General features: G+C 39.8%; 2 protein-coding genes across 9 annotated transcripts in view; one reads left to right on the top strand and one right to left on the bottom strand.

Moving 5' to 3' along the window:
• Positions 1 to 25,253: 25,253 nt before the first annotated feature.
• RAB14 (RAB14, member RAS oncogene family) lies at positions 25,254 to 56,657 on the top strand. Its single transcript, XM_034793666.1, has 8 exons — positions 25,254 to 25,475; positions 40,347 to 40,405; positions 44,875 to 44,928; positions 46,497 to 46,674; positions 49,451 to 49,517; positions 51,317 to 51,404; positions 51,763 to 51,793; positions 54,424 to 56,657. The coding sequence occupies exons 2-8, from the start codon at positions 40,354 to 40,356 to the stop codon at positions 54,599 to 54,601; spliced, it is 648 nt and encodes a 215-aa protein (XP_034649557.1). The 5' UTR covers positions 25,254 to 25,475; positions 40,347 to 40,353; the 3' UTR covers positions 54,602 to 56,657.
• A 5,035-nt stretch (positions 56,658 to 61,692) lies between these two features.
• Positions 61,693 to 72,089, bottom strand: part of CNTRL (centriolin) — a 60,561-nt gene continuing 50,164 nt past the window's right edge. For 3 of the 8 annotated variants that reach the window (XM_034793659.1, XM_034793662.1, XM_034793665.1), the window contains 9 exons: positions 71,834 to 72,022; positions 69,993 to 70,218; positions 68,668 to 68,873; positions 68,196 to 68,336; positions 66,749 to 67,024; positions 66,260 to 66,322; positions 65,441 to 65,650; positions 63,939 to 64,053; positions 61,693 to 62,147 (listed from right to left, as the gene is read on the bottom strand). In XM_034793659.1, coding sequence (XP_034649550.1) covers positions 62,122 to 62,147; positions 63,939 to 64,053; positions 65,441 to 65,650; positions 66,260 to 66,322; positions 66,749 to 67,024; positions 68,196 to 68,336; positions 68,668 to 68,873; positions 69,993 to 70,218; positions 71,834 to 72,022 — 1,452 coding nt within the window. In that variant the 3' untranslated portion in view covers positions 61,693 to 62,121. Of the gene's footprint in view, positions 62,148 to 62,490; positions 63,023 to 63,879; positions 64,054 to 65,440; positions 65,651 to 66,259; positions 66,323 to 66,748; positions 67,056 to 68,195; positions 68,337 to 68,667; positions 68,874 to 69,992; positions 70,219 to 71,833; positions 72,023 to 72,089 lie in introns of those variants that run through there. The other 5 variants (XM_034793658.1, XM_034793657.1, XM_034793660.1 and 2 more) reach the window with 4 other exon arrangements.

Here is a 72,089-nt window from a genome sequence, read left to right as displayed (position 1 = left end):
TTTTTAAGTCCATCAGAAGCAGGAAACCTGCCAAACAGTCAGTGGGGCCACTGGATGATAGAGATGCTAAAAGAGCACTCAAGGAAGACAAGGCCATTGTGGAGAAGCTAGATGAATTCTTTGCATCGGTCTTCACTGCCGAGGATGCGAGGGAGATTCTCACACCTGACCCAATCTTTTTAGGTGACAAATCTGAGGAATGTCCCAGACTGTGGTGTCGAGAGGAGGCTTTGGAAGAAATTGATACATTAAACGGTAATACGTCACCAGGCCCAGATGGTATTCACTCAAAAGAACTCAAATATGAAATTGCAGAACTACTAAACTATGGTATGTTACCTATCCCTGGAAATCAACCTCTGTACCAGATGACTGAAGGATAGCTAATGTAACGCCGATTTTGTTTTTTTTAAAGGCTCCAGAGGCAATCTGGCAATTACAGGCCAGTAAGCCTAACTTCAGTACCCGGCAAATTGGTTGAAGCTACAGTAAAGAACAGAATTCTCAGACACAGATGAATGTGATGAATTGGGGAAGCGTCAACATGGCTTTCGTAAAGGGAAATCATCCCTCACGAGTCTCTGAGGGGGTCAACAAATGCAGGCAAGGGTGATCCAGTAGATATAGTGTACCTGGATTTTCAGAAAACATTTGACAAGGACTCTCACCTAAAGCTCTTAAGCAATGTAATCTGTCATGGGATAAGAGGGAAGGACCTCTCATATATCAGTACCTGGTTAAAAGATAGGAAACAAAGAGTAGGCATAAATGATCAATTTTCACAGTGGTGAAAGGCAACTAGTGGTGACCCCCAAGGAGTTGTGCTGTGACCAGTGTTGTTCAACATATTCATAAATGAGCTGGAAAAAGGGGTAAACAGTGAGATGGCAAAGTTTGCTGCAAAATTACTCAAGATAGTTAGGTCCAACGCAGACTGCAAAGAGTTACAGAGGGATCTCACAAAACTGGGTGACTGGAACAAAATGGGAAATGAAATTCAATGTTGAAAAGTCCAAAGTAATGCACATTAGAAAACATAATCCCAACTGTACATAAAAAGAAAGAGATCTTGAGATCATTGTGGATAATTCTCTGAAAACATCTGTTCAATGTGCAGTGGCAGTCAAAAAAGCAAGCAGAATGTTAGGAACCATTAGGAAAGGGATAGATAAGAAGACAGAAAATATCATATTGCCACTATATAAATCCATGATATGCCCACACCTTTAATACTGCGTGCAGATGTGGTTACCCCATCTCAAAAAAGATATTTTAGAATTGGAAAAAGTATAGAGAAGGGCAACAAAAATTATTAGGGGTACAGAACAGCTTCCATATAAGGAGAGATTAAAAAGACTGGAACTGTTCAGCTTAGAAAAGAGATCACTCGGGGAGATATGATAGAGATGTATAAAATCACGAATGGCAATGGCATAGAGAAAGTGAATCAGGAAGTCTTATTTACCCTTTCACGTAACACAAGAACCAGAGGTCACACAATTAAATTAATAGGCAACAAGTTTAAGACAAACAAGAGAAAGTAATTCTTCACACAATAATGCACAGTCAACCTGTGGAACTCATTGCCAGGGGATGTTGTGAAGGCCAAAAGTATAACAGGGTTCAAAAAAGAATTAGATAAATTCATAGAGGATAGGTCCATCAATGGCTAATAGCCAAGATGATCAGGGACACACCCCCATGCTCTGGGTGTCCCTAAACCTCTGACTGCCAGAAGCTGGGACTGGCTGACCAGGATGGATCACTCAGTAAATTGTCCTGTTCTGTTCATTCCCTCTGAAGCATCTGGCACTAGCCATTGCTGGAGAACAGGATATTGGGTGAGATGGACCAGTGATCTGACCCAATATGGCTGTTTTTATGTCAGTGGGAGGAATGTACATTACTGCTCTTCATGCTGTATCTGTTCTATGTATTTAGTGAGGATTTCATTCCACAGGGTTGTGTCTAACACTAACAATTCATACTCACAATCACTTGGCATTTCTAAAGCACCTCTATAACATGACCTTTATTGAACTTTTTATACAGGTGAGCCAACAATATCCGCAATTAATCTTTCTTTTGCCAAATTTGAGCAAACATTAAAAACAATTAAATATAAACATGAACACTAAGATGCATTACTCTATTAGGACATGAAACCCTTGAGATGAGATCAGAGTGTGACTCTGAGTACACCTATGTTAGACATTAACAAACTGACTACAGAATCCAAAGAACCTTGATCATTTCAAGTAGCAGTCTGAGCCAGTTAAATTCAGCCTCAGCTGTTTTTCAAGGTCAACAATTGAAACTAAATAGTCTGACAGATTTTGCAAAAGAACTGAGGAGCATAGTGACCACCTTTTCATTTTCTGACTGATACAGTGTATCAGCCTAGGGATTTATTTGTAGGGGATGTGGAGGTGGGGAAGACATGGAAATACTCTGATGTTGAACAACTGTCTGTCTTCCATGTCTTTTTTCATGCCTACCACTCCATGGTTGGAATAATTTCCAACATGCAGAATGCCAGTTCCTTTCTTCTCCTCCTTAAACCCCTCTAATTCTTTCCTGAAGCCTTTCTATGTTGATCTCCTTCCTGATGGCATCTCCTAATGTTCTCTCTCCATCTTATCACATTCGAGCTGTTGTCCTGTGTGTTATAATGGCCCAAAACATGTATTTGAAATAAGTGGGGCTTTGAACTGGTTATGGGGTCCACCCATGCAGAGTCAGTTGCAGGATCAGGACCTTAGATTGGCAACCTTGTTGGCAACATCACTAGAGAGGCCAAGGAATGAATGGATCACGGGGCAAATGTGAGTATGGCATTTCCTGTAAAGCTGTGTGGGTATTTGTGGTGCTGGATTAATAATTATAATTTAAATAACTTCTCACCCAGGGAACGTGGTTCTCTTTCACCACTTGTTTGTCTGTAGTTTGCATTATCATTTGCTTAATATCTTATTACATACTCTTCTTTAGCTCAGTCTGCAGCTTACTAACTTTTGCATGGCTTCCTCCAACACCTCGGGTTTTACAAATAAGTGACTGAGCCTAACAGCCCTCCTGATTCACATGGGGCTTGGTTCCCATTCTTAAGTGGGTGCTATCCCTCATATGGCTACTGTCTTTTCTCAATCTGAAGATTACTGGCAGAAAAAAATGTGGCTTCTACATTCCCTTTTTCATATATTATATAAAACACCAAGAAGTTAAATGGCAGTTATGCATAAATATGACGCAACAGCTGCAATATAAAAGTTACACAATTTTGATTTTTGGCTGCTAGCCTGGAAAATGTTAACCCCCCCCGCCACCCCCCCACTGTCCAGCTGAATTGTATCTCATCTCTGCTCCTGAATGAAAGAAAATGTACACATAAAGTATCAGAAACAAATCAGACATCCATTTCTTTTTATCAGTGCTGCTTAGTTGTTTAGTGGGGGGCTTCAGTCCTAAAATGGAGTCAGTGTCTCTGTTCTAGGGCTTATATTTAGCTCTTCTTGCGTTCTAAGTTCTCAATACAAAATTACATTAAAAGAATGCTAGGGTTGGGAGACCCACCAACAAATGCAAAGGAAGTGGCAAGTAATCAAGCTAGGCAAAGTAAGCTTACATTGAGATCAGTGCTTAATTTGTGACAGGGCTTGCCAGGGCTAAGGTCTGGCACCTCTAGGCTTGGCAGTTCATAGCCTCAGCACCTCTGGGCTGGCTGCATCAGTTATGAATGTAAAAAAAATTGCTTGAGTCCCAGCACATAATTGCTTGAGCCGCGGCACCTCTTTCATTACAAATTAAGCACTGATAGAGATGGCATGTAATTGGTCTTGATCCTGGAAATTCTATCCTGATCTGACTCAAGTATTTTCTATGGTGTTTGGGTTATACGGATACCTGATGTCTTCTGTACCAGGCAGAATTTATCTAGTATGAATGCAGTTATCATGTAAGGACGGTGTTAAGCAGTTTGTCTCTTTAATAAAGCCTGAACCTTGTTTATCCTTACTCCAGCTCCAGATTAGAACACTGCTCCATCGATGATTACTTTTATCTCTAGCTCGTAAAAATACTTATAAAGAACAATATTATTTATTTTATTTTATTTTATTTATTTTTCCTGTGAAGTGAGTCAGATTGCACTAGATGGCAGATATTTTATAAATATTTCTCAATCTATTCCCCTAGACCCTTCTAAAAAGAATTTATTTCTGCCACATCTTCCTACTACTGCAAATTACTAATTTCAAATACTGTTTAACTTTTTCTTAATGTGGAATTTGTTTTATTATTTTTTTTGTTGTGTTTTGATGTTAAGTAACTTTTAATAATTGGGTCTATACATACAGAAACCCTGTCAAATAATATAGTGATAGAATAGATTTATACAGTTAAGATTGTTAGATCATCACATCATTCTGTAAATATATTGTGTAATGATGTCATAACAATTCTGGGTAAGCTGCATGAGAAGTTGTACTGCACGTGCATGACATATGATGATTTTGTATACAATGGATGGATGTTCTTTATACTTCTACATCTCAGCCATTAGAGAATTTTCCTCCACTCCCCCATGTTCCAAAATGTTAAATTAACAGAATAGACTCATCCTGCATAACATTTATTAATCTTTGTTGTTTTTTTGGTAAACATTTTTGGATGAAAATGTATTTTCATAAATAATGTTTTCTGTTCATGTACATGAAGGTACAGTAGAAATAACTCAACCCAGGCATAGAGTAGATAGATGCTTTACAATATTCACACATGCACAGCTCTAAAAGGCTCCTTAGATAGCAATTCCATATACACCTCTTCCCCGATATAACACCACCTGATATAATACGAATTTGGATTTAATGCGGTAAAGCAGTGCTCCGGGGAGGGGGGGCGGGGCTGCACACTCCGGCGGATCAAAGCAAGTTCGGTATAACGCGGTTTCACCTATAACACAGTAAGATTTTTTGGCTCCCGAGGACAGCGTTATATCGAGGTAGAGGTGTACTATTCTAGTCCTCCATCTGACTCTACCAATGCATGTCACTCCTGACCTGCCACTCCCCACACCAAGCATACCTACTACAAGAGTTAGCATGAAGATGTTTCTTTCTGCAAAAGCAATGAGACTTTGGTGTTCAATTCAAGAAATTGCTTGATTTAAAAAAACACCAAACAATCAGAAATCATGGGACAGATTATATGTTTAAAATACACCTCCTAATCTGTAGTAGATCTGTACAGTTATATCCCTGTTAGAGAGCAATTCAAAACAATTTAAAAAAATCCTTCAGTCCTTATGGGAAGATTTTATAAAAGGGGCAGACTATCAATATAGGTTCAGTTTAAAACCTACCAACCTGGCAGTGACCTTTTAAGTATCCTACATTGGAGGCAGTTTCTGAGCATTGGCTTTGGAGTCAGAGTGTCTGTGGTTTTCGTCTGAGCACTGCCACTGAGTCAAAACCCTATTACGTGGGTTCATCAAGTTTGTTCCGATGTTGGACTCTTGGGCCGCTAAGTCCTTGGAGCCGCGCAGGAACGGAACAAATGGCAAATGATCGCTACAGCCAACTGTTCGGCTAAGCATTGAAGAAAAGAGACTGTCATTCAGTGACAATGTGATTTTGGGCAAGTTACTTAATCTTTCTGGGTCAGTTTAATAAGGGATTAATAATAATAGTTAAAATGGGAATAATAATTGTGGGTACTGTATGTAAATTCCTTTATAAATGATGAGTATTGTTACTATGATCATAAAAAAGCACTACACCTTACCTCAAAACTTTAGAACTCTAGCTTCATCTAAAACAAACTCTCTAACACTGTCACGTTAAAAATCAAAGGCAGACATTCGACTTACTTGTGGTAATGCTGAGGTCAGCGTTAATTCCAACCAGTGGTACAGAAACAGCAGCTGGTTTTGTCAACCCTTCCAAGCCATTTCTGAATGAACAGTTTCATTCTTCTGTACTCAATGATCATGTTTGTGTGTTTTCCTGCTGCAGTACAAGGCTGAAAGCTTTAAATACAAGCTAGATAGATTGAAAATAAAAGGTTTGCTTCCATTGTAGCACCAGGAAAAGAATCAGATTGCAACTTGCTGCAAGAACAGAGGTTTTAACCTCAGTCACCTGGCTTTGGGTACTTACGTTCTGCCTATCTTAATTCCCCATGGAGTTTCAAATGGCAAAGTTATTCTCCACTTCCTGATCTAAATGGTTGGTTAGTTCTGTTGTGCGCTGTTGTTATAATTCACCCCAGAAGTTGTTTCTTTTTAGAGGTGGGTGAAGTGATCCCTGTGCATAGTGTGTATATCAGTTTGGTAAACACATTGGGATCATTCAGGATGAAAGGTGCTCTATGTAAGGTATTATTTATTGGGCAATTTACTTGAGCCCCTGAGAAATTAAACATGATTTTTAACTTCTGAGGTATTTCAGCAGTAGATAGTTTACAACTGTATCCAAAGGGAATCATTGCTTTATTATTCTTCTGTACTGTGTTATAAATCAATCAGAGCTAGATTCATCCTTCACGCAACTCCATTGATGCCCTAGGGATGAATGTGGCCTAGTGAAATTCATTAGTTCTAATCTGAGTTTTGTAACATGTTTAACATAGCAACATATATGAGATCTATTGATCCATTTTCAACATTTTTCAAAAACAGTTTAAGTTCTAATTAATTACATTTTTTGCAAAGCTTTTCTTACCTACCACAGCTGTGCAATGGCAAATAGACACCCATACAGCTGGCTGTGTTTTTTCTTTCTTTCTCTACACCTTGCATCAGAGAAGTGTGCCTTCCCACCCCGACAGCAGCATTGTACTGTGATAAACTGACACAATGCCACCATGGTGTGGCAATTTACAAAACAATTCCTATTCCATTAACAATGCCATCTATAACTGCTGGAGTTGTAGAAAAATGTAGTGAGGCCATGGCTAATGTTAAAAACCAACTGCCAGTGTGTTTCTCCTGGGTGATCATTGAAGCTAAAGAAAAAGGGTGCAATTCATATTCTAAGCAAAAAGATTTTAGCCAGAATATTTTCAGGGAGCAGAAAGTTTCATTTCATTTTGATTTTACAACCTGGTATGTAATGGTGTATGAACCAGTGCGGTAGGGGGGCTCCTTGCCATATCAGTAACATATGCTATGAGGTCAGGTACTAATGCTGTTACAGAGCTACACAAGCACATTTCTGCTTTCATAGTATGGGACTTTCATTTATTTATTTTGTGAGGGGAGACTTCATCTCTATCTCATTTACCTTGCTATTAATCTAGATGCTAGACCCACATAGCCCAGCTCCAACAGATAGCTGCAACCCCCGCTCTTTGATTCTGGTTTGCTCCACCTATTTCTTCTTCATCTGAAAGTCTCAAACTCTACTGAAAACCCAGGAATCACTGATGTGTTTTGGCTGGACTCATACTGAAAAGTGGTGAATTTTGGATTTTCACTTATTGGAACACTTGGAAAAGCAAGGCTATATCCTGCATTCCTTAGTCGTATCAAACAGACAGTTCAAGGAGTTATACCCGAGTAAGGAGTAAAAGGACCGGCTGTAAAAAAGTCTCCTGACTAGAGCTTTATGGGAACCAGAATTTTAATTCTGTGAGAAATTCTGCAATTTCAAAATTTTAGTTCCAAATCGGAACAAACCAAAAATTTTTCAATGATACTTTGTTTTAAAATTAAAAATTGAAATGTTCCATTCTGATAAGGTCCTTATGGAAATGCTTCATTTTCATTTTTTTTAATGAAATGTTGTTGAAATTGACATGTTCAGGCAGAAAGTTTCAATTTTGATGCAACAGCCTTTTCCTACAGAAAAAACTGATGTTGTAAAATTNATATATATATATATATATATATATATATATATAAATACAGTACATATATGCACAAAATCACAGGGAGAAAAAGACAAGGATGGAAGAAGAGAGACAGAGTTTCAACAAACATCAAATTTCAAAATATTTTTACTTTTTTCATTAATGATTTTTACCAGAAGCAAGTTAATTACAACTATCTCCAAACTTATTAATTTAGGTTAATTTTCCTTTTATGTTAACTGATAATGAGTGTGTTAATGGCAATGAGAATCCTATATTGCTCCACAAATGTCAACAATGGTCAAGTTTTCTGTAGCTCTCCTTTTGGATCTTTGTTGTATTACAACAAAGGGAAAGGGAGGAATACGTATCCTATGTTAACAACAGGTTACACCCGAACACTTTCACCTAGAAACTGGATACTTCATGTGGAATAAGCAATACTGTGTTATTAATATTGGATATCTGTGTTATGGCCAAACAACTGGTATTATTGGCATTAGAGCTGGTGCCATCAGAGGCATTGGGTGATGTTAGTACATATTGAGACAATCTCACTCCAAATAGAATTAACTAAATAATGAAACATAGTTCTCCAAACTATAATAATACTTAGCACTTTTATATCATCTTTCATTCTAGGATCTCAAAGCACTTTATAAATATTAAATAAGTTTGCCAACACCTCATCAAAGAAATATTTTATCCCAGTTTTATAATTGAGTAAACTGTTCTGCAGAGAGTTTAAGTAACTTGCTGACCGACATACAGCAAATATGTCACTAAGCTGGGGTAGAACAGCTCCTTTGATCCTAGTTTTGTGCTTTAACCACAAATCCATCTTTCTTCCCTACTGTGAGCAAAGTATAATTTAGATCAGTATTACTTAGTCTTAGGTAAACACTATAACAGATCCTCTGTTGCACTAATTGTTGAGAAATCCTTTGTACATTTCCAGGGCCACAGCCTACAACCATTTTTCATATGGAACATCCATTGACTTTGGTAGGAATTATGTGTGCATGAGGAATGGAAGCTCAAGCCCTATTTTTGCAGCACACCAGTAAAAATTTTCCAGTAGGAGGAGCATTTGGATGTGACTGTGATTTCTTCTTATACCTCAATGGGGCTATCTTCCTACTGCTGTTTTGGTGTGTGGATTTTGAGCAACATAAAATTTGGGTCCAAACAAATCAGATCCCTTTGAGTAAGAAAAGGCAGACATATCATCAAAGACCATTAAAAATCCTATAAAACCAAAGGAAAGGGAGGTGGGAAAAAGCTGCTTTTTGCAAGAAGATCCATCATGCTTATTAGTCTCTATTGTGCAGAAGATCACAGAGCCCTTCAGAAATCTTGAGACCCAGATATCTTAGGGTCTACTTCTCTTTCTGTCCCCCATCAGCAAATAGGATGCTTCAGCTGACGAAGACTGTGTTTGGCACCTCAGGTTTAGAGTGTTGTCAGTAAAGGAGCTGTGGCTAAGGAATTGACTGCTGCTAGAGATCAGGCTAAGCCCTAATTTTACAACCTCAAGAGTGTGGTGAAAGACTCACCTATTCACACAGATTTTTCCCCATTGATCAAGTCATAAGTGTCCCTGACAACGCTTTGCTGGAAGTCAACTGATGGGATATGGTCATTATGAGGGACTGCTATAACTGAGGGAGGTGAGTAGTGTTCTCATTTAGGATAGAAAGAGGTTTCTCTATGGAAATTATGAAAAAATGAATAATAACGAGGTTAGCTCAAAAGACAGTTTAAAGCTTATTCCCATGATTGAAAAAAGCTGTGAAACGGAAAAATTGCAGATGCACTGCTCAGTAGTTAACAGCATCAAGATCTGTACAGAAGCGGAACAGGCATCTCCCGAAGGTTAAAGTGCCTAAAATGTCATTGTCTAATTTTGTCTTGTTTTCACAAGCTTTGATACAGTTTTCCAAAGGAAAACAGTGTCTCCTCTAAAGCCAAGAGATTTCCTTCCTGAGGCAAAGAACTACTGCCGGCAAATATTACAACTCCTTCATGAAGTGTCAGGACATGCCAAGAAGATAGCTAATCTAAATAATATCTGTGAGTTATATAATGTTCTGTAATGTTTTATAATCAGTAGATGGTGCTGTTGTTTAAATGGTAGCTTCAGCTACTCCTGGTGTGAGAGACAAAGTCAGCCATGACGCTAGGTCTGTGTGTGCAGGTTTTCCTAGCAGATTGAGTGTAACCTGTATTGGGTGAGGGAGAAAGGATCAACCTTAAGCACAAACAACAGCTTAGGGCCCTGTGCTTTGGGGTACCACAACATAGACTAACAGTCCCTGGGCCAGTGAAACTGGAAGAGAAGGCATCTCTGCTGACCAATCCTTTGCCCATCTTGAAGCCTGTCTCTTACTTGGGGCCTGCAAACTATAAGGTCACCCCTGGTGGGAGGACTCATATGGATGTGGACAAGTCTCAGTAGAATGGTGAGTGAAAATCTGCAGTTAAATTGTTCCTATTTACCTGTTTCTCAGGGCCTTCCTACTCCATGTTTCCATGTAGTCAAAAGGAATGTCCCCCTAATTTTTCCCCCGGGTTGTCCGTTTTTGTTGCTTTCAAATGGTAGCAAGTTAATGAAAACTACTGAGTTGCAAAGGAAACCATTATGCACGCCAAACCTCATGGAGCTCTGCTGCTACCACTGAAACACATGCAGCCTTGACTACACATAACCAACAGCACAACTGAGGCAGATTTTCAGATTTATGCCTCTATTCAAAGTGTCATTTCCTTGTAGGCTACAGAACTATTGTCAGGAAGGCAAAAAGACAAACATATTTAAAAAACAAGTGCACATTATTTGTGTTGTAGGATAGTCTTTCCTCCCTCCTGACCCTAAACTGATGTGTAATTTTGTTGTGTACTGTTAATCAGTAGCTGCTTCTCACGATAGCTGCACTTCAGTAGTGGGTGACATCATTTCTGTACGTATGGTTAGTAAATTTTGTAAAGCACTTGGAGATCATTTTGGATAGAAAATATTGTCAAAATGCATAATATTATTGTTATTATTTTTGTTGTAATCCAGCATACTCTATAATATGGCACCAGAATGACTGGAAAAATGAATGAAGCAACCTGTCATGTTAGCATCTGAAAGCTTGGCAGTTGCTCCAGTCTTTGCTACCCATTCAGAAATTAATGCTAATCCCTGTTGGGTTCAGTCCAAGAAATATTTTCGGTGAACTGAACAATCTTTTTTTATGTTGCTTGGTGCTTGTCTCTTTCAGGAAGTATTATGTATCAAACAGATGAGTGGCCATCTTGAATACGGCTCCATGGACACTGTAACTTTGTTAAAATAGTAAATAACAGTGGAGCTAAAGGAAAAGAAATACCATTTGAAAATCAATGTTCCTATTGCCTACATATTTCCTAGGACAGGGTACAAGAGCAATAATTAATAAAACAATAAAAATAACCTCAAATTAACTAATTAATCCTTACAAAACTCTTGTGAGTTAGATAACTAAGTGTTATTCCCATTTTCACATGAATAAATGGATTCTTCAAGAGGATATGCAAAAACTACAAGAAGCTGAGATCATCCTTTCATGTATTTTAGCCAGCCCTTGAATATATTTCTCAATCCCTTGTGAAATCATTGTAATTTTTGGGTCTATTCTGAGCTTGGGTTACATTTCCTTTTGTGTGTGTGTCTCCCCTATGAATATTTTCCTAATATTATAAAGCAAAAATCAAAACAGTTGCTTTTATTCTACTGATAGCATACTGGGTAGCAAAGGGGCTGTGTAGTTTGGACTTATGGGTTTTATTTGTGACTCTTCCATTGATTTGCTGTATGACTTTAGGCAAATCATTTGACTCCTCTGTGTTTTACTCTGTTCATCTGCATAACAGATATAATATTACCTCCCTATCTCACTGAGGTTTTGTGAGGCTTAACTAGTTACTGTGTGTAAGGCACCTTGAACTTCTTAGGTGAAAGATGATATAGAAGTTCACAGTATTATTCTTATTGTTTTTGCTGTTTTCTCTATGCAAACATAATTAAATAAGGAAACCAGCCACTGACTGAGATTTGACTACATCCATTTGAAGGCCCTGTTTACCAATGGGGGGGGGGGGGGGAGAGTATTGCTGGTGGCTAGAACAGGGAGCTAGGAGTCAGGAATCCTGGGTCCAACTCTGTGCTCTCTACAGAGGGGGATTAATTAATGCTTACTTGCTTCATAGGGATGTTGTGAGGATTACATCATGTTTTAAAAGCACTTTGAGATCTTTGAATGTGTCTAGCTATAATGTATATTTTAATTACAGAGGAATATGTTAACTGTGGTGTAAAGCAGAAAAATATAATCACCTTTTTCTGAACTAAGGTGTAAATAAAATAATTGCTGTTACATTTTCAGGGAGATCAAAGCATGATACCTCAGCAAGTGAAAGAGGAACTCCAGGAACAGAACTCCTTGCAGGATTAAAATTAAATATTGTTGGTTGGTTGTATCATTAGCAATGTGACAGTCAGCAGATCTCAGCAGAAAGGATTTAGTTGTTTGGCTTATTTGAAAGCCTTTTGTTCCAAGGGGTCATTAAATATTGCTCTTGGGGGTTGGTATAAAACAGACATGTGGTTCTCTTCTCTCTTGGAAGCCTGCAACATCTATTTCCTGAAGAACTAAGGGATATGGTTGATAAAGCAGTTTATTTGGGAGTGCAATTGTTTTAAATTCTATTTATATTTAAATCCAATGTGGAATGCTGGCCACCCCCTGCATTTTCCATTTGCACGCTCCCTTACTCTTTAGCAGGAAGAATTCTCTGAGCCAGCCTTCAAGAGAAGCACTGGAGTCCTGAAAAAAGGCATGGCCCTTCTCCTCACAGCTCATCAGGAATAAGTGTGTGAAATATGCACTGCATTGCATCTCCTCTAGCTACAGAAGGTGAACTTCTGCACCTACTAGGGTCGACTGCATGAAATCAAAGGACTGAACTTTCCTCTCAGTAAGATCCAGCCAATCCTTTTGCCTTTCACTGGGTTGCATTGGTATCACTGACAGCAGAATTTGGCAAGGATTGAATAAACTACAGAAAGTAAACTACTCTCTCTCTACTGGGGTAGTCCTTCTGTTTGGGGTTCAGGCACAGTAACATGGTGTGAGGAAGGTTTCCCGTGCCTCTTCCCTTGTTGGAAGGTTTCCCGTGCCTCTTCCCTTCTTTGGATAAGTAGGGATCTTCAGTCTCCACACGTTTCACTGCCACATCTTTCACAAATACTGGCACATACTTTAAATAGTCAAAAGAACGAGGAGTACTTGTGGCATCTTAGAGACTAACAAATTTATCTGGGCATAAGCTTTTGTGGGCTAAAACCCACTTCATCGGATGCATGCAGTGGAAAATACAGTAGGAAGATATATATACACAGCGAACATGAAAAAAGGGTGTTGCCATACCAACTATAACAAGACTAATCAATTAAGGTGGGCTATTATCAGCAGGAGAAAAAAAAACTTTTGTAGTGATAATCAGGATGGCCCATTTCCAACAGTTGACAGGAAGGTGTGAGTAACAGTAGGGGAAAAATTAGTATGGGGAAGTAGTTTTTACTTTGTATAATGACTTATCCACTCCAAGTCTTTATTCAAGCCTAATTTAATGGTGTCCAGTTTGCAAATTAATTCCAGTTCTGCAGTTTCTTGTTGGAGTCTGTTTTTGAAGTTTTTTTGTTGGAGAATTGCAACTTTTAGGTCTGTAATTGGGTGACCAGGGAGGTTGAAGTGTTCTCCAGCTGGTTTTTGAATGTTATAATTCTTGACGTCTAATTTGTGTCCATTTATTCTTTTGCGTAGAGACTGTCCGGTTTGGCCAATCTACATGGCAGAGGGGTATTGCTGGCATATGATGGCATATATCACATTGGTAGATGTGCAGGTGAACGAGCCTCTGATAGTGTGGCTGATGTGATTACGTCCTATGATGATGTCCCTTGAATAGATATGTGGACAGAGTTGGCAACGGGCTTTGTTGCCAGAATAGGTTCCAGGGTTAATGTTTTTGTTGTGTGGTGTGTGGTTGCTGGTGAGTATTTGCTTCAGGTTGCGGGGCTGTCTATAAGTGAGGACTGGCCTGTCTCCCAAGATCTGTGAGAGTCATTCATTCAAAAAATATAGTGTCAACATTAATTTTACAACAGGGAAACAAATAATATACATATTTTTGAAATAAAGCCCTCTACTAACTGTAGAAATATAAGGCTGTATTTTTCCTGGGGTTTGTGGTGAGAAAATAAAGAGAGCAATGCGTATGTAACTGGAGCCCTGAGTTTAAAATAGAGCTTTGGTATATGTACAGTTTAGGTGTGGTTCTCTCTTTATAGCAACATCAGAAACATAGACACACAGGACAAGATTTTCAAAAGCACTCAGTGTTGACCTAACTGAAAATCCCACCCATACAGGAGAATTCCCTGTGAGTCAGGTGCCCCCATCTCTCCTCCTCCCCCCCACCCAAGAATGATTCTGGCAAAAGAAGCCCTTTGCTGGAGCCACAGATTTGACTCTATTGGCTCTATAGCCCCAAGCAGTTAATACTCAGCCAGTTAACACATGCCAAAGTACAACTTGTCTTGTTTACACTAAAGATTTAGAACCTTTAGTTAGAATGTGGTAACTAAAATATTCTAAAAACAAACAAACAAACAAAACTCCATCTTGTATCCTAGTTTAGACATATTCTGGCATCATCTTCTGCAACAATATATCATAAATATGGTGCCGATGGTAGCATTTTTTGACAATAGGTTATAAGTTACTAGACATTTGCATTTAAAGTATTTTTCTCAGAAAAGTGTTACTAATTCCTGAAAATGTTTTGCTTAATATATTACAAGTAATGATATTAATGACCATACTTGGATAATTGGTTAAATTGACTTTATTATTAGAGTTAATTATGTTTATTATATTATTATTGCTGTGCAAATTAAAATGTGTATAATGCTTAAAAAGAAAAACATGAAACATTAAATATGAGTCATATAAGAGTCTCTGCATTTTTGTTGTATTAACATGCAAATGCAGTGGTAGAACTACAAAATATGTCTCTCCCTCCCTCCCACCACAAGAAAAAAATGTAATCAGTTCTGTAAGTAAAATTAAACCTATTATTTAAAAGTAACTTTTCCATAGTTATTATCAAAGTATTCTGAAGGTATGAACTAGAAACTTACATAAACTAAACAAAGTGTCCAAAAGAATGACATCATTTCCCTTGTCCTACATACATATGATGGGTAAAGAACTAGTATTTGGCATAGTCTGTACTTTCAGATTTCTGTTATCTGTACTGGACAATATATTTTTTAAACAATGCAGTAGTTACATAAAGCAGGACACATAATTTAACAGTCTCTGCTTGCTACTGTGAACTCTATTTCTGATATGTTGAATTCCTGCACTACCTATTAAAATAGTTTGAACCATACAAGCCACTAAATTCTGCCTCTTGCCTTCTTTGTAATGTGAAAGTGATGAAACACTTAAGACAAGACTTTGTTACATTTCCACTATTAGCTGTTCTGTTGTAGTATATAGCATTTCCTTCTGGATAGTCAAATTACAAGTTTCCTGTTGCAATATGCAACCCACAGAGAAGGGTAGAGCAACATACTCCATGGTGGGTTTTAATTATTGTTGTTATGTTCGTCCCAGATGTCCAGAATGAGTAGGCTGAAGTCAGCCTTTTCTGAAAACTTCAGTTAACAAGACTTCTACAGGCTTTCTAGAATAAACAGGTCAAAAGAAAAATAATACATGCCATTTTTCAATCTTTGCGGTGTTTTAAATGTGTTTTGTGTGCCTTAAATACTGGATAAAAGTTCACAAAAACAATATCTAATTCAAATCCACAAACACAAGGAAAGTGAAATGTAAAGCTAATCTGTACTGTTCCTTATCTCATTTGACAATATGTTGTAAATAAGGTCATGTCTACACTATAAACTTCAGTTGACGCAAATTATGTCAGCATACAGATGCTGAAGCTTGTACTGTATATCACTCGGATGCATGCAGACTTGGTTGCTTGCATTGGCCCCATGTGTACTTGTGACAGATGTAAGACCTGGAAGTTCAAAAGACTATATCGAAAATGTGCCAGAAAAATATGGACTTTTAGGAGAGTAAGTGTTAAGTGGATTTCCTGGGGAATCCCTTTGGAGAGGTTAATGCAAATTTCCTAACTCTGGAAAGGAGAAAGGGTCATTGTCCGCTTATTACCTGCTACAGAAAGCCAAGATCAAAGGCTTGAGCTGTATAAAGAAACAGCTGATATGCAGAGTCTGGGTGATGGTTTGGGGTCTAAGATGGATGAATTTGTAACCAAGGGGAAAACTCACTTGTAGGTTCTGAAGGACTCAAATCTACCAGAGTCCTAGGTTGGAGCTGGGGGTGGCCTCTGGTGACCTTTTTAGTATGTGTGTAGGTTCTTTTATTGTTTTAATGTTTTCTCTGTAATGCTTTTACCTTAAAAATAAATGTACTTGCTTACAAAGAGCTGGCTGGTAACTTATAATAGTGAGCAATACAGGGGTTGTAGCCCTCAGAGAGAAAGCAAAGTGCAGGCACTGGCTTATTAGGCAGTCTGGTTTGCTGGGGATATCACAGTGTAAGGCAGAAAGCTATATAGCCTTAAAATCCTCAATCAGAAGGGAGTAAGATGCAGGTCTCCTCCCAAAAGACAGGATGGCATGGAGCTGGAAGTTTAACTGGGAATACAGAGAGGGAATACAGGTGCAGTTGCTTTGAAACTGTGACAGTACTCACTAGGAGTGCTTGAGTTGATGTAAAGTGTGGTACACCATGGGTAGCTATCCCAGTGTGCTGCATGCCGTGGTCCAGTACAATGTCCTTTGTTTTACAGGACAGTAATGATTCAGCCAGAGATTTCTGGGAGCTAGGAGTCAAGTTCCCAGAATTCAATTTTTCCATCCCATACTACCTTCCACAACCCATAATTTTAGTTTTTTTAAATATCCCACAAACCTGTGCGGCACTTTCAGTCTCAGCAAGTATAACATGCAGTTAATTGTAAAAGAGGCTGGTGTACAGGGCAACACCAGATGTTTCGTTGGCCTCCCTCACCAGGTAGTATCCTTGGAGAAGTTCCTTCACTTTCATGCCGCACTGCAGCTGATCTCTGTCATGCCCTTTGTCCACGTCCTCCATGTCTCCATCTGCTCATAGATGTCCACATTTCTATGGCTGTTCCATAGCTATGCTTGTACAGCCTCTTCTCCCCACAGGCCCAGGAGATCCAAAACTTCTTGCCTGCGCTGGGCAGGAGCATGTCTCTCTGTGTTCGTGGAGCCACGGTTGGCTGGAAGCAAGCAACAAAGGTGAGCTGCTAGGTGTGCCCGTCAAGGTGGGCAACCAGGAAAGGGCATTTAAAAAACACACAGGGTTTTTTAAAGGTGGGGAGAGCTTCCTGTCTCTGCAGCCCCTTGGCAGGAGTTTAAAATTATGAGCAAAGCAGTTACTGTTGTAGGGACTGAGACAGTGGCAGAAGGACTGTTGAGTCGACACAAGCCATGCAGTGTTTATATTCACACTGTGTACCCAAATAGTTGACTGTGGATCTATGCTGTTCAGGGAAGTTGTTTTACTGTGTCTCTATAATGGGGTGCTTACATCAGCCGGAGACAAATTTGATTGTAGACACATACCTAAATAGGTTGATGCAAGGCGATGTACATCAACAGTTAACGTAACTTTGCAGTGCAGACCATGCAGTGCATGTGGGGATTGGATGGGAAGTAATCACACAAAGGTTTGAGTTACAGATAAAATATCTGATCTTCCTCCCACTGGAATAAATGGTTCTGATTTTCCCCTTTGCTGAAAAAGAGTAACTAATAATTTTATCCTAGAAATAGTTTCCATACTCAAGATTAGAATATGCCTTTCAGACACAAACCCATGGGTTAGCGGGTGTTGGAGACACATTGGCCTAGCGAGTGCTCCTGAAGTCAAGGTGCGTGAGCAGGGGAAACAGGGTCACTGCTACAGCCACTGCATGGATGAAAACATATGCTGTCTCAGTGGTGCACCAGCTCTTCTGCTCTGTGCAAAGGCCTTGTTTTCTTCCTTTTGGAAAGCCAGTGTCAGCCACTCTGTGCACTATTCTCAAGCAGGCCTTGTTCTGCCAGAATTAAGGACTGGGGTTGTGTTTGGCCCCTGCACTAGGGCACAAGATAAGGCAAATCATCTAGTCTATTTAGATTCAGTACATCCATGTAATCTGTACTCTTCACGGACTATGCCTAAAATTAGGACAGCTACCAGTGAGGCCCCTTTTATTCACATTTGCAACCCTTAGGTATATGGTATTGCCATTGCAGCCTTCAGAAGGGCAAAATCTGGATGCCCTATATCTTGCATCTCAAGTGCTCTAGTATTACTTAAATGATGATTAATCATTTACAGTACAGAGTCAACAAAACATAATACAATTTACAAAGCAAGCAGCTGTGAACTATTAAGTGTGATTTTTGTCTTTTAGTTCTGTGTCAGAGGCTGAACTTTTCATTCACTTTATCTGTAAATATAGGCAACATTGTATTAGTATCCTTTGGTTATTATTTCTAACTTGCTGAGCACGACAATACAAAGTGCTGATGCACCCTGCAAAACTCATATGTAGTTTTAAATTATAATGAACTCTTTTCCACAGACGGCAGACAAGGATGTTGCTTCAGAGCTAGAATTTTATGCTCAAATATTTACAGTGGAGCCTGACCTGATAGTATTTGCTTGAGTCACTGAGAGTTTGCCTGTTATAGAACTGCCGGATCAGGCCCACTGAGTAGCCAGACCCCACAACTTAGAGATTTTAGTCTTCATCAGAGCTTCTTTCTTCTCTGAATTTCTTAAGACCAAATCTTCTACTCTTTATTAAAAAAATATCCCCTTCATCTTCAAGAATTTGGCCTCTATTTAGGAGGAATCAGTTAAAGGCAGTTCCCTCTGCCCTAAGAGGTTCTTCTGGGAGGACTTTTTCCTTTATTCTTTTCAGCCAGTGTCATGCACCTGAACCTTCATTTTTATGTTATGTGTAAACTTAATAATGAACATTTAATAAAGAATGAATCATTAATAATGCTGCATACCTGCTTTCCCTACCAAGCAATGTGGCAGAGTGGGGTCAGTTAGGAAGTTTTTTTCCTTTATTCTTCAATAGCTGATGTTCCTGACCAAGACTAACAAAGATCAGGAGGAATCAGCTGTTCTGGGAAGGATAACCAAACAGTATAAAATAAAAATATTCAGGCAGTCCTGGGTTTTTTTTGTTTGTTTTTCCCCCTCAGTTGCGATGTAATGGTTGAAGGTGTAATCAATCCTTGTGCTGAAGACAACACACAAAACTGTTAAATAAATCACACACATATGCTTCAGAAGTTAGGATTAGACCCTTGAAACTTCAGATCTAAAAGCACAGTCCACTACCGCTTGAACTAAAGGAGGTCAATTAAACTTGTAGAAGGCCCTTTAACATATCTGTAGGTCCAATCACTAGCAAGCAGTATAGTCTCTCTCTCATACATACACACATACAAATATCCTATATAAGTGCAAAGTATTATTATTATTCTGTGCATGAATGAACAGTTGGAGCATAAGACTTTGTCATTTTTTTTATTCTTAGTGACCCAATGTCGCTTTTAAATTACCCTTGTCTACTCAAGCACTGTCTTTATTTATACCACTCATTGCTCATTTTAAAAAGAAAAAACTTATGTATTTTTGTGCATTGTAAAAATGAAACAGAAGGACAAAGGATAACTGAAACTTGCCTTTCATCTCAACTAATTCATAAAATGGAAACTATTTCTTTCAGTTTTGAAAGAAAATATATTCTTGGCAACCCTGACTCACAGACTGATATGTACACAAGAAAATAAAATCATTTTTGAAGTCTGGTAGCTTTTCTGTGTACCCAGTTACTTGAAAATACATTTCTTACCGAGACATTACTTACAGTGTTTTCAATAACAATTGCTTTTTCAACCCCAGAGTAGCAATGGGCTGTAGCTAGTTCTGTGGGTTAGTTGTAATTTTTCATTAATGATTTGTCTGATCATTAATACTGATTTTTTAAATCATTATTTTAATGATGTTGAGAAGAATGTGCAGTCCCTCATTTTGATGTTCCCAGGGTGCCCCAAATAAGCATGGGCTTTCCAATGCTACCACTTTTAGACCAACCTGTGAAAAATCCACACTCCTGAGCGATGTAGTTACAGCGACCTACAACGGCACAGTTGCACTGGTGCAGATGCAGAGCTGCAGCACTGTAGGTGAAGACAAGTCCTAAATTTGAAAGCTTTTCTCTCTCACCAACAGAAGTTGTTCTAATAAAATATATTACTTTATCCACTGTATCTCTTTAAGAGCTTTGAGTCATTTTCTCTGAGAAACTCCCTCTTGTGGAAATTCTTCCTAGTGGTTTGTTTTCAATTATATTTCTAGTAAAACTGATTCCATATATGGTACTGCAATACTGGAATTTATTTGTTGCACCTGTGTTATCTGTTTAAAATTATTCTTGATGTATGTTTTATACTGTACTCATCACCAGAGTATTTGAAGTACCATAGTTAGGGCCTTGACCGTAACAGTTGTGAAGAAAACAAGTTGATGGACATCAGTAATACAAATTTAATAGACCATCTATCTATCTATTCTTTTCTAATGTGCCTGTCACTGTGATATCTGTTTTTTATTGTTCGTACATATTTTAGATTTATTTTTGCTATAGATGTAAAAAACAAATAAACTTATTATTTCTCATGTAGTTATTTTCAGACTCATGCCATAACCTCTGCCCACATATTCTTGGCAGTGGAATTCCAGTGCCTGCACAATGAGAGGCTGAATTGTGAGCAGGGACCCACTGTTTCACAGCTGATAGAGGTCAGTTCATTTGGGGGAGGATTTTCTACACAGCTGTACACTGAGGAAAAGTAATTCATAGGGTCAAAGTAGTAGTTAGAAATGGAAAATACTCAATAGATCTCCTGGAAGGATAGGATATTGCCATGGGATCTTTACCATTAATCTTGATGGGCAGCCAGGATCTCAAATTAATGTTTTATGGGAAAGCTGGATTTGTATCTTATTTATGGTGTGAATCATCATATCTTGGAAAATATGCTACTGTACAGGAATCATCATCACAGTGTGTTAATTTGTCAGAATCCATGTTGGTGTAGTTCTGTATGTCTGAGATCAGAATTAAGCCCTTATGCTTCAATAATTTGGTAGGAAGAAAAATAACAGAATCTAGATTTAGTATCAAATATATGTTCTAACATGCAGAACCATTAGCTCTTTCCAAACTCATTTAAAACCTAGTGAACTTTTAATCCTAAAACTAGTAAATGGAATCTCTTTACCTGCCTTAATTGAGGCTTTTGCTTTTGGCGCAATGAAGCTGACAAAGCTGTCTGTTCATTCTTGGAATCATAAATCATGCACTGAAACCATGCCACATGGCTGCCCTCTAGCAGCTATTATAAGAATCTCTCTCTCAGTAGAGATGTAGATATTCTTAACAGGTTTTCTAGGCTCTAAAGGTTTCTAAACAAAGCAATCCTGAAGACATTTCAGCTGAAATACAACCTAGAGTTAAAGTGCTACTATGAAGGTTAGCCTTGAATGCTATTAATCTTGATTTCTAATGTCTGAAGGCAATAAATGTTTCTTTAATTTATGTGTTCATATAATGAAAATTAATATATCGGATAACAGTTTTATTAAACTACAAACACATAGAATCCTTCTATAAGGTTACTTTTGACACATTCCTCCATCTTCTGAGTCACTCAATTTCAGTTCTCTTTATTCCACATGTTGTAGCTTTCTGTACTTTTAGGCCTTCAATATTGCCAGCCACAAGTTAAAAAATCCTGAGAGACACACCAAAAAAATAATTAAATTGATTTAAAAATCATGAGGCTTTACAAATAATAAATTTTGGGTCCTTTTTATTTGTGTTCTAGTTTTCAAGTCTTTAGAGTTCATGTTTTCAAGCTTCTCTCAACAATCATGATGTCTAGAAACTTTTCCTTTTTTTTCAATGAAAGCTGAGAGCCTCAGGCAATCACATGGCTCCAGGAGCTGGGGCTTTAAGAAAAATGCCAATTATTAAAAGCTTGTGATAAAATTTTAAGAGTTGGCAACACAGCCTCGTCTAGACCTTGGGTGAGCATAGGGTTCACCTTAGCCAGCTAATGTGTTGATATACAACTTTGCTTGTTTATGTTAGGGTTTTAAAGCATATTTATTAAAATATAATAGCTAACAATAAACAAAACAAAAGCCTTTTTTCTTAATCTATATATATACCCATAAAGGGATTCTGTCAAAATGCTCTGGGAAAAAGTTTGGATTTATTAAAGTATATACATAAATATATGAATACAAATGTTATATATTAAGACTACTTTCCTTGTTCCAGCTACTATTGTTCATTTAAATTGTATTCTCATTTGGCTATATTATCAGTTTTCAACTGTTTTAACCATAGGAACATATCCCTTTCTTATCTGTCTTTGGAGATATGCAAAGGTACTTTGTTAGAGTGTTTTTCATTCATGGGATAGATCTTTCTAAAAGTAAGTCTTCTGCAAGAAGACCTGGTATGTCCATCAACTGATTATAGGTTATAATTGCTATGACTTTGTTCATTCTTTCTCTTTTTTTATTAGTATTGTATGGTGATTTGTTGATAGGAGGGCATGTACTGTACTCTAAGGACCCTGATCCTGGAAGGCATCCACTTGGATGAATACTTATACCCTGGTTGGATCACAACTCACAATGGACAAAATTCCATAGCTGCAATAGAGAGCATCCTTCTTACTGGTCTCACTGATAAGAGATTGTCTCTAGTATAAGGACATTATATTTTTGTTCCAATTTCCAATTGAAATCCATATAACATCCATTTCCCCTTATAATGTTGTGCTATGAGACTCCTGAGCTCTGAACTGTGCTATTGGTTAGGAAAATGAAAGCTCATTATATTAACGTAGATGAAAATGTTACATTGTGTAAATCTGCATGTAGAATCTTTTATATTGTATAATCTGCACTCAGACCCTTAAAGTATAGGGGGTATTATTGACCCAACATATAGACCTAACACACTGGTCTAACTTGTGTATCCATAGCATTTAGTGCAATCTGAAATCATATTATTAACTCTTGAGGTGTGAATACACATATTTTACCCCTTCCCATAACACAAGGACCGGGGGTCACCCAATTAAATTAATAGGCAACAGGTTTAAAACAAACAAGAGAAAGTACTTCTTCACACAATGCACAGTCAACCTGTGGAACTCATTGCCAGGGGATGTTGTGAAGGCCAAAAGTATGACAGTATTAAAAAAAGAATTACATTCATGGAGGATGGGTCCCTCAATGGTTAATAGCCAAGATGGTCAGGGATACAACCCCACACTCCCGATGTCCCTAAACCTCTAACTGCCAGAAGCTGGGACTGGACAATAGGGGATGAATCACACAATAAATTGCCCTGTTCTGTGTATTCCCCCTGAAGCATCTGGCACTGGCCACTGTTGAAAGACAGGATACTGGGCTAGATGGACCATTGGTCTGACCCAGTATGGCCATTCTTACGTTCTCAAATTCTTAAGTACTTTTCAGTGTGCACATATTTGTAATAAGTTTAAAAAATGTATTATTCAGCCATTTTAAAATAGCTTTAAATATCCAAAACCCCCACTAAGGGCTAAATATATGTACAATTTCCTTTTAAAAGACAAAAAAGCTTGGGAATAGCAGCAACAATATTAATAAATTAGAAAAAATTCCATTTCCCCCACCCTACAACAGACAAAGAGTGTGGTGGGTAACAAAGCAATCAGAAGACAACTCAGTGCACCTGGAAACATCTCCCTCATCTTTCAGAGCTCAGATACTAACTCTACTTAGGACGGATGAATGCCTGATGAGGGTAAACCTTACTCTGGTTCAAATTATACTTTTTACTGAAGTAATAATACCGATAATGTGTTGTATTCATATAACAGCACTACTCGAATTCTGAAGGAAGGTGGGAAACATGATGTGTTTCTATGTCATTAATGGCCTTCTAGGTCATGGCTATTTTGAATGCCATAGGTAATTTTCTTTACACTTTTGTTTGTTTATGCTTTACATTATTATTACTCATGGGTCACTTTTAGTCTCTCAGTAGGCCACAACAGCAAATCATAGTCCCTTTGTGAAACTTCTTGATGTACTAGTGTCTCTATGACTAGTATCTCTTTGTGTGTTTTCCTTGCGTCCTCTGATTAATTTGTGTGTGTAAGGGTGGGGCAGGGGGAAGGGTGAGGAGGTCACACATTGAAACCCTGGTAGCCATCAGCAAACTATCATTCTACAGTGTAGCATTATGGCCCGCTGCCATCTGGCAGCCTGTGTTGTTGCTACCTCCTACTGTGAGAGGCTGGGGTCTTTACATGTGCTGTTTGTGTGGGTTTCCTTGTGTCCTTTCATTATTGTGTAGGTGGGACATTTGCTCCCTACTACCCCAGCGACCAACAAATGGTCATAAAACACAGCACCTATCCTTATTGCCATGTTGCCCCTTGTGTCTGTGCTAGTGTTTGCCTCCTGACCCCTTGTTCATTTATCAGGGTCACTTTGTGACACTCACCCCTGAGGCAGTCAACAAATTGCCATGACATTGTGAGGCTGGGTCGGGGCAGGCTGAGGTGGTTTATGCCAGATCCCCTCACTGTGGTGCCAGGACATTGTGTCTCAGTGTGTGCCAAGTATGTGCCCTCAGCCATTTCTTTGCTTGAGCAGCTAAGGGTCCCCAGCCTCCTCAGCACCGCAGTAGACAGGGGACAGATGCCGCACTGTGCGGCACTGCGCTGCTTGAGGCTGCACCACCACGTCTGCTTGGGCGACGCCAGTTGTGTAGGGGACACTCTCCACTGGTGTTTAGATGGGTCCCCGCAGGGGGCGGTGGGCACTGGCTGAGGAGTGGCAGCGGGATGGGGAAGTGGCACGAAGGAGGCGCGGGCGGAGTTGATGGGCGGCTCACTGACCCAGGCTAAGACTTTTCCCGCCCGCCCACTCGGCGCGCGCCCCAGCCAGCGCGAGACTCAGGACGCGCCAGGGGGCGAGAGGGAGCGCGTGACCCGACGCGCGCACCCCTGCCCAGCGCGCGCCGTCGCCTGCTTTGGGCACCGCCCACAGCGTGCCATTAGGAGTGCCCCGCTGGGGCACGCTTGCTCTGTGATTGGCCCGAGCTCGGAATCCTGCGCACGGCTTTGTGCGGCCGGGGCCCGTTCAGAGTGGGAGGGGAAACCCCGCGCACGGGGCACCGCCATCTTGGATAAGGGGGGGATGGGGGCGCAGTAGAGCCGTCAGAACTGAGCCTGTGGGAGCCCCGGAGCGAGGCAAAGACCCAGCCCGGCCGCCGTTGCCCAGCCCGAAGCAGAGCCGTACAGCGCCCAGAGGGGACCGGGCTGCCGCCGTCGCCGCCACCGAGAGAGCCAAGCTGCACAACCACCAGCTCCCCGAGCCCAGGTAATAAGGAAGCGGCGGCACCTCCTCCACAACGCCTGGCCCAGAGAGCCCGGCGCCCGGCCGCGGATCCTACCGAGGCCCGGCTAGCGAGGCCTCCCCCTGAGCCCGGCCGGAACCCCTCCTTGCCTGGCGAGTCATCCTAGGGCTGCACTCGGAACCCGTCTGCTGCTCCCCTTGCCCCGGGAGCCATTCAGACCCCACCCCGGTGCCCTCCTTCCCCGCCCCACGGCCCCCCGCGGCCTAGCCCGGTGATCGCTCAGTACCCAGGCCTCGCTGGGACCTGTGCTCCCGCTCCTCGGCCTTCCCTTGTGCCGCCCCCCTTGCTGGGAGGCCCGAGGCGGATGCAGCCTGCACCCCGCATCAGTGGGCCCGAAGCCCCCTGTCCTCCCCCCAGTTCCCATCTGTAGCGATGAGGCACAATGGAAGGGGAAAGAGCCAGAGCCCTGGGGGCTGGGCTTGCCAGGTAGGGTGAGGTTGGCTGGGCAGAAGCTAGGCCTCTGCTGCGCTGGTTCTCTGCCTTAGCCTCCGCCTCCTCCCCGCCGCTGCACACTCGCATTCCCCTCATGTATGTGCCCCTGCATAGTACGTGTGACTGCACACATGCGTGTGTGCATCGTATGTGCACTCAGGGTGTGTATACAATAGGGTACGTGCTTGCGATGTAGGCTGTTTCTGCTGTCCCCAACGTCAATATTTACAATTTATGTTGCATGAAACTATGATAAAGAATCTTTCATATAGGGATACCAACGAATCCTCCAAATCTTTGTCTGCGAGTCCCCCAAAACATCCTGTAGTTCACTCTTTTAGACAAAATTATTCTAGTTGCTGCACAGGAAAATGGATTAAAAGACTCAGATCGTTGTTTTGTGTCTGTCTGTCTCCATCACATTTCTGAATTGTCTTTTAAAGATATTCTGGAGTGGCTGAATGGATTATTTTGGAATCAAGTTTGTGACAACAAAAACACTGGCTTCATCAATTCTGTGAAGCAAGGAAAGGTGTTAGGCTCTGTCTACAGTTGTATTGCTTTCAAGTCCATACTGTTGTGGCCTTTCTTGCTACTCAGTTTCTTTCAAATAGTCTTAAATGGAGTGGCTACATGCGGGATGGGGGCACACAAATATAGATACAAGGTCTTATAGAAGAATTTTTAATTGTAACTGTCCTGACCATATAAAAATGGCATTTGTCTACACTAAAAATTGACAGGTAATCCAAAAAATTCTTTGTATTGGGTTTTGAACTAGAAACTGATTCTGTAGTGGATGTCTTCTTTGTGTATTATTATAAATGTTAACTGAAACATCTTGCATAAAAACTGCTAGAGACTTTCTGGCCACAAAAAAAGTAAACATTTAAATTATAGTATTACTTAAAGTTCTGGGTTGGGATTGGGTCTATGTTATGCTGAGCAATTTACAAACATAAGTAAGAGAATTTCTGCCCTGGGGGAATTAATATCTAAAAATGTAACTAACTGCATATGGATTAAAAAGGTAAGTTACTAACTCCTGTGAAGGATTGGGAAACCACTTAAATCAGAGCTGTGGTAAGAAACGCCAATCTCATGTTTTTATGACTTGTTGGGGGGTCTTGAAATTGGGGAAACATGGTATTTACAAGTGTATTGGATACATTTGTCCTGAATGAAGCCATCATTAAAGGGGGAAAAATATGTAATTGTTTAATATATTAAAATTAGAGGTTTTTAAATGTTTAGAAACAGTTATCTTATAAGTTTATTTCTATACTTCAGTGTATCCAGTGGGCTCTCAAGACTCTCCCCATTCTTCCTGAAACAATGAAATATGCACTTTCCCTATTGATCAAGAATGTATGAAAGCAACCCAGTAATTAATTGCTAGAGAATCATAGCTAACTTTCGTCATCTGTCTAGTTGTTACCAAAACTTTTGGTGTAGTATGTGATTTGCCTGTTCAGGCTGACCTTGCAGTAGATATCTATGGGAGAATGTGGCTCTTCTGCTAAACAAGCAGTGAAAGGATTGAATATCAAATTTCTTTTGGTTCAAGGTAGTTGCTAAAATGTAGCTTTCTGAAGGTGGTAGGGAGTGTTTTCTGAAGAAAATAATGCAATTAAACTTTTAACTTTTTTAGCTCAAGGAACTGAAGATAACCTCTGTGTTGGTTTCTAAATTATCTCTGGTTTTGATTGAGTGGTCATACCCATAAGGACAAGATGAATTCTCATTACTATTGAGACTTCTGTACACAGAGAGAAGACATCCAGTGCACCTTCTTCCCCTTACCTCTCCATTTCCCCCCCCCCCCCCCACAAATTTGTAGAGTAATATTCTGTTCCATTATTTTGGCACAGTGGGCAGTAAAGGCTTGGTTGTAGTGTCCAACACGATTTTTAGTTAAAGGGATTGTAGGGTTTATTAATTGTCAGTGAATTTGTATCAAAATTGTTCTATTTAAGTGTTAGAAACGTTTTTCCTAACTCTACAGTCTCATCCTGGGTTCTTGCTGGATAACGCATCATCCATGCACATTAAGGTCCTGTAAGCCAACATTGTCTTGCATGCAATTCATAGCCTTTAGGTTGGTTGCAAAGGTATAACTGATACCAGGAAGGAAGAACATTAGTTGCCATGGCTCTACAGTGCTAAAGGGAAAAAATCATTAAATTATTTGTCAATAAAATAAACAGATTAAAATCAGAAAAGAGAAACTGCTGTTTCAAGAGTGCTGTCATATTGTCACAGAAGAACTGCACTCTAAATCAACAAGGTTAACTGTGAAACTTCAACACTGCTTAAATCTTATCAAAAAGCGGCTTGTTATGGTTATGTGCCTACCAGACTTTTCTTTATATGCTGCTTTCCCAAAAAGCCTCAAACTTTCTTTATTAAGGAACACATAAGTGCCATCAGTCCAGTACTCATGTACAACTCTACCAAATGAAACCAGTTTGTCAGTGGGGAGAGAGAACAAACCTTAACTACTGCTATATCAAATAGTTCATAAATGCCTGCAGTTTGAGTCCCACTATCATTAGATGGAGGGGGTGGGTATGGTGGGTAGAGGCACGTATATATAACTAGTTGGCTGGGGAAAAAAAACAAAAAACCCAACAACCTTAAAGAACATTATAACTACATTTCTTTTCCTCTTCTAGTTAGGAATTGAAAGAAAACTAGCATGAAACAAAACTTAGTTGGTGGCCATAAATGGCATATGATCATTAGTAATGTAGACTAAGCTGTTCTGTATTTTTTTTTTTTTTTTTTTTTTTTTCTTTAAACACAGTCACTCCTGCTTTGGTGCATCCTGCTGACTATTTAATGGGGATTTGATGAATGCAGATCAGGTGATCTGACATACTTTCTGCTGTTTAAGTATAAGACTCACTTTCTCTTATGGAGGAATATCTGACAGCAGAAATATAAAATCCTTAGTAGTAGTGAGAAGTTCCCATTGATAGAAAAACCAACAATAATGTTGCCAGAAAATTGAAGGCAATGAGATGTTTTGATAAGACTAATAACTTGGAGTTGATTCTGATGGCTCTGTGTACTATTCATATGCCACTGTGTAATAATGTGGTGTGACCTTGATACTTCCTCTTTGCTCTGAGTAGTACTAGTAAGATTGCAGAGGCAATCTGTTAGAGTATCTGCTGCAGCCTGTTATGTTTTTGCACCTGGCTGTTCCAGTACCACCTCCTGTAAGGATGAGGGGGACGAGAATAAAACGTGGTTTAAAAAAACCTTGTGAACTACTCTCACTGACTCTACCCAGGCACTAGGTTTAAAAATTGGTACTTTGTTCATCAGATCTGTTCCTCTTGTAGTCTCACATCTGCTGACTCCAGTGACAAAGTTACTGCTTGCATTTTACTCTTGTTGGCTGTTATGGCTTTCAGTACTAAAAGCAAGTGTTCTTTTGTTCAATCATACAGATAAACAGAATTGTTCACAATGTACCAGTTACTCCCATGCAGATCCATTCAGGGCAGTGGAGTTGTGCAGATATAAATAAGGGGCCTAGTTTGGCCTGCAAAAACTATTACTAATGGTAGTACACAAGATGGGACAAATAATCTTGACACTTTGAGCTCAGGATGAGTTTCCATGACTGCCAGTTTAATTTCTTGTTTTGTTTTAAACTGAGCAAACTCTGCTTGGAGATCAAGAAACACACGTGAAAAGCCATGATGCCATTTTATGTCACTTTTCAGAGTAGAAGTGCATTGTAATGCTATAGTCATAGTTGTAGGGTATAGTTACTTTCTGGAGCTTATATGGGTGTGTAAAGTAGGTGCGACTCTGATGGGAACCTGTACCACTAGTAGGAATATAATTACTGAGACAACATTATATCTAAAGCACATTGATTATAACTAGTATTCAAATATACTGCTGCAATTATAGCTTGCCATAACCCGATTGTATCTAAGGGCTAGTCTACACTGGCGGCAGTGCTTTAATGTGGCTTGTGTAGTCGTGGCAGAGAGCTCTCCCAGCGCACCTAAAAAATCCACCTCCACAAGGGGCATAGCGCGCTCCCTGCGCTGGTGCAGTGTCTACACTGGTGCTTTACAGTGCTGAAACTTGCTGCTTTTTTTTTTCCTTCGACACCCCTCAGTGAGAAAGTTGCAGTAGGGAGTGGTTTGAGCATTGGCCTGCTAAACCCCGGGTTGTGAGTTCAATCCTTGAGGGAGCCACTTAGGGTTCTGGGGCTAAAAGCCATACTTGGCCCTGCTAGTGAAGGCAGGGGGCCAGACTCGATGACCTTTCGGGGTCCCTTCCAGCTCTGAGATAAAGAGATCTCCATGTATGGGGGGGTGGAGGGATAGCTCAGTGGTTTGAGCAAAACCCAGGGTTGTGAGTTCAGTCCTTGAGGGGGCCATTTAGGGATCTGGGTTAAAATTTGTCTGGGGATTGGTCCTGCTTTGAGCAGCGGGTTGAACTAGATGACCTCCTGAGGTCCCTTCCAACCCTGATATTCTATGACTAGGCCACTTTCAAAGTGTAGGAGATGTAAGTAGTAACTACAAATGTTGCAACACTTACGTAGGTAATGGGGGTTTAAATAGCACTAAGTTGCACAAAGACAAGAAGGCATATTTAAGGTTGCTTTAGAGTAGTTTTTTGGGAGTGGGAGCAGGAGAAACAGACTTTACATTGAACTGTGTCCATGTAAAACTATGGTTGATAAATTGAGGTGGTGGAGAGTGTAAATCACCTGTAGACCACTTTTTTTCCTTGAGGATTTAGTACAGAAGACAGTACTCAGAAAAGTCATTAAATACATTACTGTTCACTTCTATCCTAGGACTTAGCAAACACTTTACAAATCTCAAATTAAACTTCTCAACAGGATAGTAAGAAAAAGGCTTTTTGGGTATTTAATCTTGGATTTTTAATTTTTTATGTATTTGTTTTTGTTTTTAAACCATGTGAATTGATAACTGCAGGACAAAAAATCCCTGGTCTTTCGGGTCTTGAAACTACTACAGTAGTTTTAAAATAGCTACGCTTGGAGGGAAATGCCTCTCTTCTAAACTAGAAGTCACTCTATGTAGCAACACTCTTGTCTATGATGGGGAAATAAAGCAACTAACATGAGGAGCTAGAACCAAGAAGATGAGGATGCTCTGCATTTTTTTTCTTTTTCCTTAAGCTTGGAAAGATGAGGAAGAAAGCATATGGTCCTAGAAGAGTGGCAGAGGAGACCATGCACATGGGGGTTAAGATAGTAAAATGTGGTATTTATACATCTGACTTCTTCCACGTTAATGTTTCTCTGAAATTTTCCATAGTCCCTCTGTCATCTGCTGGATTAGCAGTATCTACCTTATCATTTAATGTTGAAGAGACTTGATAATGAGTACCACTGAGAAGCAGCGTGGCCCAGTGGACAGGGTGCTGGGTAGGGACTTGGGAGACCTGGCCTGCTATTTCTATTTCTGGCTTGCTAGGTGACTTTGGGCAGGTCATTTCACCTCTGTAAAATTGGGATAATACTAGCTTCCCTTGCAAAGTTCTGGGATCAACTGATGAAAAGCTGTATATACGAGTTTACTATACTGTAGAGTATATATTCACTGTGGACTAAATGATTAGACCCTTTAAAAATGGAATGCTATAATCAGCATGTCATCTAAGGTGTTGTTTACATGGGAAAGTTGAATGGGTTTAATCAAATTCATGACTTTGAAACCCGCACAAACCCCTGAGAGGCTCTTTCGGTGAAGTCAATTGGGAACAGGTTTTTCCACTTCAACCTAAGTGTTAAGATGGCTCAAAAAAAAAAAAAGGTTGCACTGGTTAACTAACCTAGTTCAAACTAATTCCAGTTAAACTGGTGCAACTCTCCTATGTAGACAAGCTCTTAATCCTCTCTATTTCACTCCACTTCACGTTCCTATGCTCTCCATAGAAAATAAAGTTAGTCATTTAAGTAGCCCTCTAATTCTGTTTTAAGAGTGGCCAGTATTAGGTTGAGTTAACTTTTAATGTGGGATTTCCTTGAGCCTGGAGTTCTGTCGAAGAAATGAGATTGGCTAGATGTATTCTGTTGCTGGGACTGAAAGCCATGAATATGGGATAAATACGCATAATCTCATCAGATTTGAATACAAATGATTGTCTGAAGGTGGCTAGTCAGTTTGTGTGCTCTGGCTGTTTTATTATGTCAAGCATGATAGTTCTCTGTGCCTTATCTTCCCCCTCCTGATGTCTGTAGTAATGTGTTAAGATTGCAAGCTCTTTTAGGCTCTGTACGCACCTGTAACAAGAAATAAACGTGTTACCAGCTTTTCTCTCCATCATGCTGAGACACACATTAACCAGCCTTTTATGTGTTTGAGGCACTGACTGTCACTATGTCTGTACAGTGGAGTCCTGACCTGCTTATGGCCTGTAGTTGCTAATGCCATGTAAATGGTGATGAAACACTGCTACTAATAAAATGTAGGTTAAATAAACTACTGTAAATGCTTTTTAGATAAGAAGGGGAAGGGGGGACAGCAGGGGAGGGGCTGGGGGTGAGCCTCCCAGGTCAGGAGCTTGGGGGCTGGGCAGGATGGTCCTGCGGGCCATGGTTTACCCACCTCTGGGCTAAAAGATAGGAAACAAAGGGTAGGAATAAATGGTCAGCTTTCACAATGGAGAGAGGTGAACAGGGGGTCCCCAAGGATCTGTACTGGGAGCAGTGCTGTTCAGCATATTCACTGTTCGCTCCCTTTTCCAGATCATTAATGAAGTGGCAAAATTTGTAGATGATACAAAATTATTCAAGATAAAGTCCAAAGCTGACTGCAGAGTGTTACAGGGGGATCTTACAAAACTGGGTGAGTTGGCAACAAAATGGCAGATGAAATTCGATGTTGGTAAGTGCAGAGTAATGAACACTGGAGAAAAATAATCCAAACTACACTTGTATAATGGTGGGTTCTAAATTAACTGTTACCACTCAGGAAAGATCTTGGAATAACCATGGATAGTTCTCTGAAAACTTCAACTTAGTGTGCAGCAGTGGTCAGAAAGGCTAACAATGTTAGGAACAATTGGGAAAGGGATAGAAAATAAGACACAATATTATAATGCCTCTATATAAAGCCGTGGTGCACTCACACCTTGAATACTGTCAAGTTCTGATCACCCCATCTCAAAAAGGATATAGTAGAACTGGGAAAGGTTCGGAGGAGGGCAACAAAGATGATCAAGGGTATGGAATGGCTTTAATCTGAGGAGAGACTAAAAAGATTAGGGTTGCTCATCTTAGAAAAGACAACTCTGGGTATGTGATAGAGGTCTATAAAATCATGATGTGGAAAAAGTGAATAGAGAAGTTATATCTAAGAATGTAAAATATTAAACGGTTAACCGGGAAGTATTACTCTGACCGTTAACCCCCTAGTTGTGGGTCTTGAACAAGTTCTCCTGCAGCAGAGAGGCCATTTTGGGATGCTGGCAAGAGGTGGCTATGGCAACCAGGGAGGAGCGGGCATCACAAGAGGTCACTGGGAGCCCTGCCCCCTCTTAAAGTGGCCGGGTCAATGATAATGCTCTAGCCCAGCTGTGGTGGGCAGCCAACCAGGCCGGGGAGCGCATTTAAACCTGGGGGGTGGACAAGGGCTGCGGGCCCCATCGGGGGGTAAAGTAATCTCCAGCCTCCCCTGTGCCATTGAAAGGGGTTTGGCTGCGGAGGCGGACAGCGCACTGGTCAGGGAAGGGAAGCTGCTGTTGGGGTGGCATGGAGCATCTGCAGAGGCCGCATCGGAACAAACTAGGTACCTGGGGCCCCTCTCCCTTTTCCTGGGTGCTGAGGATGTGAATGGGGTATTAGGCCCCCTCAACTGCCCCAGGCTCTCTTGGCTAGGCCTGTTGTCACCCCCGGTATGAGCTCGGCTGCCCTTCCCCAGATAGATGGGGCAATGGGGGAGAGGAGCTATGCTCCTAGGAACAAGGGTTCTGCCTGAAATGGAGAGAGAGGCGCCTGCATGTGAGGCCTGAATCGGTTAACCAATATAATTTTAATAATTTAAACAGTTATCTTTTTAAATGATATTTAAATCCCTAGTTATATCCCTTTCCCACAGTACAAAAACCAGGGGTCACCTGATGACCCTAATATGCATCAGTTTTAATACAAGAAGACAACAAGGGAAACTACTGTCACACAATGCAAAATTAACGTGTGGAATATATTGCTGTTGGAAGTTGTGATGGCCAGAAGTATAACTGGTTTCAAAAAAGAATTAGAGAAGTTCATGCAGGATAGGTCCATTAGTGGCTATTGTCAAGGACACAACACTATGCTCAGAGTATCCCTAAACCTCCCCAGCTGCAAGAGGGACTGGATGACAGCAGATGGATCACTCAAAATTGCCCAGTTCTGTTCATTACCTCTGAAGCATCTGGCACTGGCCAAAGTCAAAAGACAGGATGCTGGGCTGGATAGACCATTGGTCTAACCCAATATAACTGTTTTTATGTTCCCCTTAATATCTTGCTCTTTTGCCATTATTATGCACAATGACATCTAGGTCTATCTCTGTTTATGATTAGTTCACACTGTTCTTTCCAATGTATATTGTGATATCTTCATACTACTTACAGTGTAGTCAAGTATGACAATCAGATATTTTTGATGAAGCAACCTAATTATATACATTTATTCCTTTTAAAAAAAATTATCTGCCTTAAACTAGTGGTTTTCAACCTTTTTTCGTTTGCAGACCCCTAAAATTTCAAATGGAGGTGCAAACCTCTTTGGCAATTCAACCTGTGGTGTGCGGTCGGACCCCTAACATAGGAGTCTTAGAAAACTGACTGAACAGAATTCAACTATAAATGTTGCATGTGCTTGGCATGGCTTTTGATGTAGCGTGGAAAAGGGTGCTGAACTGTGGGCTTCTATGGTGATGACGACAATTCTGTGTTTTGACCTGTAAGTGGGGGTATTCACATATTTTTTTGATCAGAAAAAGAGTGCCTCATTTGGGATCTGAAACTTTATTCTCATAGTCACCTTTCACAGACTCTTTAGACATAGTCTGTGAACCCCCCAGGTTGAAAACCACTGCCTTAGACAATACAAACTTTAAAGAGAGATCCAATTAAATATAGAGTCTGACTTGCATGTTGCTCATTCTTTAGCGATTTAAGACAATAAAATGAAGGAAGTAAAATGGATGTTTTGTACTCGTTTAATTCCTTAATAGTTAGTAAAGTTTCAGGTTTCATAGGTTCTCTACTATAACAAGTTTCACATAAAATTCTCATCTATGCTGAAGAAAGTTTAGGGCCTCACTGATATCCTGTTACATCAGTTTTGTGTTGAACAACTTCTTTTTTCATTGTTAACACTGAAGCAATTTTGTTTGGAAGGGTCCTAAGAACTGCCATACTGGGTCAGACCAATGGTCTATCTATCCCAGTATCTTGTCTTGTACAGTGGTCATTACTAGTGCTTCAGGGGGATCATACAGAACAGGGCAGTTGGAAAGCTTCATTTTCTCCCCTTTCCCTCCCAGCTTCTGGCAGTCAGAGCTTTAGGGCCACATTCCTGAGCATCTTGTCTAATAGCCATTGATTGGATATATCCTCTCTGAGCTTATCTAATTCTTTTTGAACATAGTTGTACTTTTGCTCTCGCATCATCCTATGGCAATGAGTTCTACAAGTTAACTGTGTGTTGTTAAGAAGTACTTATGTTAGTTTTAAACCTGTTGCCTATTAATTTCATTGGGTGACGCCCTAGTTCTTGTGTTAGGTGAAGGGGTGAATAACAATTCCCTATTCACTTTCTCCATACCATGATGGAGGATTATAAAATCACGAATATCTGCCCTCCTCCCCTTTAGCCTCCTTTCTAAGATGGAAGAGAATCTTGAAAACATGCTGCCATTCTATAAAATTGCTGGTACACTTAGTTCTTTGGTAGTCTGAAGTCTAGTTTATGCCATCCCAAAGAACATAGTAGAAATAGAGGTCCTGGGAATGGCAATGAAAATGACTAGAGGTGCAGAAAGTCTTTTGAATGGCATTAAAAAGACTAGTACTAACTAAACAGGGGACATGAGGCATAACACACGATAAAAGAAAACTCATCTATGGAATGCTGTCTTTATGTTGGTTGGCAAAGAGTGTAGTAGGAATGAAGGATTAGACATCATGATTGATACTGGTAGTTAATCTTATTAGGATAAAACTTATGGCCTGACAGATCTTTTGATGTACTTAAAATAGCTTAATTGCTTGGGGTTAAGATTTCACCTAGCATATTTTATCAACATACATTCATAGGGATTTTTACAGCTTTTGAAGTATCTGATAGTCCACTGTTGGAGATAAAATAGTGGCCTAGGAGGGCACTCTCTTATGTTCTAAGTAGCGATCTAACTTTTAGTTGTATAAAACTGACTATATAACCCCTCAAAAATTAGATGCTAATTTCAAATTGGAGTTACCTGTATTGGACCAAAACGCTTTCAGGCATCTGGAAATGGTTAACTGGACTTGGCTTGATCTTAAATTTGATCTGTTAGGCTCGAGTGGTCATTAAGATCTTAAACTTAATATCTCAATTGTACATTCAGAAGTATTAATTGGAATGCAATTCTTTAGCTACTTTATGTAGTGTACTATTAGACACTTGTAGTGTTACTGATGTGTAACAGTGATTCACAGTGTGCATCTGAAAGTTTTGTGGCTTCATAGACTTTTTTGAAGTGGTGATATAGCACAAATGTAGATTGAGGAAATGCTTTTGTGTGTTAACTTATTAAAACTGAATTTTAAAAACCTTAAGGAATATTTTGATCATTCAAGAAATATTTGACTTAGGCTTTGTTTCTGAAATATCTATTCTTGATGAATGCTCCACACAATTAAAGTTGTAACTCCTTCTAGTTTTTAAATCTTTCTTTGGTCTAGTCTAAATTTAATTGTTTTGGTGGCATGGTTATATCGTTAGAAGTGTTGGGGGGGGGGGGAGTTGCACCCCAAATTGACATCACTATGTTGGCAAAAACCTGAGGCCTGATCTACGCTTAAATTAGATCAACCTAGCGAAGTTGCTCAGAGCTGTGAAATTTCATGTCCTGAGTGCCGTAGTTAGGTCGACTTAACCCCAATATAGATGCATCTAGGTCGATAGAGAATTCTTTATATTGTCCCTATATATTATAATGGGAGAAAAAGCAGGAGCCAAACTTAAGTTTATTCTGATCTTGTTAGTTCAAAACACGTGTTAAGATTTTTCTGATACTGAATAGTCTTGCTCTTGGGACTCATTCTGCTTCCTTTCCAGCATATAAAACCTGGAAGATGCAGTCAGAAAATCTGCAGCATCAGGGTGTGTCCTCACTGTAAAAGCAAAAACTGCACTGACATTGAACTCTTTATGTACTTGGAGTATTAACATTCATCTGAAACTGAAGTAATCTTTATTTCTAAATATGATTTTCAGGAATATAGCAAGAAGTATCACTGCACATCCAGTAACTGGCGGTGTAAGCTTGAAAGAACTTGAGCCTTTTATGTGGAAGGAAAAAGCTGGATGCTGAAGTTACAGCCCTAAATCAGTGGGTTGTTTGGCTCCCACAATTGCTCTTCTACCCAGTACAGCAGCAAGAAATACTGTCCTTGCAAAACTACTGTCTTGCACTGCTTTCATACAGTCTCTAGAGGGGGAACTAAAGATCCCGTGGCTTGTTCTGAGAACAATAGTCTGGGATGGAAGGGGATGAAAACTATTGTCCTGACCATCATTTCCTCTCCAGTTCCCATCCCTCGCCCCCCAATAGTATCAAAGGCGTGCTGAGCTACTGAGGAGCATCTCATGATGGAAACTTACCTTGCTATTACATTACCAGAATAACTTTTTGTGGAAAAACTCCTTTGGGCTATCTAGGCTTAGTTTAGGCCTAATAGAATTTAACATGATGTTTTAGATCAGTGGCTCTCAAACTCTTTTACTGGTAACCCCTTTCACATAGCAAGCCTTTGAGTGCGACCCCCACCCCCTATAAATTAAAAACACTTTTTTTTATATATTTAATACAATTATAAATGCTGGAGGCAAAGTGGGTTTTGGGGTGGAGGTTGACAGCTCACGACCCCCTGTTTTAGATGATTTGCTTAGCTGCTTGGGGTACATGGAGTGGAAATAGCCTAATTCAAGAGACCTGAGAGAGGTAGAAAAGTGTTGTCTGGTTGGACAGAGGGGAAAGGGGAGCTTCCTCTGAATAAAACTGGGGAAGGGGGAAGTCATATCTTGCCTGGCACACATTAAGACCTTTAAATTATTCTTTCTCTCTCTTCTCTTCTCCCCCCCCCCCCCAAAAAAAAAAAAAGTTCCTGCTGGAGTCTCTTCCTCCTGTCCTTCCTGCTGTGCTCTAAACTATTGTCCACACCATTTTGTTTGGATTAGTTTCCTTTTTAGGCGAGTAAGAAGAAATGTTTAGTGTGTGTGTATACACAATCAAAATGCCATTGAACTGTCAGCACTTCTATAGTATTCCCCATTGATTTTACTTGACTGATTCTTTTAATATATAAACACACTTGTCCTGTCTTGTGAGGTGAAGTTGCACTAAATTGTAATATGACTTAAGTGGGCTAGAGATCCAAATCCCTTGTAAAGGGGAGCACCTCTATGTAACTGGTGGTTATCTGACATGCGGGGGGTAGAAAAAGAGCGTGAGTACAGAAGATGTTGAACTAATGAGAATACTTGACACTAAATAGCACTTAACATGTGGGTGAGCAGCACTATCCTCATTTTAAACTGGTGGCTGGGGTGGGTAGCAAATAAGATGCATGAGAAGTGCCACCAAGGGAATTAGTGAAGGGACAAGGCTGCCAAGGAAACATCTGAGCAGGACTAGAACTCAGACCTAGCTGTACTTTGAAGTAGTAAAAGGAGTCTTCAGTGAGGCAGAAGAGTCCTACATAAATGTTAAACTCACAAGAACTATAGTTCCAGTTTTTAAGCAGGTATCTGAAATAAATTAAGTTTGGATCCAAAAATTGCATATATTAAAGGTAAATAATGGAAATAACTTGGTTTGTCAGGCTAGACAGAACTAAATATTCCTTACTCCTATGTATTTAGACTTCCCAGAATAATTCACCTTATCTTACTTAAACTTTACTATAAATGGTATACCAAAGTGAAAATTTTTAATTAACAGGTTGATATGATATAAAATCAGTTCATATAAGAAACTTAATCATGTAAAAGTAGTCAAATTATTGAGGCTTGTTCACTGCTGTCTGGCTGACAAAGCAACAGTTATTGACCAGTTTCCTGAACATCTGACTTGTGGCTTAAGTCTCTCAATGTCTGCGTGTAGGAAGTCTAGACTTCTTACTCAACAGAGCATGGGGCCTGAAGTAGCCTTTTCTATAAACTAAGTTAGCTGACTTAAAATATGCAAATCTGTAGTGTTATCTTTGGAAAACATTCTGTGGTATACTGCAATTTGTTATTTGTGATGGCAAAATGATGTTTATGGCTTTGGTTCAAATCTTAAAGTGCACTTTTTTTAGAAAAGCTTTTGGGACTTTCTTTGATTCCAAAAGAGGTGTTCTAAATTGTAACTAGCATTGTATTGTCAAATTGAGACTTCTCTACAAATGTGTGGAAGTTGGAATGTCCTATTTTCTGTCAAACCATCTGCACTAAAGAATCTGATTATATTATAGCATGGGGTCGGCTAGCTTTCAGAAGTGATGTGCCGAGTCTTCTTTATTCACTCTAAATTAAGGTTTCGCGTACCAGTAATACATGTTAATGTTTTTAGAAGGTCTCTTTCTATAAGTTTATAATATATGACTAAACTATTGTTGTATGAAAAGTAAATAAGGTTTTTAAAATGTTTAAGAAGCTTCATTTAAAATTAAATTAAAATGCAGAGTCCCCCCGGACCGGTGGCCAGGACCTGGGCAGTGTGAGTGCCACTGAAAATCAGCTCGCGTGCCGCGTTCGGCACACATGCCATAGGTTGCCTACCCCTCTTATAGTGTATTATATTCTTATACGCTCCCACTGGTGCCAGAAGCTGCTTGAGCCTTCTCTATGGAGCAGCTAGACTAGTACTTGCACTGGTGAGAATTTGTTCATGGAAGGTCCCTAATGCAGACAATGCTTCATAATACATGACATGGAAGGGCCTGTTACTGAATGTCTTGTGTTCCGAGTACTTGCATATCTCAATCCGTTGGCTGCATGGAAATGCAGTAGAAATCTGAGATTGGAATAAAAGGGTAGCTCAAGAAAAAACATGCACTCATTTTATACTCTTCAGGGAGAAGGGATATATCTAAATCGGTGGTTTTAAATGGTTAATTTGTATTGCTGATCTATTTTATTTCTTTTCTTTTTATAGTGCCACAATGGCAACTGCACCTTACAACTACTCTTACATCTTTAAATACATCATTATTGGTAAGTATGAACTTGAAAAATGTTTTTACTTTAAAAGCAGATGTTGGAATAAATATGTCTGTATATACATTCTAAAGTGTATCTGAACTCTGGGTGAGTTCCTACTGAAAGGATAACTTTCTGTTAAGTGTGCATCTAGAGCAATGTTCTTCATTATGTACACTTCACCTTGCATCTCCTATCGTTTCTTCTTTTTCTCCAACCCCCCGAAACTTCATCTATGGAATATTGTGTGTTAAAGTTAGAGTTGTAAATATGCGCTATTTACTGAAATCCACCTACCTTTGCTTTCTGAGCACTGCTTACCAGGCATGTCTCAGCAGAAAGCACTACACTCAAGACACACTCTTCCAAGGGAAGACATGTTTATGAGCAGGGAGTGAGTGCAAGTTCAGTATTCATTCCCTTAGTAGGGTGGGGCTATATTCTGGTGTAATCTTACAATACTGAAATGTTTGTCAATCCCGAAGAGTGACTGTAGCCCCCATTTTTGGCTATTCTTGGTCTCCAGTATACACTTCCACAGTGTAAAGGGCTTGAAGGTAGCCAGATTCTTTGCTTTTTTTCCCCTCCCACTATGTGTAGGTGGCTGAGGGGTAGAATGGACTTAAATCACCAATTTTAATCATGAATTAAATCAGTGTTTCTTCCTTGCTGATTTAAATTGATTTTAATCTTGTTTTGCATCTCTACCGTCAGTTTCCCTAAAGAGGTTGATTCTCAATGGTTGGCATAATTTGGTGGTACTCTTGCTGACCAGGAGGATAAACTATCATTGCTTAATAAGTATACAGATGTAGTATAAAACAGTTCTCAGATGCTTAGTTTTTCATGTTTTAGAAACTTGCATGATACATTTTTATTTGGTAGATTAATTTACTAGTGTTGCTGCATTTGGTGAAAATTGGAATTAAATTAAATAAGACATTTTAAAACTGTTTTTATTAAATTACCTTATGCTGGATACTGGAACTTTTTTCTTGTTCAAACACATTTTTACATTTTAAAGCTGACTTTTATTAAACAAAAATAGTGAATTTAATGTTTCTGGTAACTATGTCCTTCAAGATTTTATAACTAGTATATCTCATCCTCACACCTCATTTTCATTCATAGATGGGGAGAGAAAAAACAAGCTTTCCTGCTTTTTCAACTCCAATTGGTTTCTCAACTTAAAACTGAACTAGTTGAATAGACAGAAATGCAGAAAACATCCTCTCTGCACCTGCAGAAGAGGCTAATGCTGTCAAAAGTTGGTTTAGCACTTCAACAAACTCTGGTTCCAGATTCTTGGCCAGTGACCTCTACCAGTTCAGTAGACTGACTTTCTTTAAAGCTTTGGCGGCAATTGTGTACTGCTTTAAGATTGTTTTTATTTACATGACATTAATAGATCATAGTAAGCTTAGGACTTAATATAGGTTGTCATAATTTTAAATTTTTAAATACCTTTAAAAATAAAGGGGGGGAATATTTAATTTAAATTTAAAATGGGCCTTCTTAAATCCCATTTATTTATTTTTGAATGTCATCCTGCATGGATGTGGAAAGATGCTTGAAATCAGCTCCACAACTGCTCTAACTTGTATTGCCAACCATGAATCTACGGACAGCCCAGAATTTGGGAGGCACAAAGGTGTATCTCCTCTCCTAGATGAAAACTTCAGAATTTGGGCCGTTGTCTTTAATTCTAATGTAGCATGTGCTTGTCTTTATTAGGAAATTCGTGTTCATCTCAGCCTGGGAGAAAGCTTTTGTGCACTCTGTATTTAGAGTTCCAATTAAACAAAACAAAAAACTAAACTAAAAACTAGTTTGCAGTCAGTCTGACTAAAACAACTGAAGTGAATTTATGTACCTGCAGTGGGAGACTTCCTGTTCACACTTACAAAAAAGTTTTATAGGTAGTATTGTAACAAATACATATGAGGTACTTCATACTGCTAGATTTCACTGAGTGGCCTAGTTCCAGGATTGCGCAGGCAAACATGCAAATGTATGGTTAAATCAGAGGAATGATTTCTATAACCCGCTCTAAAATATGCTGCTGCTCTTAAATGTCCCTGTCTTAAAACTGCAACCTTGTATTTAATAAAAAAAGCTGTGAACATACAAATTACCATGGGTACAAATGCGTGCAGTGCAACTTAGGGGGAAGAGAGGCTACAGTGGCTTTAAGCCTCCTTCATTCTCTCAAATTCTGGTGACCCGGTGCAGTCCTTGGTGCAATTTGGGCAGCTCTGGAGGGTCAGTTCACCCTAATTATACTCCTTATGCCAAAGCCTACAACATTCTGTGTAAGGCTGGTATGGCAATGACTATGCCGGGGAAATCCTCCCTTGGCTAAGTGGCTCTTCTGATACTTTTATGCAGCTGCAGCAGCAGAAAGAGCCATGATTAGGGTGTGGGGGGAGGAAGGGAATCTTCATGTTTGTCAGTTGAACTTGGAACCTACAGCACCAAAACCAAATTTTGTTTCTTTTCATTTATAAAAAACTTAACTGACAGATTAAGCTGCATAGTCACTGGGTCCAGCTGCTTGAGGACACATGATTGCAGGCACTAGGCCTGTACATTCCTGGGGTGTCTTTTGACTGCATAGTGTCAAAATTAAGGTGGTTGTAATAAACTTATCTTGACCACAAGAGATGTGTGGAGTATTGTGGGTTATCTATATTGTTGCATTTAAAATAAGCAAACTAGGGAAATATCTAAATGAAATGACCATGAAGCAGGTGCACAACTGGTTGAAAGACTATATACAGAATAGTTACCAATGATTTGCTGTCAAACTGGATGGACGTATCCAGGGGGTCCTGCAAGGGTGTCTGTGATCCAGTACTATTCAATTTCATTAACAACTTGGATGATGGAGAGTAGGCTTATAAAAGTTGCAGATACCACCACACTGTGAGGGGTTGCAAGCATCTTGGAGGACAGAATTAGAATTCAGAATGATCTTGATAAATTGGAGAATTTGGTCTGAACTGGAGATAAAATTCAGTAATGACAATTGCAAAGCACTACACTTAGGAATAAAAAAGTCAAATACACAAAAACAACCAGTTTTCCCTGTTGTAGGCAGCAGTACTGTATAAGAGGATCTGGGAGTTACAGTGGAACATAAATATGAATCAGCAACATGATGTAGTTGTGAAAAAGGCAAATCTCATGCTGGAGTGTATTAATAAGAGTGTCGTGAGACATGGAATGTAATTGTTCTGCTTTACTCTGCATTGTGAGGTCTCAGGTTGCATACTTGTGTCCAGTTTTGGGGCATCACACTTTTATGAAAAGTGAACAAATTGGAGACAGTCTAGAAGAGAGCAATGAAAATAAGAGGCTTGAAAAATATGACCTTCAAAGAAAAGAAAGAATTGGGCATGTTTAGTCTAGAAGAGAGATGGCTGAGGAGGGACTGAAGTATTCAAATAACTTTAAGTTGCTAGAGGACAGTTATCTGTTGTTCTACCCTTGGTAGACATGGGGAACAAGAGGTAATCCTCTCAATTTGCAGCAAGGGAGATTTAGGTTGGATATTAGAGAACTTTCTGTGAGGATAGGTAAATGCTGGAACAGGTTAACAAGGGGGGTCCGCGCTGTCAGCCTCCACCTAAACCATGCTTCACTCCAGCATTTATAATACCATTAAATATAAAAAAAAGTGTTGTGTATGTTTGGTTTAATTCATGGGGGTGGGGTGCGGTGTTGTCTCTTTCTTGCTGTGTGAAAGGGGTCACCAGTACAAAAGTTTGAGAACCACTGGATTAGATGATCTCCTCATGCTTCTTCCTGCCCTGTTTGTCTTTTTATGATTATCCCAGTAGAATTGGGCTCACTGTGTTGCTTATACAACTCTAAAGGGTTTTATGTGGATGAATCTGGGGGCAGTTTTGCCTTAAACATGTGCAGATCAAGGTTGCTATGAGATCCTTGATTGTTCTCTTTAAAACAATTTACCATTTAGTTCTGTATTACCTGAAGCACACTGCCATGGTTGTGCTGAGTCCTAATACAGGACTAACATGACCGTGTAGCAGCTGCCTCACACTTGCTCAGCTACTGGGAGATGCCTACCTTCTGTTGTTAAAGGTTTATGCTCTAATGTCTGTCAGTATGGAATTTAAAATTTCTGTTGCCCTTCTGAAAGTTGCAAATAACCTTGGTATCTCTCCCACTCAGTGCCTAATGGGTCAGCTTTCTGTATGACCTTGAAAACCTCAAATAGTGATATTGCTGTAACCTGACTCCTTTCGTTTATTCCTTGGACACCTCTACTACCCTATGCTTGTGAACAAAGCTACAGGGAAAAATACCGTTACCAGGTGCACCGTGAAACATCATCTTGTGCATATAGGCATAGCAAAGCATGGTCCAGCAAGGCATTTGCGTGTTCAATGTAAACCTTGTCAGATGTTTTTAAATTGAAGCCATTGTTACCAGTACAGTAACTGTGTTTTCTGTAACAGGGGACATGGGTGTAGGAAAGTCCTGCTTACTTCACCAATTCACAGAAAAGAAATGTGAGTATCTTCATTCAGAGCCTCTGTTTTCACTGATGGTATGCTTCCTCCCTCTTTCCTGCTTCCCTAGTTCTGAAAGCTATTTTCCAGCATGCATGAATTCCTTCTGGTGCTTCACCCATTGCAAATATGTAGACTAATCATAGTCAGAATGATGAAGATAGAAGCAAATAGTTATTTAGCATAGTCTGCTGCCTGTCAGGTCATTTGTCTGTCTACATGTCTGGAGAGTGACTTCTGTGAAATAAAGGCTATAGCATTCCCAAAGCATACATCTGAAACAGGCATGGTGCTGGGAAAGATCCTGCCACATGACGACTTCTGAAAGTGTGCAACTGAACTTCAATCACAAACCCCACTTTAAAAATATTCCTACACTTTTTTGCATTGGTATTTAGTGAGAGTAGAGCCTCTGTTGGAATGCAAAAGCTCACTTTGAGGGGAGTTAGTACTTTTGACATTCAAAGTGGGATATAATGCCTACAAATCAAAGGCAGCCTCTTACAGGTTTAAGTAATGTTGGAGTTAATTTTATAGCTTGATTGTCACGAGTCACAGCTTTTGCATCTGCATGATACATGCTCCTTAAGGGGTGTGTGTGTGTGTGTGTGTGTGTGTGTGTATGTATGTGTATGTGTGTGTGTATATATATATATATATATATAATATATATAATCACTTGTTTTATAACTGCAATGTCCTTTTTTTCTTCTATGTTAGAGATGTGGTACATAAGCATTGACTCAAGTGTTGCTTCCCAGTTCTGAAGCTTTGTTAGTTTATTCTTTCCATGCAGTTTACTTATAATGGATAATGTAGCTTAGTTTCCATGTCCTTGGGCTTGCAAAGTAGTTACACAGCTTTAAAGTGTGCTTGTGTGGTGAGAACTAGGGTTCTGAAAGTGGATTTACCTTTGATTAACCTATTCACACTGGAAATAACAAACAATCTTTTGCATGTGGCCTGACTTTTGAAGAGAAGACCATCAGATGTTATCTGAGAGAATGCTTTAAGTATTTGTAATTCCTCAAAAGTTCTATAAACTTGAAGCAATAGAACTTAAATTTGAGCACAAAGATGGGGCATAAACTGATCTCTAATGGGGATTAGGAAGATTTCCCCCCCCCCTTGACAGATTATCCTAGAACTGTCTTCTAAACCTTCCTCAAACATCAGTTACAGGCAAGTCTTCAAAATGTGTTACTAAACTGAATGGATCTCAGGAGTGATCATGCTGGATCACACTAATGGTCATGTGCAGCATTTTTAACCGTCTGTTGGAAATTTATAAACTTCATTGAATTCTTTCAAGTCATGACTAGTGTCTCTAAACCTTCAAGTTAAAGTTGTTTTCCCCAAGGGTTGGTTCTGCAGCAATCTAAACTGACTCAGTTACTCAACTTGTAATGCCAATCACATCAATGATGCATACTTTTGCAACTTCCATTAGGAATTTTCTGATTTATCAATTGACCATTGAAAGATGGCATTACTAAAATCTTCCTCGGGAAGAGGGTGAAGAATTCTAGTAGAAAGATGTGAACCTCTGATTTATCTTTCTGTGACAGTTATGGCTGACTGTCCCCACACAATTGGGGTCGAATTTGGTACAAGAATAATTGAAGTTAGTGGCCAAAAAATTAAACTGCAGATCTGGGACACAGCAGGACAAGAGCGATTTAGGGCTGTAACACGAAGCTACTACAGAGGAGCAGCAGGAGCTCTCATGGTCTATGATATTACTAGGTAAGAGATTGTCTGTCTGTCTTTTTTTTTTTTTGTGTCAACTGTAGTTATAGCTAAAATAGAACATGTGGTATGACTACCAATTTATTTCCAAGCCTATTTGCGACACTGCTTTACAATGTCACTACATTGTACATGACTATTTTCTCTGGGTCTCAGTCCTTCTGGCTTTCTAAACTAGTCAGGTGTCTGCATAGTGGATTTTTTTTCACCCTTTCTTATGCAGCCTTCCCTTTATTTCCCTCCATTCTACAAACCCCTGTTTAAAAAGTAAAGCACTGGTAGTTTACTTTCAAATTGACTTTGGTTAATAAATGTGAAACTTCAGAATCTCAAAGTCTTGCATAAACAAGCTTCTCCTTGGAAACTTCCATTCTTGACTCTCCCCCTTCAGACGTTGTGGTGTTACTGCAGTCTGCCAATTTATTTAAATTATCTTATCTAAAAGGTGGTTCTGTATATCTGACTTCAGGGTATGGAACTTAGGCCCCCTCCCTCCCCCCATATCTTCATGATGGGGATATGGGACTATTCCCAGACTCAAGTTGACTTCCCTGGGGATAGTATACAGTGGAATTCTGGGATATGGCATTCTGTTACATAGATCTATTAAAAAGCTTCAGGCCTGTCTTGAACTCTCCCATTTATCTGTAGTCTTTCAAACAGAGGTGGCCTACCTTTCCCGGAATGGGAGGAATACAATAAATAGTGAGTAGCTAGCTGCTTGTACACACTCAAACTCAATGTGGTCATTTTTTATAGGAAAGACTTGGTATTTTGAAGATGTAGTAACTTCCCTGTCACTGAAATTGTTTGTCAGAGTAAAACTAAATATCTTCAGGGTCTTAACTAATAGTCATAAATTACATTCCCAACTACAACTACCTTTCTTTTTGGTGTATAATCTGTAATTGACTTGTATATTGTTGGTATACCTACATGCATCTTATCAGCATGTTAGATTCAGTGTATGGAAACGCAACTGAATAGTCAGTCAGGTTGCAGATGAATGTCCTGTACTCTATACTTCACTAGGTGGTGGTGTTTTTGAGGCACCTATTTAATACCTTGCTACACGTCTCTTATTTGTATGTACTACAACTAAGAGAACTAAAACGTTAGGTTTTTTCCCTCATTATCCATGAAGAAATGGATGGTGGGTTTTATAACCATGAATAAAATTATACAATGCATGGGGAAGCTGTATTTGAAACTAAGTTGCATTGCCCTGTAGAAATGATTAGAGGATAGCCTCTAAAAGGAGCTATGGGAATGCAAGATGTTTTCTTACTGTCGTCATTCTTTATGAAATAGTTTATAGCAGGGGTCCCCAATGCAGTGCCCGTGAGCACCAGGGCATCTAAGTGCGCCTGCGTACTGACCAATTTTCGGCGGCGCCGCCTCTGGATGACGCTGCTTCTCAGCGGCATTTGGGTGGATGCTTGTCCGCCGCCACGGTCCTCCATGACTCGTCTGGCACCCGTCAGATTAAAAAAGGTTGGGGACCACTGGTTTATAGGCTATTCACAGGGTAAGAAGAACTTTTGAGTTCTTTCCAAAATACAAAAGCATAGCAAAGCATACAGAAATCTGTTTATTCCCTGCAGGGATGCAGGCATACACCAATTAGGTTCCCTTGAAGGAGGTCATTGTCATTTCATGGCTTTGATTCCACTTGCAATCCAGGTTCCCCACAGACGAGGACATACCAACTCAAAGAGGCACCAGACCCTGCTAGAAAAGATGCAAAACTTGCAGATATATCTCTACTGCCACAATGAGTGTGGAGGTGTTAACGAGCCACTTCACCTTGAATGGCCCCTTGGAATATGTGCTAATTGTTTAGCATAAGTAATCTGTTGTACCTTGGGTTTAGTAGTGCTGCTGGGAGTACTTTTCCCAGACTTGAAGAAGAGCTCTGTGTGGCTTTAAAGCTTGTCTCTCTCATAGAAGTTGGTCCAATAAAAGATATATTCCCTCACCCACCTTGTCAATTCAAATTCCCTTCATTTGAGCAAGCTCAGCTATTGATCTGCTGAAGACTATACAATCAGATAACAGTAAATATTTTAATTATTGGTTTTTAAAGGAATGGTTAATACAGAATGATCAATGAGACTTGATGGCTTTTAGGGGAAAAAAAGCAACCTGAAGGTATTGCCTTTTTTCTAAGCTGAGGCCTGGTCCCCACTAAGCCCCCACTTCGGACTAAGGTACGCAAATTCAGCTACGTTAATAACGTAGCTGAATTCGAAGTACCTTAGTCCGAACTTACCGCGGGTCCAGATGCGGCAGGGAGGCTCCCCCGTCGATGCCGCGTACTCTCGCCGAGCTGGAGTACCGGCGTCGACGGCGAGCACTTCCAAGATCGATTTATCGCATCTAAACCAGACACGATAAATCGATCCCAGAACATCGATTGCCTGCCGCCGGACCCTCCGGTAAGTGTAGATGTACCCTGAGAACGTTCTCTAAGCACAGTATAAATCGTCATACGTTTGGGGCACAGTTGAAGGCACATCCTTGTCCTTAAGTGTGTGGTTTAGTGTTCAGTTTTTCTGCCACCTTTATACTTATCACTTCAACTCTGGGACAAATCTATTTTAAACACTAACATTCTGAAAAGTATCAGAGGGGTAGCCGTGTTAGTCTGAATCTGTAAAAAGCAACAGAGGGTCGGGTGCCACAGGACCCTCTGTTGCTTTATTCTGAAAAGTGGTACTATTGGGAGTAACTCCATACTACAGTTAAATTCTCCTCACTTGGCTCTTCACAGAAGAAGCACATATAACCATTTAAGCAGCTGGTTGACAGATGCAAGGAACCTCACCAATCCAAATACTGTAAGTTGTTCTGCTTTTTATGTTTTTAAAAAACTTCTTGTCCCAAAGCAAGAAATCCAAGGTTGAAACTGAAATGTATTTCCTTGATACGTGGAAATATTCTTTTAAATAAGCTTACAATGTGCTGTCCTTGATATATGGCATGCTATGAGTTTATTCCAGGTTTTTCTACTCCTAGCTTTAGACCTTAATATTGAACATACATTTGACTGTCTTCTGACCCTTTTCTCACCCCAACTTGTTGCTTTTAAACTGAAAGTTTAACTTGTCCTTTACTTAGTAAAAACTTATTTTGTTCTTTTCAAAATTTGAACATGGGCTTAAATCTTATCCAAAGAAACTACCCAATGTCTTTCTCCCAGGGTCTTCTTTGCCCCTCTTGGAGGCCAAAAGACTTTTCCAGCTCCTGTAGTGTGGTTCTAATCTTACGTCTCTCGCTAATTAAAATGCTTTGTAAGGGCTGGTCAACACTAAGGGGGGTGATCTATCTAAGTTGCACAACTTCAGCTACGTGAATAACTTAGCGGAAGTCGACATACTTAGATCTACTTAACACTGTGTCTTCACTGCGGTGTGTCGACGGGGGACGCTCTCCTGTCAATTCCCCTTGTGCTTCTCATTGAGGTGGAGTACCAAAGTCGATGCTAGAGCGATCTATACTAGACACGATAAATCAACCCCCACTGGATCGATCGCTGCCCGTCGATCCGGTTAGTAGTGTAGACAAGACCTAAGACTTCATATTTGTCTGACTCTGAGATTAAAGCTGTGTTCTTTCAGTTAGTGCATTTCTGATTGCAGAACAATCCCTTTCCTACTCTTGTGTTGCCTCTGCAGTGTGTGTGTGTGGGTGGTGTGGTTTTTTTTTTTTTTTTTTAAATGAGCATTCAAGTCAAATCAGCTGATGACTCTGAATACACAGGAGGTAGATATGAGATAGGACTGCTTTGATATAGTCACGTTTTAGAATAAAACTGTATTTTTCACAAGCGCTCAGGCCATTGGAATCCTATAGTGGAGAAGGGTTGAATGTGGCATCTGGAGTTCCTATCATTCCTGTCTTCATGGTGGAGATCTTGCTAGAGAAACAAGATACTATCCCTAGTCTGCCCTACTTGCTAGAGTAAGGGACTGTGCATGGGTGACCTGTCATTTAAACTTCTGGGCAGCGTCTTCAGTTTTACTGAATCTTGTCTATCAAATGAATGGGTCTGCCTGTTTTTAGGGGGAGGGAACGCTCATAGTTTAGGGACGGACAGCGATAGCAATGCTGTGTGAAAGCTTGCAGAGGTCCTGGACATCTGCAGACCCTCTGATCTGGGAGAGTTTGTATTAACTTCCTCTTCCCAGATGGGGGGGGGGGGGGGAGGTGCACTTCCTGCTTCTTAGCTGGCTATCTTAGGGCTTGTCTACACTGGCACTTTATAGTGCTTCAACTTTCTTGCTCAGGGGTGTGAAAAAACGCCCCCTCCCCCAGCAATACAAGTTTCAGCACTGCAAAGTGCCAGTGTAGACAGTGCACCAGCACTGGGAGCTATTCCCCTCATGGAGGTGGATGGGTTGTTTTTTTAAGAGCGCTGGGAGAGCTCTCTCCCAATGCTATTCTGCGACTACACAAGCCATGTTAAAGCACTGCCAGTGAAGATGTGCCCAGAGATATTTATCATGGGCGGGGTTCGTGTGAGAGAGCTGCCATTATTCTAATTTCATGCCTTTGTTTAATAGTAACTTGATTTGGGGTGGGGGTAAAAAGGCAGTTGAACTATTTTCCAGGCTAACATTTTTCTGTTCTGAACCAGGTGATAATCCTCATAGGAAATAAAGCAGATCTGGAAGCACAGAGAGATGTTACATATGAAGAAGCCAAACAATTTGCAGAAGAAAATGGTGTGTGTGTTTGCTTTTCTTTTGTGCTGTTATGTTTCAGTGAGGTTAGAGGTTTTAAAGTGAACCTTCTGAATTAGTAACTGGAAGCTGTTTAAAGCACGCTTTTCAAAGTAACTTAGTTGTATATAAAAACTTTGCCTCAAATAGTCTAACTCAGCCTACCTTAGAACTAGGAATGCAATTTGCATATTGATGTCCTATTTAAAACAAACCTTAAATACTTTCAAAAGTATTATTTAGCATGGAATTTCAGTGGGCCCTCACCTGTTTATCTCAGGATTCAAACTTCAGTGACTACGATATGGTTCTCTTGAAGTATTTCATGTATCCTAACCATTTCAATTTTATTTCTAAATAGGGTTGTTGTTCCTTGAAGCAAGTGCAAAAACGTAAGTGATAATAGGCCTATCTCTTTAAACAAAAAGACCACACTTCCCATAGAGACAGTCTTAAGTTTAGTATACGTTTTCATAGAGGGACTTAGTCTGTGGGTGAAAGTGAACTTGCTTTCTCAGGTTAGATTGTAGTAAAAATATCATCAGGAGATTGGAGGGGGAATAGAGCATGCCTAGCATTTTTGCTTCATCTTAACCTTAACTTGCAGCAACCATCTTGTTACTGCACTTTTGGGCCATCTTCCAAGCAAATAGTTGCTGAATTGTGATGGGCTGACATTTATTTAAAAAAAAACAAAACAAAAAAAAAAAAAACTTCCAATTGGAAACTGAAACTACTAAACTAATTTCACTTAAGACCTCATGCAACACTTCCTCCAGCACTGATAAAATGGAGCACTTTCTTATGTGTGCTTTAAGCTGCAAGCTGACTGTAAAATTAAATTATGCTGGTCTAATACACTGTGTAGCTTCCTCATTTTAATGACACTGCTGGTTCTGTGGTGGTCGGAGTTCAGACTTGAAGTGTGAAACTTCTCCTGTCGAGAGTGTTCAGGGCACTTGCACCTGTACAAGGCTATGCAGCTGCAGGACAGGTGCTATTGCTGGATTGGGGTGTTGCAATTCCAGAAGCTGCTGTCGGGAGTTTCCTTTTGACCTCCCCAAAAGAGGAGGGTGACAAATTGTTCCCCTTAACCACCGAGGACAGGACAAGAAGCAATGGGCTTAAGTTGTAACAAGGGCGATTTAGTTAGATGTTAAGAAAAACTTCCTAACTGTCAGGGTAGTTAAGTTCTGGAACAAATTACCTAGGGAGGTTGTGGAATCTCCCTTATTGAAGGCTTTTAAGAACAGGTTAGTCACCTGTCAGCAATGGTCTAGATCAGATGTGGGCAAACTACAGCCTGTGGGCCACATCCGGCCCGTGGGACCGTCCTGCCTGGCCCCTGAACTCCCGCCTGGGGAGCCTAGTCCTCCGCTATCCTCCCTACCCTGTAGCTATGCTGCCGCGTGGGCAGCGCTCTGGCCCGCCGCTCCCACTGGGCAGCGTGTCACAGCTGCGAGCTCCTGCTGCTGGTAAGGGGGCGGGGAGGGTAAGGGAGCGGAGGGTACTGGGGGGCAGTCAGGGAGGAGGGGGCGGTTGGATGGGGCAGAGGTTCTGGGGGGAGGGCGGTCAGGGGATGGGGAACAGGGAGGGTTGGGAGTGGGAGTCCCATCGGGGGCAGTGATGTGGAACCCCGATGTGGCCCTTGGGTCAAAAAGTTTGCCCACACCTGGTCTAGATAATACTTAATCTTGTCTCAGTGCAGGGGACTGAACTAGATAACACAGCAAGGTCCAGTTCTACATTTATGTGATTTCTGTGATTTATTTTTATAGGAATTATGAGATCCACTTGACCTTTATATTTGTGTTCTCTCAGTGCGGCAAGTCTAGCAACAGTCTAGACCTACTGTAGCCTACCGTAGCACCTTTCAGCACTGCAAGTGTAGTCTGTCTTTTTAATTTAGACGCTTCACTAATAGCATGTCACTGTACAGATTATAAGGGCTTTATGCTAGACTGCGTACACACTGGTAAAACTCCTCTAGCAGTTGCTAATGGAGCTAGTTGGAAAACTTACTCGTTCATTGCAACTTGCTGTTTTGTCAGAATTGTAACGTTTTGTGGATATTGTCTGTTTTTCCAGAATTCATCTGGAAATCCTGCCTGCTGGGGAGAACGGCTTCAGGCTTACAGCATGGCAACCTGGGCTACCAGGGTCCCCCACGGCAGTGTAGGTGATCAGGCACGCTGCTCCAGTGCCAGGTCTGCTGGTAGAACTGGGCAGAGAACAAATAATTCTGTTTTGCTGAGAATTTTGAAACTTCATTCTAATTCAAAAGAAAGAAACCGAATTCTGAAATCTCAAAATCCTCCAAACCAGAACTACAGTTCTTTGCCCATCTGTAGCTGCTAGTACTGAGACCAACTGTGATATCCTCTCACAAAGATGAGTGCTATGCAACATGATAGCTGTAAAGGTGCTATGGTAGATAATGCAAACCCAAAAAGCAAGTAAACCCTAACTTAGAAAGATTTACAGAAACTAATAGAACAGTTGATGCAAGTTACCACCACAGATCTTCATTATTGTGACTTTTTTTTTATTATAACCATCAAAACGATTATATGAAAATGCTTGAGGGGGGGAGCCCATCTCTGTTGTTGTTGTGTAGCCTATTTTAAAACTGATGTATTTTGAAGTCCAACAGTACTAATGGCTAATCTACTTCAAGGGTGAACTGACAGATTCGATTCTTCCCCCTAAAGCTGGAGATAGCATCTAAAAACTGTCCCCGTTGCCTGGTAATCTGTAAAAGACTTCATTCGGCAGTTTACTTTTTCAGAATCTTCTGAGGGGATAGCTGCTTCAGGTGGGGAACATTGGACTGTACCCAGCTTTGTCTTTTTTTTAGATGTTCTTACAGAACATATAATCAATGCACAATTGCTACTATTAGACAATCTCAGCTAGTGACTGAAAGAGGTGGATGGTAGTCCAAGCACGTTCATGACTTCTCATTCAGTCTAGAATGTAATGTAGTGCACAACTTGAATTAATTTTGCTGCTTCTTTTGAAGAGGAGAGAATGTTGAAGATGCATTCCTGGAGGCTGCCAAGAAAATATATCAGAATATCCAAGATGGAAGCCTGGATCTGAATGCTGCAGAGTCAGGTGTACAACACAAACCTTCAGCTCCACAGGGGGGTCGACTAACCAGTGAACCCCAGCCCCAGAGAGAAGGCTGTGGCTGCTAGTGACCTCTATTCCATGGCTCCATTTTTGACCTTTCACCTCTGTTGGAAGCAGTACTTTTGACTGCTTCATTGTCTTCTGTACATCTTACTGGGTTTAATTAAACTCTGAGACAACAGTTTAACACAATACTAAACTGCTAAACAACTTTAGATGTAATCAGGTTATCAAAGGCAAGTAGAGTAATAAAACCTCTCCTGCATGGTAAATCTAGAAGGTTTTTTTTTTTTTTTTTTTTTTTTTTCCCTCCCCCGCCCTTCCAGTTGTCCTTGTGATAGTGTCACCAATACATGATTTAAACTGAGCACTGATGCTGGACTCATGATTTTACACTTTTGCAGGGCCTTTTCTTGTACGGTTTAATTTTATGGTTCTTCAGCCTTCCTTCCCCATCTGTAACTGTTCTAAATCTGGCCATAGTAACTGATGTTTATTTGCTGTGAAATGACTTGACGGTAGAAAAGGGGCTCTATAACAATGTGCTTTTGTTGGAGGAATTCCCTGTGGCGGGTGTGTATGTTGGTGGGATAGATTGTTGCAGGAGTATACAACTTACTTCTGTCTTAGCCTAGCACAGGGAAAACAGTCCACTCTTTCTTCTTGTGCTCAGTAGCTTTACATCATTTTTTGCCATTTTATCCTTTACATTTGTTAACAGAACGTAAATATGTATAAAATTTGAAGGAACTGAGCTAACAGTTAAATACATTCTGTGTATATGATTTTAATGAAGAAAATAAATTGATTACTGGCATTAGAACAGTATATAAGAAAATATCAGTTTGTACAGTATGATCTATATGTGACCACATTGCCCCGTTTAGTACAAAAATAGATGTAACTGCAGTTCACTAACATAGGCTTAACTCCTTGGTGTCAACAGTGGGCATTGTGCTGGGGAACTTGACTCCCAATGCAACAATATTAACACTAGTGGAATATCTGTCTTTGTTCCATCTTTGCACTGTGGTATATCTATGCCTCTTTATTAACCCTGTTTTTGTGCAATCAACAGTGTGCTAACCTGCTTTTCTCTTTTTGTAAGCATTTTGCATTAGGCTTAATTTCCTGCCTTGCATTGTATAGAATGGCTGGTTCTATTACACATTTTATGCTTTTATACCTTTTTTGGAGTGGTCTGGACAGTCAGAACTCTCTAGGGATTTTTAACTACTTTTGCATTTTTATTTACACTACAGTGAAACTTTTTTAAACAATTAGGGTCCCCTCATTCTAAAAGCATTTAGAATACTGCCTTCATGAAATTACACATTGAAAGTACTCTTTCTAAAATCGGAGAGTCCAAATAGTATTCAGGCATATGCAGACTTTGTTAAAGTACATGTGATATTTTCTATTTGGTTAGACCAGTGTATTTAAATCTCTACACACAGTACCATGCTTCACATGAAATCTGATTTTCATTTCTGAAACTTCAGATTTGATTTAGAGGTGGCAAGGGGAAAATAAGTGGCTAAGAAAGATAGAACATGCTTTTGTTGTACCTACCATTCATTCAATATTTAGTCAAACTGCAGTGTTTAAAATACAAAGTAGTCTTAAAATCCCTCTCTACAGACACTAAGAGAAACTATCCAATGTTCAGACTTGTAAGCAAACAGTGGTACCAGAGTATTGTACAGTCAATGTTAAATAAAAGCCAAAACTGAAATGTGCAGACAATAGGATTTGGGTGACTTGTGCACTGTCCCTTGTTTTTGTCTGATTAGTCTTTTTTTAAACCTAAGATTATTAAAGTAGATTGGTATAATGTTAAAAATTTATGGCTGATGCATTTTGCTAAAACAAAGTTGCACCGCATAGGGGTTGCCCAGGGACCATGACCTGCTGATGAAACAAAATTTGGGTGAAGTAAACAGCATTCTAATGACTACAGCTTGTTGAGGTGCAATGCCCTTATTCCCAAAGTAAGTTACAGTAGGTCTCGTTGTTTCTGTGACAGAAAGGACTTGTTTGGACTGCTGTACTCTTCATTTGGTGTAACAATGCTATTAATCTAAATATTTGTAAATAAAGTACCTGTATCTAGATAAATTATAGTGGGTTGCCTTATTTGAAACTTTCATGAGTTGGTTCAGTCATCCCATGGACTTTTAGAATCTGAAATTAAAATACTCTGCCTGTCTGTCTTGCTGGTTCTGACCAGGCTTGGTTTACGCAAGTGATGCTTCACTCCATTTCTTGCTTCTCACTCTTCTTATCTCAGTAGCCAGACAGAAACTGACTTCACACATGGATCTCATCTCAGAGAATTTTACTTGTTCAGAATTACCCGAACTTGAATTTCTTAGTACCTGTAACTGCTAGCGAAGAAGGGCCCTCTGCTTTTAGCTGTTGTGCAGTGGTGGAGTATGCCACAGGTGAGGGCTGGGCGCTAGCTAATTTTCAACTGCTTGGAAGTGCAAGAACCTCTTGAAGCCTTCATCAAGCAAGTGGTTTGTTCCCTTTAAGTTAAACATGAAGGCAGACAATTTTCCAACCTCTAAGTAGATCCAAATACTTGGAGTAGAGAGCACTCACCTGTGTAATAAGTCATTGAAGTGACAATGTGCTTGACGGTGAAATGAATTTGGTCAGTAACACTTAACTTTTTTTTTTTAAGTTGCTATACAATCAGCATTTAACTAGTTCATTGAGTGGGATTTTATGTTAACTACACATGCTATCTAGCTGCACTATAAAGTTTGAAAGCAGGTCTTGAACACCTAGTGGATTTAGTCATGTTGGTGGCTTGCTCTGTAAACTGTTTTAGGAGCATGACCTAGAACTAGTTCCTATAAAAGCAATTGTGTTGGTGGAAAGATTTCTATATAATATGTTTGCTTTTTAAAGCAGTACTTGCTGCTTCTACTTTCCTTATTGCTTAGGCCTTGGCTACACTTACCCGCTAGTTCGACAGCTGGAAATCGAACTTCTGGGTTCGACTTATCGCGTCTAGTCTGGACGCGATAAGTCGAACCCGGAAGTGCTCGCCGTCGACTGCGGTACTCCAGCTCGCCGAGAGGAGTACCGCGGAGTCGACGGGGGAGCCTGCCTGCCGCGTGTGGACCAAGGTAAGTTCGAACTAATTCGAACTAAGGTACTTCGAACTTCAGCTACGTTATTCACGTAGCTGAAGTTGCGTACCTTAGTTCGAATTAGGGGGGTAGTGTAGACCTGGCCTTAGTTAGAACAAGATATGTCTTATCCATGTGTGCACTCCTCCAGTTATTACTGGTATCTCCCACAACTCTTAAAGCTCTGGTAAGAGTACTAGTGTCCCTCTACCTTCAAAAACATCATTGTATGGCCAAACAACCAGAATTTTGCTGCTATGTATGTACTTGTAATCCATTTCCAAAACACACAGTATTGTATCTGATGTAAGCTGGGTTCTTTAAACTACTTAGTGTTAAGGTTGCAGAAAGGGCCTTTGAGTTAATGACAATTCATTAGCTAGTAAACTGGAAATGGAAGGGTTGACCCACAAGCCTTTAATTTCACAAAAGCAGTATATTAGTCTTCTAAGCAGAGTTCAAATGCAACATGGCTTTCATGAAGTGCTTTCAGCAGATAAATATATTGTCTTAACAATTTTATGCTTCAAGCCAGATTCAGTCTAAAACACTGTATGTGCTAGAATGGATGTTCAGTAGTTACATCACATAAATACATTTGCCAGTACTTGCCTTGCTAAGTGGGATACCTACTGTCTGAGGACTTAGGATTTGTAGTGTGGATTTAAAATGGTAGAATGACCTGAAAGGAAGCTTGGCTGAAGTACTCCAGTGGCACTTCCAGTTGCAAGCTTTAACAAGCCTGGACCATATTACCATTATACTTAGGATGTAATTTCATTCTTCAAATAGGTGAAGGTTAACTAGTGCACAATGCCTCTCTAATCTTGCTTAGGGAAAGTTAGGTGTGTACTTCTCCATTCATTTAATATGGGGAAGGGAGTCCTAGAAAACTTTGTATATTGAGTTTATAATCTAGGACCGCTGTAGGGTGGGCCCCTTGCTGTTCTTGTACTATACTTTGTCACGGTTTCCTCTCCATCTGAATACAGAAATGAGCATTACAAACTCAGGAAACTGAGTTAAGATAAAAGATATTTTAGTGTTCAGACCCTCTTTTTTTTTTTTCATTTTTTTTTTTTTTAAATGAAAGACACTTTAATATCTCTCTAGAACAGACTTGATGTCTGGGTGCCTAATTATTTCCATAACATGTTTGGATTTATTACATCTGAATTTCCTGCCCCTTTTATGTTGGTTTACATACTTAGTTTTGTCATAGAAAAAACCTAAAGGATACTGTATGTTGCTTCTAATCATTGCCTGAGCAATGCAAAGCAGCTGCTGTGCAGTGGTGAATCTAACCATTATGTATGAGTAAATATAAATTACAAATCCACTTCCAGCATCTGAAAGTGGAATCTTCCAGCTGGCATAAATTTCTCTGAAAGCCATGAGGTATGAAAGCAGGGCTGTGCAGGTCTCATGGAAGACCTTTTCAGAGAGGTCAAGGATTTGGGTGGGGCCTGAAAGAGAGGCTATATTAGAGAGATCACTCCCAATGTTTCTGCTTAAAGGCTCTCCTGGCAGTGGTATCTCAAGACACCAGTGTCCTGATGGGTTTTTCAAACACTTACGCTCAAGCTCACATCTGGCCATGGAACTCTTAAGGAGCTGTAAGCCCTCTTCCCATGAAACTTAACATGCCTGGTCTCTCTTCCCACTGACTGTTTACAACCAATAGAACTGAATATGCAAATTTCCTGTAAAGGAAGGGTTGTGACTACCTGAGTTACTTAAACTATTGACCCAATCCTATTTACACTAAACAAGATGCAATTAATTCAATTGCAATTTAATTTCTTCAAATATAGCCTTTATGCAAGACTGATTTAATGCCAAACGGTTTAAATTATTCTGTAAAAAGCAACAGAGGGTCCTGTGGCACCTTTGAGACTAACAGAAGTATTGGGAGCATAAGCTTTCGTGGGTAAGAACCTCACTTCAGATGCAAGTAATGGAAATCTCCAGAGGCAGGTATAAATCAGTATGGAGAGAACGAGGTTAGTTCAATCAGGGAGGGTGAGGTGCTCTGCTAGCAGTTGAGGTGTGAACACCAAGGGAGGAGAAACTGCTTCTGTAGTTGGAAAGCCATTCACAGTCTTTGTTTAATCCTGATCCGATGGTGTCAAATTTGCAAATGAACTGGAGCTCAGCAGTTTCTCTTTGGAGTCTGGTCCTGAAGTTTTTTTGCTGTAAGATGGCTACCTTTACATCTGCTATTGTGTGGCCAGGGAGGTTGAAGTGTTCTCCTACAGGTTTTTGTATATTGCCATTCCTGGTATCTGACTTGTGTCCATTTATCCTCTTGCGTAGTGACTGTCCAGTTTGGCCAATGTACATAGAGGGGCATTGCTGGCATATGATGGCATATATAACATTGGTGGACGTGCAGGTGAATGATCCGGTGATGTTGTAGCTGATCTGGTTAGGTCCAGTGATGGTGTTGCTGGTGTAGATATGTGGGCAGAGTTGGCATCGAGGTTTGTTGCATGGGTTGGTTCCTGAGTTAGAGTTGTTATGGTGCGGTGCATGGTTGCTGGTGAGAATATGCTTAAGGTTGGCAGGTTGTCTGTGGGCGAGGACTGGCCTGCCTCCCAAGGTCTGTGAAAGTGAGGGATCATTGTCCAGGATGGATTGTAGATCACTGATGATGCGTTGTCTGAGCTCCAGTTCATTTGCAAATTTGACACCATCAGATCAGGATTAAACAAAGACTGTGAATGGCTTTCCAACTACAGAAGCAGTTTCTCCTCCCTTGGTGTTCACACCTCAACTGCTAGCAGAGCACCTCACCCTCCCTGATTGAACTAACCTCGTTCTCTCCATACTGATTTATACCTGCCTCTGGAGATTTCCATTACTTGCATCTGAAGAAGTGAGGTTCTTACCCACGAAAGCTTATGCTCCCAATACTTCTGTTAGTCTCAAAGGTGCCACAGGACCCTCTGTTGCTTTTTACAGATTCAGACTAACACGGCTACCCCTCTGATAAATTATTCTGGAATGACAACAAGTGTTTGTGGAATTTTTTTTAAACTCCATATTAAATTCTAGCTCAATCTAATCAGTGAGTACAGAATTGAGAATGCACATTATCAAGTGTTTTTGGTGGAGAGAAAATCCTGCAAGCCAGTTTTAAGTGGAAAAACCAACTTTTAGAGAAAGGTGGTCTCCATACCACCTCTAAATTCAGTTGAGGCCTGTATGACCTGCAGATACCTCTTAAAGAACATTTGTTGCATGCTTACAGAACTGCATAAATAAAAGTTAGGATTTCAGTCAATTGGGTGATGTGAATTGGTTAGACAGATTCTGGCTCTATTCCCGTCTAGAAAGTATACCACAATGGGAACAGTGGCAGACATTCTTGAATGTAACTATAGGTAAGGATGTGTGTCTGTCACGGACTCTGACTTTTGTAGCACCTGCTGTGGCTGGCTCCTAGGCTGCCCAAGCCAGGCAGTCACTGAGCCAGCAGCAGTTTGGGGGTGCCTGCAGCTCCTAGACTGAGGGGCCAGGGGGCTCTGTGCAGTTCCCCTGTCTGCAGGCACCAGCCCTGCAGCTACCATTGGCTGCGGTTCCTGGCCAACGGGAGCTGCGGAGCCAGAGCTGTGCAGGTAGGCCCCCTCCCCCTAGGAGCTGCAGGGACATGCCGGCTGCTTCCAGGAAGCTGGGTAGGAAGCCTGCCAACCCTCTTCTTCCCCCTCTCCCCCAACACCAGCAGCAGTCCTGGGCTGCACACAGCTGCCCCTCCCCCAGCACCAGCAGGTGGTCCTGGGCCATGTGCTGCCACCTGCCCCCCTGCATCAGTGGGGGTCCCAGGCCACCCCCTGCAGCACCTGTGGTATCCCCAGACCCCTTCCCCACCCCCAAGCATTCCTAGCCCAAGTCTGGGGTATATAGTACAAAAGTCATGGACAAGTCGAAAGCCACGAATTATTTACTACCCATGAGCCATCCATGACTCTTTCTAAAAATACCTGACTAAAATGTAGCCTTAACTACAGGTGTTGGCCTTAAAAGTAAATATAACTTGGCTGTATTCTATTAATGAAGGAGTACCTTAGTAACATGCTGGTACTTCTCAGGTGTGTAGGATAAGGAATGTATTATCTCTAGGCTTACTCCTACTATGCTACAAGGAATGTGAAGTATTAAAGGATGCGTAGCCTCTCACATCCAAACATGTCTTCATCCGCCACACTGCAAGGTGATTGGTTTAGTAACTGGCCTGTCAGAACTAGGTCTAAAACACCAGTTGCTGTAATGGGTTTGTCACACTTATATTTAGGGTTGTACATTATTTCATTTGATCAAGTCATAAAATAGTACCTTGAAGCGAGTTAAGTAGTCATCTTATGAATGTTTAACAAGTTCAAGAGTGAGACTTAAGGTGGGCCACTTGCATCTTCCAAACTCAATAACAGGAGCAGTCATGTACTTCAGCTTGAGAATCTACTGGTGAGCACTGCCAGAAAACAAAGTTATTAACTGAATACCTATTTAATGGCCAGGAACAGTTATACTTAAGTGAAAGTGCATATTCTGTTTGATCCATGTGTATTGCATAGTATCCTTGGAATTTTAAACAAATCAGAGCTCCACAATCCTAGTTTTATTTGTGCTTTGCTTTTCTGTACAAAATCTCTTGGGTGAAAGGAGTTTGGGGCCTGTAGCCCTACATACTGCCTTAACAGCAACCTCTCCCATTGCTGGTATTGAAGTGTGACTTTGTGGTACAGGTCTAAGTACAGCTATGCTATCTCTTTATGAAAAGAGAAATACCAAATTCATGGAAAATCAAGGGAACGTAGAATCAATACAAACTTTATTTTGTGTAAGAAATATTCCATTCAAAGTAATGGTGCATAAAGACAGAGGAATAATGGCATTTGTTTGACAGCTGATGAAGGAACTATAACTATTACAAGATTTGTGTCAATACCACAGAAGTTCAAATTTGTGTTTTTTAAATGTTAAAGATTTGAGATAATTGTTGCAACCTTTGTGCTCCAGAATAAAAAGTTCATCTCTCTCACATTCACACCAGCTTTAACATAATAAATATTACCATTATCTCTTGCATAAGTAACTTAAGTTACAGTACCATACAAAACTTTAGAGTACTAACAGAGGCTTACAGCCAGTATTTACATGGAAAAAAATATTCAGGAATGGTGGACCATGCTGCCTTGACAAGTGGCTGTATGGTGTGTCTGGTTATCCAGACTTGCAAGTTAATGAGGTAGCAGTCTTCAGGTTGTATATTTGGACCAGGGGCTGGAAAGAGTGTCATTCCCAGCCATACAACTGTTAGTGTTGTTAAATGTCAGGATTCTTCTACAAACAAAGTTTGGAGAAAGTTAGTGATTCTGCTAGAACACCAGCAAGATATTTTGTTCTGGATGCAAGATGATGTTCTCTTGTGCTCTAAGAGCAAAGATAGCCAGGACAGCCATTGGATCACATCCTGCCAGCTTTTTTTAAAATGCCCTTGTGTGTTATGTTCTTCTTGACATGCATATTTCCAGCTTCATTGTATAGAAAAAACTGGCCAGCATGAATTTGCTGTAAAGCAGTTCTTTGTAGATCTCCAGTGGAGCAGTCTATTAGAGACTATTGCATGAAGTGATAGCTCCTATCTGAGTAAGAACGTTTGGCTCAAATCAAAGTACCTCATTAAAATAGCACCATTAACGTGATGAAGGATCTGCATTCAATATAAGCCAGAATTTTTGGCAGTGTAGAACCTACCACTGAAGTTGTCTTGAAAAACATAGCACACAGGTTTACAGCTAGACCTTAGCTACTACCAGATTGTTTGCCAACATTTCAAAGATAAAATGCCCCTGTGAAAAGTGACATTCATAATGCAAAGTACAACCCCCTCTGCTTCCTATAGAAATGTATAACCTGTTAAACTGGAGGGTTTTGGGGTGCTCCCACACAAAAGGCAAGAGTATTTTCACCGAACATATGAGCCAAAACCATTTTAAGTTGGAAATGAATTTAAAACAAAGGTGGAGATTATTTCCTTGGGGAGCCTGTTTTAGGTCCATAAAGCACCTATTATGTGGAATCAAGAAGTGGTAGCATGTATCAGTACAGTAGCAAGCACTATTGGCTACCTAACTTGTTTCTGAGAAGATGCAGTATATGTTATGCCCTACTACACACGAGTCTTCAAGGAGAAGTTCTGCTTAACCTTGTCTACATGAATCTATGTGATTTAATATAACAGCTGGATCAAATCTCTTACCTCCATGGTTTAGTGGGATTATTTCTTGTGTATGATACTGATGGAATTGTTGAGAGCGAGATGAAATGCCTGCTGGCCTCCTGTCAGGAGATCTGACAACTCCTGTCAGAGGAACCTAGGAAAAAAAAGAGTAAAACAGTTTGACAAACAAAGTGTGAAAGCTGATGCATGTAATGAGCAAATTCAAATTAATCTCTGAAATACCCATGTACTCTGGGATTTAAACGTAAAGTTTATGGTAACCTTCCACCTACAAAGGCTGGTTTGTTTTAAACAAAATGTCAGACTTGTGGAAAAATGCTTACATGTAAGAGTCCCATACATACAAATAGGTTTCCTATAGCAGAATTTAGCATGAAGGTTATAAATACATAAAGTTTAAGCTGCCACCCCCCACATCCTCCTCATAATAGCACACCGATTTAGTCAGTGGTCAGAAAATAGATCCACATCTCTTGACAGGCAAATTCTTTCCCACAGACTATTCACCTCATGTTGTTCTCAATGGTCAGTTTAGAGGGCCATCTGTGCATTAAGGCGAAGAACCAGGAAGTGTGTATATAAAAGGTTGGTAGCCCCTATTTACAGAAGAAACAGATGTAACTTCCCTGATGGGGCACTCTGATGTAGTAGATATAGGTACAAGAGAGAAATAGCAGAGATGTAGTTTTTACTTCTGATTCAGACATGACTTAATTTGATCTTGAGTAGATAATGTAAACTGTATCTTTGCTTCCTCATCTGTAAAATGGAAGACTGGATATTTGTCTATTTCACGGGGGTACAGTTGGTTACGTCATTGTTTGCCATGTAGCTTTAGAATCTTGTATTGCAATGGTACAAACTTCCTAAACTCTGTAAAACTGGCATGCAGAGTTTAAGTTAACTGTGTCCCTTTATCTAGTGACCTTTTAAAAAGAAGTTAAAGCTGTTTCAGTTCCTATTGCTAATTTTTGTGGATTTGGAGTCACATTCCTGTCTTCTACTATACAGGGAAAGGGGAAAAACTGATAATGCACAAAGTGCACAAATTGAAAAAAACAGACTCCTCCCTCTCCAGTGTTTTGGCTACAATTATCTTAAGAGTTTACTTGTAACCAATATAGGTAGGAAATGTTCAGGCAGAAACTTTTAAGTTGGTATTCCTTTAAGAGCTCCCCAGTTCCTGTTATACACAAATTGCTTTTAATATTAAGTCCAAGAAACAGTAAAGTGATTTAAAACAAATTCCGTTTCAGGCCCAGCCATTTCAGAGTTGGGACAAATCAAAAGGAGTTGAGGAAGAGAACATGGAGTGACTACCATTTTTGTATGCATGCGTTTCAAAACACTTTGTCATATTTGTATTAAACTTTCCAGGACAATTCTGCAGCAGCGTAAGACTATGATTGTGAAAACACTAAGTGCATTAGTGTCTCTTTGGCTATGGCAGGGTGGCCATCAGAGTTGATAGAGCACAATGATTTGAAAATGTGGTACTGCAAAACGCTCTCAAGTGTTACCTGGTTCTGTGTAACATTAAGATCATCATGAAGGGAGGACGTTAGCCCTGATGAGCTTTGGGACAGAAAGAGTGACTCTGTCGCGGTGCTGCTAACTAGTTCATCTAGTGCATCGACTTGTCTCTTTAAGCTGTGCAAGGTGCCCTCCGTTTGTAGTTTTCCTTTAATTAATACTTCCACTTGCTTGGACATGCATTGTCGAAGTTGAGCCTTAATAAAACAGAATAACTAAATTATTTCCTTATATCCAATTTCTGCTTCATTTCTAGGGTTTTTTAATTGATAGGGGAGGTCAGACTATTAACTTTTTTTTTTTAAACATATTATGATGGAAGCGGTTTTGCCTATCTGTCCTGACCATTCAGAAAAGCAATATTTGTATGGTATCTTCTAACATCATAAAACATTACGTAAAGAACAACAGCAGATGTGCGCTAACCAAATTCTTGTTCCATTTGTGATTGTGGCTAGACTTGTATTACAGGCTATCACATTGGTAATGGATTGCATTGTGTAAGTTAACAAAGAATTATTATGACAACATTCACATACAAAAGCCTTTCTGGAAAAGGAAGCATGTTTAAACAACATGAATTTTGAGCAATAAATTATTAATTTACATTGAAAATATACAGTGCCTTCCTCTCCTTCCTTTTCATCCCAATGGAAAGCGCTACGATGTTGCAAAAAGTATTGTATGGTTATTTAAAATGTATAAAATTATGGTTCAAGAACCACAGGAAAAAAAAAAGAATTCACACAATGGAGCCCTACAAGACTTATAAATAAATAAATCCATTATATAGTGTGTGATACAACCTTGAGCCGATCTTCATGGTGACGCAGCTTTTCTCTGAGTGCTTCTCCACGCCACTGTTCATCCTTTAGGAAAAAAGAGAATCATATTCAACAGCCAAAACACACTGTTTTAAATCAGTTTAAAAAAAAAAAAATCTATACCCTGCCATATAGACCACAAATCTAAATATGTAGTGGGACCAATCTTCCATTCCTTTCATATGCAAGTCTTCCATTGAAATCAGTGGAGTTTGGAGTGTGTAAGGAATGCAAGATTGAGTTGATAGTAACCAAAAAGATGTACCAGAAAAATTTAGTTTAGCTCAACTAAGCAATCCAGTTTTAAATCAGAGAGATAGATTACTCTCCAGTTATGCATGTGAGATTGAGAATAGTGAAAGGAAGTATACAAAATATATTATCAAGTGGTCAATCTAAACAAATAGGGCCAAATTTAACCCTGGTGTAGATAGATGCAGTGTTTTGACTGTATTTATAAAGTAATTTTACCATTAAGTGGACTTTGGACAAATCCCTCTTCTCTTCAAATGACAGCTGTCTTTTCTCATTAGCTGCAAATGGAAAGTTCTCTTTTAAGTTTTCTAATTCACACTCCAGACATTCTTTTGCTTCAAAAACAGCTTCCAGATCGTCCAACAGCTCTGGAGGAGATTGGCTTACATCTTTAAGGCCAATTCTAATTTCATCTTTCACCTCCAATTTTAGCATCTTCACTGCATCTTTTATCTCCTTTTGTCTCTTTTCCAAATCTTCCTGAGTTTTAATCTAAATAGCAGTACAAAGACAGATTTATGCTCTAAAGAGGGATGAAATCAAAATGTTGCCATCAAATTTTTGTTAAAAGTTAAAGCACCAGCCTACAGTCTTTTTGCATTAACAACCCACGCCTACTTCTAAAACAAACATTTTCAGTGAAGAGTTATGCATGGTTGTAGATTGCTCTCATTACTGCTTGTTAAAAAGGAACAGGAGTAGCTTTCTAAACAATTCAGATTTGGGCCGTAAGACCAAGCTAAGAAGTTTCATCCTGATGTGTGTATGAGGCATCTGTAATTCAAACAGAAGGGAACTTCTGTCATAGCTGTAAACTACTTCCGAAGTTCCCTTGAGGGGCAGACTGGCAATATTAAAACAAGAACATTCCATTTCCTATCTTCCGTCGGTGGTCCTGAATTGCTGTATAGGTACTGATGAGTGCTTCCGAGAGGAATGCTAAGTCAAAATTAGTGGACTAGGATAGTTCAACCAATACAGCAATTTTATTGGCTGAACATTACAGCTTAATCTAAACTAAATAGTAAAATAAGAGGGAGACTGCATTTTTGTGGGATTACTGCACACTTTTCGAATCTGTGAAGTACAAAAAAAGACAGTGTATCTACGACCTGAAAACTGTAATCATTCTTTAGAAACTGACAAAGTTCTACAGAGATTGTGAAAATTACATCTAAAAATAAAGTCTCATGCATGTATTTAATGGGAATAATTAAAATACGTGACATGACTGACAGTTAATGAGTCTTCAGTTTTTTCCAGAGTTGTAAAGTAATTTTATGGTTTATACTCTACTCTAAAACCTAGCCATGCATCAGTAATTGACGCTGGGCATCAAGAGCACACTCCATTCAAATAAAAGCGGGTTCACAAATCACATCAATTTAATTTCCAAAACCACGGATTATTCTTGAGACAGTTAGTGCCTAATCCTGTAGTCCATGATTTCAATACAAGTTTTGTATAAGTAAGGACTGCAGTATTAGGCCCTCAATAGATTGAGCTGTTTGGACATTTTAAATGCATTTATTCATGCTAATAATAACAGAAGTGAACACAGGCACATTAAAAATGAAAATGAACTTGTTTATAAAATACATAATTTCCATGCAAAAACTTCCCATTGAAAAAAATGGAATTAGGGTTAGGTACTAGACTATACCTGTGACTTGAGATCCAAATAATCCTGTTGGATCTCGCCCAGCTCCTTAATCAGGCGTTTTGCTCGTTCATGATTATCATGTGCCACTCGTTCTATTGATGCCATTTCGTTCTGCAAAAAACTGTTTTCATGCTCTTTTTCCTAAGATATAAATGTGAAAATTGCTGAAACTTTATTTTGTTCCCCTATGGACAAACTCATTTCAGAAAAAAACAAACATACATGTACATATAAAACCATTTATCTGACTTAAAATAGTCTTGTTGTGAACAGTTAGTACACTCTGAATGGGATCAACTAAGAGAGTGTTTGCATGGCATCGTAGGAACAGCAGAGTGTGGGTGGGTGACTTCCGAGCTGATTGCCTGAATTGTATCCTGTAAGCTCAAAAGGACATACAGGATTTTTCTCTCTAAAGAAAAATGCAAAGTAATTAAAATTGTTCTTTTATAGCAACACAATGAAAACATACATTAAGTGCTCTCTCAAGCTGGGTCCTTTGGGTTCTGATTGCTTCCTTCAGACCTCTGATTTGCGTTTCTGCTTTCTTCCTCTCCGACAGGATCTGATCTTGGAGGTGGTTTAACTCAGCCTTTGAGAGTTCCAGTTCTTTCTGGAGGGATAAAAACTCTTGGTTTTTTTCTTGTAACTGTGTTTCTTTTTCTGAGAGTTGATGTCCTGGAATTAAGTTAAAAAAACCACTTGAATCAGCAGAAAGTCAATGTATCCACTCACATTGGGTGTATTGCAGAATCATCGGGGGAAAAGGGGTAACATGCAACAAAAGCTCTAGAAGCCCTTAATTTAAAGGTTTCCGAGTCATTACACATATTGAATCTATTTCCCCATATTAAGTATCCTCACACCTTCTTGTCAATATACTTGTCAACTGTCTAAAATGGACCATCTTGATTATCACTACAAAAGTTTTTTTTTCTCCTGCTGATAATAGCTCATCTTAATTAATTAGCTTCTTACAGTTGGTATGGCAACTTCCACCTTTTCATGTTCTCTGTATGTATATATATATCTTCTTACTATATGTTCCATTCTATGCATCTGATGAAGTGGGCTGTAGCCCACGAAAGCTTATGCTCAAATAAATTTGTTAGTCTCTAAGGTGCCATAAGTACTCCTGTTCCTTAATTTAAAGTTTCTATACACAAAACCCATAGTTTCTTCAGTTTTCAGGGACCCGCAACTTCTCCATACTGCTGTGGTTCTTTTATGGTAGAGAAACTGAGCAAGACTGAAAATGATACTAACTTCTGTTTTATCTTAAAAAAACCCCTCATATTAAACTCTTGCCACTAAAAAACTGCAAGAGGGCACTGAAATGAAATTTCATTGGTCTTTAGTGGTTGAAATTGTATTCAGATGGTGATAATTGGAGAATAATCTAAGTCCCTTTATGAGATCATGAAGTTTCTTTTTCAATCCTATTTCATTTTACAGTTCTTCACACTCATCTTGCTGGTTAACAGAGGACAGCAGGAATCACTTCTGTTATATTCATGCCATCAAGCTCAAATCCTATGAAAATTACTACCATGCAATTTTTCTCATTTTCATGAACACTGGTCTAAACAAACAGTAAAACAACTGGGTCTAGCGAAATCAATCTGGGAACTCTCCATCCCCCAGTAGGGAAGCTCAATCAATATTTATTAAGAATCTGCTTCAGTGGCCTGATCCAAAGCCCAGCAAAGTCAGTAGAAAGACTCCCACTGACTTCCATGGGGTTTGGGTCAGCCCTCATATGCTATCATAGTTATACGCACATAAGAAGTATCTTACTGGTTTTTCTCACTGTTTCTTCCAGTGCTGTATACCAGGTCTCCTCCTTTTCCAGTTTCTCAACCCTTTCTTCTGCCAATCTTACTTTAGCTATTGCCTGCTCAAATTTACTTTGTTGGTCTGTCAGCTCCTGTTCCAAGAGTTGTTTCTGATCTTTCAATTTAGCTGTATACTCTTCTAATTTTTTTTCTTCACACACAATGTCTGCTTTGAGGTGCTGAAGAATCTACAAAGACAGGATGTCAAGTATTAACTTTTGTTGAGACAGTTGGGTAGTATCAGCTCAATAATAGCAAATACCATCACCATAGATTATTAGAAAAAGACGACGGGGGTGTGTGTGTCAGAACTGAGGTCAATTCAACACCATTATCTTCACACTAGCAATCAATTTGAGAGAGACAAAAAATGATTTTCTTTACGAATCTGAGCTAGTGTGAGCTTAGCTTTTCTTTTTCTTGTTCTTAACATTTAAAGGATACCTAGACAAACACATTTCTCCATCATTTAATCCTTCTTTTAATTATGGTACAAAAGTAGCTTCTAATTACTAAGAAAACAGGTAAACCCCATTTTTCTATTTATTTCAAAATTTCCCATGAAATCGTATGTTTTTAGTTTTCTTTTTACATAAAATCTTCAACAAGAGTTCAGTTTCCCTCCAAACTGTACTGCTGCTCATTAGGCTAGATACTACAAAGCTGGATGCTGGTACATGACATTGGTGCTCAGAGTTCTCCTCTATAGACGTTGAGTCTCTCAGACGCATCCAGCCACTGCCAATATCAATGTGGGGCAGCACTGCAATAAGCTAACTGTCGACTCATCAGACCAACACTAATAGCATTCTCCCAGATGCAAAACTGCTGTCCATGAAACACAACTGTTATAAGTGTGATGGTTTATTTCAGTAAAATTGTGGCTTCTACACATGGAAGAAAATAACTAATATGAGAAATTGGTTTTAGTTATCTACTATTATTGTAACACACACAGAGGCCCAGATCTTCATCTGCGGCTGATGAGCACACACAGCAATGGGGTGTGGGAGAGGGATGTAAAATACGGCATTCAATAGAACTGATGTCAAAAGAAAAAAAATTCACAATTAAAAAAATTGATTTTTCAAAATGTATCAAATTCCAAGTAGCTTTATAGCCGGTCAAAATGTGAAAGGGGAAATTTCATTAACATTTTTCCTGGTTTATTTTTAAAATTTTTAAATTGATGTTGAAACTAAAATTTTGATCGTGTCTCAGTTTATCCAAGCTGTGTGCTCCCACGATCCTAAATCAGCAATATGCTTGCTCAATTCCCTGGTGAAGGTCAGAACAGCTTAAGAGCTGCTTTAAATTATGCTAGCTATCAACAGCTGAGGATAAAAGGGTGCAGAGAAACCTCAACAATTATCCATTTTCCCTTGAGATACCATCTATACCTGCAGCCAGAAGAGTAGGTGTGAGGTGGAATAGATACCATGCACCAACCTTCTTCTGCAAAAAGATCCCCTTACAGTGGGATGATCTTCCCATTGCTTTACGAAAACGTTGTTCTGCATTTCAGCACAAAGTGGTCATACCACAGGGAATCTGGCTCTTTGGTATTAATAATGGATTGCCATTTGTTTTGTAGTATAAAAGTTTCTGTTCCAGAACATCAAATCTCATGCTTTATTGCTATTTCTCTCCAAATGAAATTTTAAGAAAATTTAGATAGAAGTATTATATTAAATTGCAAACTCACACCTATACCCTTTTTGCCAAAATAATTTTAGAAGCATAGAAGCTGTGTCTCCACCAGACATGTAAAGACAAGAGAGAGAGAGAATCTGAGTCTCATACCATTTCTTGTTTGGCTAGTTCAAGTTCCCTCTCTTCTATTTCCCTCTGCTGCTGCTGCTGTTGGTTCTCCTTCCTTTTCTGTCTCTCTTGGCAATCCTTATACTTTTTTAAACATTCACTGATGTCTTCTTTTAGGGTTGCCTGCTCTCTAAGCAACTCATCCTGATGCCTTGTGGTATTTTTCAGATCCTGCATTATAGGTCAAATATAAAATCACGTGAATAGTGGCTCAAAATACATTCTCTAACCATCCTAC

Source organism: Trachemys scripta, chromosome 17 (genome assembly GCF_013100865.1).
Source record: "Trachemys scripta elegans isolate TJP31775 chromosome 17, CAS_Tse_1.0, whole genome shotgun sequence".
NCBI classification, from domain to species: Eukaryota; Metazoa; Chordata; order Testudines; family Emydidae; genus Trachemys; species Trachemys scripta.
Note: the sequence above shows the minus strand (reverse complement) of the source record. Positions and strands in the feature narration are given on the sequence as shown.

Excerpts from the sequence above, each read along its gene's own strand:
- RAB14 (XM_034793666.1), top strand. The coding sequence starts at position 40,354 with ATGGCAACTGCACCTTACAACTACTCTTACATCTTTAAATACATCATT. Across the intron at positions 40,406-44,874 it reads CTTTAAATACATCATTATTG|GGGACATGGGTGTAGGAAAG; the intron begins GTAAGTATGAAC and ends TTTCTGTAACAG. Across the intron at positions 44,929-46,496 it reads CCAATTCACAGAAAAGAAAT|TTATGGCTGACTGTCCCCAC; the intron begins GTGAGTATCTTC and ends TTTCTGTGACAG.